Source organism: Suncus etruscus, chromosome 4 (assembly GCF_024139225.1).
Source record: "Suncus etruscus isolate mSunEtr1 chromosome 4, mSunEtr1.pri.cur, whole genome shotgun sequence".
NCBI classification, from domain to species: domain Eukaryota; kingdom Metazoa; phylum Chordata; class Mammalia; order Eulipotyphla; family Soricidae; genus Suncus; species Suncus etruscus.
In genome coordinates this window covers 15,453,091-15,514,038 of record NC_064851.1, presented here as the reverse complement: position 1 = coordinate 15,514,038, position 60,948 = coordinate 15,453,091, and the positions used below count along the sequence as shown (strand labels likewise).

Genomic DNA, 60,948 nt, shown 5'->3' with positions numbered 1-60,948 from the left:
CCTAATTTTCTATGCTACACTTTGAGTTTTTATCACCCTGGAAAACTTGCTACAATTTATATTTTTATACTACAACTCATGCTTTATATGGAGGCTAAACTGTAGTTTCTTAGTTTTCATAAATTATTTTAAATTTGGGTCATATTATATTGTATGTTCTAACTGAATTCTATTTTTCTCCTCTAGTTTCCCCTCCACTTCTCTGTATCACTAATAAGCTTTTCCTGAATAATTTGCTTCCATAATTATCCTCTTAATTTTTTTCAAATTTTGTGGTGGCTAGTACAAGCAATAGTACAGCAGGGAGGGGCATTTGCTTTGCATGTGATCATTATGAATTTGATTCCTGGCATCCCAGTATAGGTTCCCAATCCAGCAGGAGTGGATTACCTGAGCACAGAGATAATAAAGTAACCCCTTGAGCACTACTAGGTGTGGCCCAAAATAACAAAAAAAAGATTTTTGAGATAACACAATTATAATTGCTACCTCTATTGGTGGTCCACTTATATCATTTACAGATCTTGGCTACTTGGTGAATAATGTTGATCAAACATAGGTGAACAGAGACCCTCGAAAATGAATGTTTTTTTCATTCATTTGTAAGGATGTCTGCACACCACTATTCATCACAACACTCAGTCCAGTAGGCTGAGATTTGGAATCAACCTAGATGTCCAACAACAGATAAATGGATCATAAAGATGTGATATATAGACACAATGGAATACTACATCACTCTAAAGAATTATGGAATAATGCAATTTTCAGTTCCAGGGATGAAACTGGAAGATATCTTAAATGAAGTGAATCAGAAGAAGGAGGACAAGTATAGGATGATATTATTACCTAGATGCTGTATTTAGAATAATGGCATGAAGGAATACAATGATTTAAATGGGAGTTGTCTAGAACACTCCTTACCACAGAGGATAGTGAGTAGAAGGGAAGAACTGGAGTGGAGAGGAAATGTAAACTAAAAGGGAGCAGGGGCCAAGAGGATTCAGGTACCTTGGTGGTATTAAGGAAGGACAGAACTAAATATGCAGCACACGGACTCAACAACAATAAAATTGTGAGATCCAAACTTTAACAACCAAACTTAAAAAGATGTCTGTTATGTTAGCATGCTGTGTCAGGGGTAGTGGTATGGGTTGGACTCTGAGAACACTGGTGAAAGAATGCACACATTGGTGGAGAGATTGGTGCTGAAACATTGTATGTCTAAAACTCAACTATGAATAACTATGAATTATTTTGTAAATCACAATACTTTAAATAAACTTTTAAATGAATGTTTTTGTGTTCTTGGGGATAATATTATCCAGGAGGGAAATCTCTGGTGATATGAAAGTTCTGTCCTTAATTAATTTTGAACTCTTCACATCCTTTTTTGAATGGGGGGCAAGGGGTGTCACAGCCCATGGGTGCTCAGGATTTACTCTTTCTCTGCACTCAAGCATTACTCCTGGTGTGACTTTAGAGATTGACCCTGGATCAGTCAGAAGTATGCCAGGCAGCAGCACCTTCTCCATTGTACTGTCTCTCTAGCTTTAGGATTCACACGTATTATTGGAAGAAAAAAAAACCTCTTTTAATTAATTTTAATTGAATTAGTGAATCATTGTTTAATATAATACTGGTGGGTGATTCATGAGTGATTTAGTGTATGAAAGATGGGGAAGGAGAAAGGCAGCAGCCCCAAGAAGGGAATACTCCTAGCTTCCTTTGGTATCCCACGCTTGCCACCCAGGGTAGATCTGAGGACTGAGGGCTTTTGCCTCTGGCAAGAAAACAAAGTCAATCCTCGACCCAGTCCTTGGCTTTGGATGGATTCAGTTACCTTTCCCTCACAGAAAACAAATTCAGGAGAAAATGAAACAGTGAAGTAAAACAGATATTTATTCAGAGGCACTGAGAAGGGAGGGAAGGGGATAGAGAAAAGAGAAGAGTAAGAATAACCATGCTCAAGCAGAAAGTGCAGGCTTTCCCAAAGGCAAGAGAGGACTGATGAACATGGCCGAGCATGAAATGTGGGGAAAGTTCCACATGTACTCTGGGAACAAGGTACCGCAGCAACACATGTGAAGTGACTCCTTCCAACACATGATGAAGTGACTCCTTCAAACTCTGTCTCTTGGTTTTATTACACCTCAAGTATCCATTGCATTAGGGGTTCCTACCTGCCTGCCTACTGGCCTGCTTTAAATCCAAATAGTGAAACCTGGAGTAATAATACATTTTAGCTTTTTTTCTATTTCCCTTCCTTTCTTTATTGTAATGATCCAGGTCATCCACACTCCTGAAGAAGGCACAGAATCTGATTGCAATGCTCATACACTCCACCTGCTCTGATCACTGGGAATGTGGGGGAGGTCTCCACACACATTTGCAGTCATCCTGCTTGTGCTTGTAGTCTTTGGGGATCACTGTCCTTTTCTCAGTTCTCTTGTTCTTGCACACACACTCAGATGCTCAGTGAAGATTACCATAATGTTCGCACACATGCTTGTCACATACTGACTGTGGTGCTCTCGGATCACCTGGGAACTTGAGAGACACACCTCTGTTGTGGCACTGTGGGATCCCCTACAACAGAGACAACAGGACTGTACTCAGTGGATATGACAGGCCTGAGCATCAAACTACAAGCCTGCTACCAGTCTCTTAAGAATATCACTTGGGTTCTTGTTTTGAGTTTTTCTTATAATAATAATTTTTTTTTGTTATTCGAGGGCCATAGCTAGTAGTTCTGGGGGACACCTTTTAATTCAGTGCTTTAGACTTGTTTCTGTTATCTTAATCCTTTTCATAGACATTGCTTCCTTGCTCAGGATCCCATATTGTTTGTAGTTTTCTGTGTTGAGATCTAGGAGGATAACTGCTTAAGAACTGTTTGCTACAGTCCTGGGTGGGACCGGGGATGTGTTCTAGGAATGCAAACCTTACTGGTTGCAAGAGTTCAAAGTTCAAGCAATGCATTCTGGGGGTGACAGCTACCAGACAAGAGCACCATCTCCTTTCAGGAGATACTGCTGTCCTGGTTCAGGAGAGATCACTGAGATGGTTCCCAGTCAGAGAACCACCGTCCTTCTGCATATCAAGGCAAACACCCTACCTCATGCTATCTCTCTGGCCCTCCAGCTCTTTTTATGATAAACAATTAGACCTTCTTTCTGGAGAGAATGGAAAATGATGGTTTCCTAAGGGAAATCCAGGAGTTCCTGAGAGCCCCTGAGAGCTGCTTTTGGCTAGGTTGTTTCCTCTAGTTTCCTATATCTTTAGGCTGCTAGGTGATTTGGGGGACCTGCCCATCAGGTGAAAGCATTCCTTAGCTGCAACTCAAGATGTTTCTCTAAGCTCATGACACCTCAACATTGTGACTTTGTTCCAGTAATATGAGCTTTTATCTCTGAAATGCTAGTCCCCACTTAGCAAAGAGGTTTTGTTTCTCTCTATTTAGGGCAATGGCTTTATGTAAATATAATTTTAATAGGGAAATGCTTGCCAGATAACCATACCGTTTGATTTATAGGGAAAGTGGGGAAAGGAGAGTTATGAATCAATGGAAAACGAACTGTGAGACTGGCAAACAGGTAGACATAGAAACTCAGATAATTCTTTGTAGTTGTCCAGCCAAAGAGAAGACATCTATCTCTCCAGTGAGAGTCCCTCTAATATTTGGCTAAGAGAAGTTTCTAGAACCTCAGTTGTAAAGTCCAGAAAATGACTGACTGGCTGCTTTGATCCCCAAATTTCTCCCATCTATCAGGGGAATGTTACCAGAACTGTTTGTGAGTTTTAATTTAGGCGGGATCCTCCAGATAAAGAGTTTTGAATGTGTTCTTATCTTTCTGTGTCTGCTTATTATATTTTCATAAATAAATTGTTATTTATTAACATAAACCCCACCATCTCTATTGCCTTTACCTTTCCATCAATTGGAGTGGAATCTGGTCTACTCAAGAGTTCCCACCTTTCTCTTGGCTGAGGTCATTACCGTGTCAATATGCAAACTATACAGCTCAGAATCATGCCAATATCAATATACATATGTATGTATATAAAACAGCTCACAATTGTAAACTCTATGTTGCTATGCCAGGGTGGGTTTTATCGCAAGAATTATTTTTCTTCCTTCCCCATTTCTGTGTGGGTATTTTCTTCCTTCACCTGATGTTCTTGTTCCTCAACTAGTTTATGGATTTCCTTTAGAGAGATTTGTTCCATGTATAGCTGTAGATTTTGTGTTTCCCTGGGAGTAGGTGAATTTAGAAATATCTACTATCGGGGCCTGCGAGGTGGCGCTAGAGGTAAGGTGTCTGCCTTGCAAGCGCTAGCCAAGGAAAGGACCACGGTTCGATCCCCGGCGTCCCATATGGTCCCCCCAAGCCAGGGACAATTTCTGAGCTCATAGCCAGGAGTAACCCCTGAGCATCTAACGGGTGTGGCCCGAAAAACCAAAAAAAAAAAAAAAAGAAATATCTACTATCATTATCTTGGTTGGGAATCTGAGAGGCACTTATTTTTTAGACTTCATTTGTGCCAGCAGATTTAGTCTGGTGTGTGTGTGTGTGTGTGTGTGTGTGTGTGTGTGTGTGTGTGTGTGTGTGTGTGTATGTTTGCTTGCAATTAGGTATCTTTCCCAGAAATACTGCAATTCTATTCTATGGCTTGTCTTGTTATTAAATAGTCCATTGACTTCATCTGCTATCCTGGTTCCTTGTTCCAAATTTTCCTTTTTTGGTCAAAACTGGTAAGTCTATGGGAAGGTTTTCTTTATGAGGATGTAATTGATTCTGTATTGTTAATGCTTGTGTTTAGTATATTAATCATAGTTTTACTGCCTATTACTGACCTTTCTATCTTCTGCTATTTTTTTCTGAGCTCTTGACTTTCACCTAAGTACTAAATATAACAACTGATGCATATTAATACAGAATTAAATTCTCCCTTAGGATTAGTTCTCATATAATTTTCAGTATCTCTACATGGTTTTCAAAATAAACTTGTGAATATCATTGTCTGGAAATACTTGTAGTCTAACTGAAAGAAATGGTCACCAATATTAGGTGTACATCATAAAAATTCAGAATTATTAAAATAAATATGACATAATATTTGTTAATACTTTGTATTAGAAGAAGTATGAATCACTTCTTATTTTGCTCGTTGTAAATTCATACATTTTTATGCATGCAAATAATTTGCTTGTTTGTTTTTAAACTATACTCAGTGGTACTTAGAGCTTACTCCTTACTCTGCACTCCAGAATCACTCCTAGCAGACTCCAGGACCATATAGGGTTCTGGAGATCAAACCCATGTCTGATACAACCCAGTTTGACTGTGTACAAGGCAAGTGTCCTACCCACTGCTCAGGCCCCAGGAATTAAATTTTAAAAAAGGATCATCATTACATAGATAAATTGTATTTGCACTCAAATTACTTAAACAAAGATATACACACATCTGTTTTGCATTAGTTTGTCTTCATGTTCTTGGAATAACTACCAAGGAGATATCTATCTATCATTTATCATTCTATCTACATAGTTAGTATACACTTAAAAATAATATTGAATTTGAAGGAAGAGTTCAGGTAAAGACCATATTCTGAAGTAAAAACAGGTTTTACTTAAAGATACTGAGGAGGGAAAGGGAGAGGATACAAAAGGGAAAAGAATAACATAGTCAAGAGAGAGTGTGAGCTTTTTCTAAAAATAGAGAGAGCCTCCAGTACACAGCCCAATATGGAAGTAGGAAAGTCCACACCTCAAGAGGGGAGATGCTGTCCACATGTGTATGGGTCCAAGGAGCACAAATGCCGAAGACCATATTCTGGAAGTCAGCATTTAAGAAGGATCTCTAAGCTTCTGTGTCCTTGTATATTTTGCATTGATAGGTCAAAAATACCACAAACTGGATGGTATAGACATAAGATTTTTAATAATAATTTTTATTTAGACCAAAGTGGGTTACAAATCTTTCACAGTGATTTTTTAGGTACATAGCGACATTGAATCAGGGACATTCCCACCACCAATGTTGTCTTCCCTCCACCCCTGTTCACAGCATGCATCCCATATCCCCCACCTTTAGCCCCTGGGCTGCTAGTATAAGTGGTCCCCTCTGTGTCTAGCTAAGCATAAGATATTTATTTTGCACAGTTCTGGATACTAAGAAGTTTAATATAAGATATCATCATGTGTGTGTGTGTGTGTGTGTGTGTGTGTGTGTGTGTGTGGTGGGTGGGGCACACACTTCAGTTCATGATGGTTATTATAAATGGAGTCAGGTATCTTGGTTACAAAATATTACACTTTCTTTTGCCTTGCTTTTACAAATTTGTTTTCTCAGAACCAGGAATATTTTGGAATAAAACAGTAACTCTACCACCTTTTGATTAAGAAGTTCCACATGATATATCTGGTTTGGTAATCTCAGAATTTTGTACTTTATTTTGAGTGTTGCTTTCTCAATTTCCTCTTTTCTTTGCTCTTTCTCCCAGTGTAAACCAAAGGAAACTCTAGTCTTTGAAAAGACTTCTTCTTTTGAGTTTAGTCCCTTATGTTAGAAACCTGATGATTGCTTCAAAATAGGTAAGATTTATGTTTAATCTCAAGTGTTTCTGATTATATTTCTTAATATACAAAAACTCACCTGTGGAGAAAAATAAACCAAGAAGATTGTGTCCTTTCAACTGGACAGCAAGAAAGAATACAATGGGTCAAGAAGAAACTTCAAAGAGACGTGAGTATTTTCTTCTCGATTGAAAAAGGTAGATGCAACTATGACCTAGATTTAGAAATAGGAGTTGATAGTTGTATTTGTGAAGATTAAAAGTGATGTTTAAGGAGGGGAGGAGTTAAAAGCAAATGAGGGTGTTTGATGAAAAATTCTTTTTTGTTGTTTTTGTTTGTTTGTTTTTTGGGTCACACCCAGCAGTGCTCAGGGGTTACTCCTGGCTCTATGCTCAGAAATCGCCCTGGCAGGCACAGGGAACTATATGAGATGCCGGGATTCGAATCACTGACCTTCTGCATGAAAGGCAAACGCCTTACCTTCATGCTATCTCTCCGGCCCCTTGATGAAAAATTCTTAAATAGCAACATTTTTATACCAGGCAAAGTGGATCAACCAAAAAGAAAATAGGATGTAAAGAGTAGTTAGGGAAGATACTTTCAAGATGAAGAGAACTATACTGATAGATTAAGAGCATACATAAGGTTTTGACTTTACCTGGTTTTTTGACTACATTGAAAAATATTAAAGAATATTTTTGAGAAGTATAGAGATCGCATAGAGAAACATGTCATTTTCAAATTAAAGTTTGATTTTATCGCATCATCATACCAGGGCAAAGTTTAGTCAAGGTCTCATAGTAGCAAAGTCCTAAAAAATACCCTTTTGATTGGTTTTGTTTTTGGGCCATACCCAGTATTATTCAGGGGTTACTACTGGCACGTAGAACTTACTCCTGAGGTACTTGGGGAGCTTCTGAAATGCCAGGCATCAAGCCCAGATCAGCTGCAAGCAAGGCAAGTGCCTTATCCACTGTATATCACTCTGGCCCCTGAAAAATACCTTATGATATAATAATGTCTTAGGTGTTTTTATTTTTTAAATAATTTTAAGGCATTTTAATGCCTATATGCTTATATACAAATATTTAGTTGCAATGTTACATTTCATTATATGAAATCACCATGATTTAGAAATATTTTAATAATACAGATGCAATAATTAGTTTCCAAGTTTATTGGGCAAAGTATTTCCCACGCAGTGCTTAGGAGCCCTGGGAGAACCACTAGTGATTTTCTTTCAATCAGTCTGGCCATTTAATTCAAGGGCCTGAAGACATGATGTTGCCTTTTCTCTGGGTCCTGGGATACCAGGATTACCTGTGTCAGCCTAGTACCCTGGGAGCCTCAGGAACCATACCAACCAATGACTAGGGACCATGTGGTGCCGGGAATCCAATCCAGGTTGGGTGTATGTTAGGCATGTACCATAACCTCTTATAGATTTGAGGCAAAAAGTTTAAAGTACAACAATGACTATATTTTGATATAAATCAATTCACTTATTTGTTTTATTAGGGGAAACACCCAGAGATGTTTGTGGCTCCTGAGCACACCAGACATTAGCGCCTTGTTCCCATATTCAGTTATTTCTATAGCATATATTTCTAAAATTGAAATTGTCATAATAAATTTAACACATTTTTAAAAATATATAGATAATTGTTACCCTGATCTGATCTGAAATGTTCATTTATAGTGTGGCTGCAGAGTTGATTTTTTTTAGAGTACTATTCTCAACTTTACCAATACTATGTGCTTGCAATTTAAGCAAATTTGATATGTGAAAATCTATTTCAGAGTGTCTTAGTTTACATTTCTCTGGTTGAGCATATATTTATTTATTTAAATGGAAAGTTATAATAGCAACAAATTAGACTTTCTGTGTTTTAATATTATTTGTATTTCATAAAGGTTTTAATGTTTGGGTATAAAAATGATAAGTTTTATGACCTTTGTGGTTTGCCTATAAAAAGCCACTCATGTTCTTAAAAGTATGTTTATTTTGTTCTTATGTATTGATAATTTTTAATCATCTATTTGTTATCTATTAAAATAGAATTAATTATATTAATTGATCTATGAAGTGATCTTGAGGCTCTTAATTCAGACTAAAATATTTTAGATGATTCCATAGTTTGTTGGTAGCACTAGAGTGCCTAATTCTGTAGTCTAGAAAGAAAACCAATTTCTCTTTCCTTTTGTCCTCAGAAGGATTCCGCCATTCCCAGCTTTTCCTTTGGATTGTTGCTGTTGTTTTTATCTCACTTCTTGGTGCCTGCTTTATTGCAAGCTCTTTGAGTAAGTTACCAGGACAAATGAAACACTCCCAGAATTTTTTTTCTTAAACAAGTTTCATAAGGTTCCTCATTCTATACTGTAAAAACAAATTACTTAATAATGAAGAGCAGCCAACATAAATCCACCAATTTGAATACTTATTTGTGTTTGAAAAGAAAAACTGGAAGACTTGGTCTCTCTGATTTAAAAATCTTTTATAAAGTTATAACAAATTTAGCATAGGTACTAGTATAGACAAATAGATTAGAGGAAACAAATCAAAGGACTTAGTTACACTTGTTTCATTCTTTGCAAACAGCAAATTTTCTGTAATTTCAGTTTTAGGGAAAAGATAATTGTATTCATGTGCTAGAAACTACTGATGATACTAGATACTAAATACTACTGATGATTTACATTTGAAAAACAAAGCTCTTTCTTCACATGTATCATGTATAAAAATCTGCTGAAGGCCAAAGTGTGAAAAGCCAGTCAATAATTTTACTTTTAGTATATAAATGAAATAGTGGGGAATATATTTATGACCTTGAGACAGCCATTATGTGTTAGATAGCCAATAAAGAAGACATGGACAAACATTATAGTAAAGTAATTGCATGCAACAAAAATGCAACTAAGACTAAAAACACAAAGTCACAGGAGATTTTTGTAATGCATGTGATAAATAATCAGTGTCTATTAAATATGTAAACAACTATTTCAAACTAGTAGTTGAAAATTTTAAAATAAATATTGGCAATGCCAGAGAAAATATGAATTTTCAGGGAAAATAAAAATTCAACTTATATCACACAGTACTTTGAATAAACTAGGATGACAGCAATTAAAAAAGTATTTGGTACTCACAGTATTGATGATGGTGTGGAATACATGGACTTCCAATACAATGTTGCTGATGGATTATAAGCATAGCAATTAGCCATGTTGAAAAAGCTGCCCCCCATAAATTGCTGGAAATAAGTTGAAAATATATATTATATCCTCTTACCACCAGTTCCACTCCCAAATATGCCATATGTGATGCTAAGGATCAGAGCCAGGTTGGATATGTTTAAAGCAAGCTGTAATATTTCCTGCTCCCAAGAAAATATTCCTTATTCGTGTTTGGACTATACTTGATGGTCTCTCATGTCTTACTCCTGACTCAGTGGTCAGGGGTCACTACCACTGATACTGAGGGATCTTATGAGGTTTGAGGTTTGAGGGATCAAACCTGAGTTGGTTGAGTGCAAGGCAAGTGCCTTATTTAGAAGCACCTTTACATGAAGAATTTCAAAACATCCCTGCAAAACACTGGTTTATATGACGATAAAAAATCATTGGTTTTCCTGAGTTGCTTTCAACTGGATCCAAAACAAATGGAATAAAGAGGGAGAAAAGAAACTGAGAACCTAGGACCTCAATTCCTGAAAGAAAACTCAATTTTTTTGTTCCTTTACAGTCACACACTACAACTTTCTACGCTGTAAGAACGGCACAGGAGAGATCATTTTACCAGATGACCACGTGAAGCTTACATGCAGCAGAGAGTATTCAGAACTGAAAGGTACACATGGCAGCAAGTCTAAGAGAGTTTACTATTCCCATTTCCACTCAGAATTTAATTAGGAGAGATTAAAATAACATAAAATGATAATCTGACACAAGAACGAACACAGAGGGGAAGAGCAATAGCACCGAGTGCAAGGCATTTACCTTGCACATAGCTGAGTCGAGTTTGGTCCAGGCTCTCTGGGTGTGGCTCCCCCCAAAACCAAAAGAACACAAAAAGAAAACATCAGAGGGCCAGGAGAATAGTATAAAGGTCTGGATCTCATAGTTTGCATGTGGGACGTTGGAGGCTTTGAGTTGGATCCCTGGCACAGTCTGGCTCCCTCCCTGAATGACTAGGTATGGTCATCGTGTCTTCCACACTGCTGGGCCCAAGCACTCTGCATTACCTGATCCCATTACTGAGTTCTAGTTCTTATTGCCAGGCTTTGAAGTCCAAGGACCCTCAAGCACCACTGGAGAGCATTCTTTCCTCACCCGCAGCCATCAAGAAGGAATGAACAGTAATCTACTGAGATAAAATTCTTATGACTATAATTCGTTGAATACCTAGAGAGTATAAAAACACATGTATGAGACATTCTTGGCATCAGAAACATTATAAATTTCATGCCATTCTGATTTGTTTATTTTGAAGACAGAACTGGTTTTTCTCAGGGCTTACTTCTGGCCCTGCACTGAGGGATGACTTCTGGTGGGGAGTGGGGGATCATATGGAGTGCTGAGAATAGAAACGTGGTCAGCAGCAAGCAAGATAAATACTCTATCCTCTGTACTATCTCTCCAGCTCCGAATTCCATTTTCTTTTGATTCAGATATATCATAAAGAATGCTTGCTCATAGAATCTATAACATTGTTGATCTTTATTACTCTGGAATATTTTTGGTCTTTTGGTTTTTGGGTCACACCCGGTGATGCTCAAGGGTTACTCCTGGCTATGAACTCAGAAATCGCTCCTGGCTTGGGGAACCGTAAGGGACGCTGAGGACATCAAACAGCGGTCCATCCTAGGTCAGCCGCATGCAAGATAAATGCCTTATAGCTGCGCCATCGCTCTGGCCCCTATTCTGGAATTTTTATTGTTATTTCTTTGTTTAGTTTTGGGGCTCAATCATTCCTGGCTCTGTGCTCAGAAATTACTCCTGGCAGGTTCAGGGGACCATATGGGATATGGGGAATAGGAGACCAAATCAGTTTAGCTGTGTGCAGGGCAAGCTCCCTACTTGCTCTGCTATTGCTCCAAGCCTCTGTTCTGAAATTTGTAGTCTCATTTGAGAAAATGTGAAAATATCTGAGAATTTTTAGCAGGTTCTTTGTCACCTTAAGATAGGAAATCCTGTAGAAGATTTTATTAGGGAAGTGTTTCAAGTGCACTAGAGCTGGTAGAAAAAAAGATCAAGTTTTATAATTGGGAAAAGATCCTATTTTCCTACAGAGAATAAATGCTTTGTACCTCCCACCACCAATGTCCCCCCCCCCCTCATTTTTCTCTCCTTACCCCAACCACTTGCATCTCTCAGGCAGGTATTCTGCCTTTCTCCCTTGGCTATCATTGTCATGGTAGTTGTGGTTAGTGCACTAGCTGCATTCACAGAGCTTTGTGGCAAGCTTCATGTGATGAGCTAGAAGACCATTATTTTTGCAGAGCTGGTTTAGTTTCTCATAAAAATGATCTGAATCACATACTGTGTGTGTGTGTGTGTGTGTGTGTGTGTGTGTGTGTGTGTGTGTGTGTGTGTGTGACAGCATAGTTTTGGTAATGCTGGCATTACCCGGGAATGTTGTTTGGACATTAGGTAATAGAAAAATTAGGCAATATTGTGGCAGATTGAATAAGGCAGGTTTAATGCACCTTGTTGATACATTTTTATTTCAATTTTCATAAAAGGGACCACCTGGAATTGTTGTCCTGTCGGCTGGATGGCCTTCCAGTCTCACTGCTATTTGATTTCTAATAGCAAGAAGACCTGGGTTGAAAGTGAGATCCTCTGTGAGGGAATGTGGGCTTATCTTGCCTCCATCCACAGTTTAGCTGAGCAGGTATGTGCTTCTAGTCTCCATCTCTGTGCAGAGAAAGGACCTTCTCTGTTCTCTGCTTTTGTGCCTTTGCTTCACTGTCCAACTGTCTAGCAAACATCTCTAACCTCTCATTTTTCTTCATCCAACCGATGTTTTCTAGTTTTGTTAGATTTGATTCATGTATTATTTCCTCCAGTGAGCTCTCCTGATTACTATGTTATTCTTTCTATTCTAAATTGGAATCTTTTTTTTTTAATGGCCTTTTCTCATTCTGAGATTGTGGTCTGTCCTCTACCTCCTTTGTGGGCTTTGGCCCTAAATTATTTATTTTGTTTTTACCACATCATGTTCAGTGCTAAACACATTTGGATAAATGTTGGCTGAGTGATTAAGGAATGATAGACTCATCACAACTAAAATTTCCTCTCAGGACAAAGCTTAAGAGAATAATCCTGATAGTTTGTGATTCTAAATTACAAAAAAAAAAAAACATTTTTATTCCTAAAAATTACTTTCTAAATTAATTAAAAACTGAAAGTAAAATTGATTTCCTCAGATAACTTATTTCCATACATAGAGCATGACTCAAATTCTGTTTTTAATTTGGTCATAAGGGTTTCTATGGAATGTTTTACTTTTAGAGACTTGCTGTCTAGTGCTTCACTAAATCTTAGGGGAGAAAGTTGAATGTAATGAAATACACTATTAAAGATGACAATTTTGAAGATGTATTTCTAAAAACTCTGATGCTAGTTGATTTTCAAATACAATTTCATTTTATTCACTCTATATGTATAAAGTGGTGGAGTTTTCTCTTTGGAGATGAGAAAAATGAAGTTTGATGAGGTTAACTCACTTTTTACTGTTCTAGAGGTACTGGAAAAGGGAGAACTTGAGAACTGTTTTGTTTGTGGCCAATTAAATCTGTTATTAACTACTTATCTAGTTGTCTTTCTTTCCTAAAGTAAAAGGTATCATATGGTAATTGCAAATGTATTGATTAAAGTCTACATATTTTCCAGAACTTTATTACTCAGTTTTTGGATCAACGATTTTCATATTTCCTGGGACTTACAGATGAGAACTCTGAAGGCCAGTGGCACTGGACGGATGATACATCATTTAACCCAAGCATGGCGTGAGTATTTTAACTGATATGAAAGCCTTACAGGTGGGCCCGGAGAGATAGCACAGCGGTGTTTGCCTTGTAAGCAGCTGATCCAGGACCTAAGGTGGTTGGTTCGAATCCCAGTGTCCCATATGATCCCCCGTGCCTGCCAGGAGCTATTTCTGAGCAAACAGCCAGGAGTAACCCCTGAGCACTGCCGGGTGTGGCCCAAAAACCAAAAAAGAAAAAAGAAAAGAAAGTCTTACAGGTAAAGGTGATAGTATTATAACAAGCAAAATTTCTCTAGGGTAAAGTATACTAATATGAAAGTGAATGCTGATTTAGAAACTGTGTGTTAAGTAGTCTCTGTACTAGTATCTTACACTGGAATTGCAGCATTAAACCACACTTCTACTTGTGTTTTGGGGTCATAATCAACCAGAGGTACCTAGAGGCTCCTAGGAGTACGTAGGTACTCCTGATGGTGGTCAGGGAACCATGTGGTGTGGGGATCAGTTATAGGTCTGCTGCATGCAAAGCATGCACTCAGCACTCACTCACCTCTGCAACTTCATATTTTTTCATGAGGGGCATTTTCTTTGTCTTGTCTCCTGAAATCCCCCAAACACCACCCTCAACATGCATATAAATGCATGCACACCTATTTATCATCTATCTTTTTTTTTTTTTAATTTCAGATTCTGGCATGAGGGTGAGCCCAACAACAACCAAGAGAAAAATTGTGTTGCATTGGTTTATGACCAAGGCAAATGGGCCTGGAAGGATTTTTCTTGTAACTTTGCAACAAGTAGTATATGTAAGATGCCTGGAACAACACACAACTAGAAGCAACCAGTAATGGTTCTGGGGTCAGAAAGGAAAGATGAACCAATCGGCCAGGAAAGAATATACAGTAGTTACTGGAATGGAGAAAGCCTGCTGGATCATCAAACATTTGTGGTCGTGATAATCTTATTTATTTTGTTTAATTAATTCAAGATAATGTGTTTTTGCTGTGGTATTTCAATAAAAGACTATTTCAGTAAGAATCAAGTCTTATTTTTAACAGTATCTCAGAGACAAGAGAGATGAGGGCTGGTAGGTGCAGCTCATGACATGAAGCTCATCACATAGAGTGATGAGTGCGGTTGGAGAGATGACTGCACTGAAAACTATCATAACAATGTGAATGAATGAGGGAAGTAGAAAGCCTGTCTCGAGTACAGGTGTAGGGGGGTGGGGAGGAGGGAGATCTGGGAAATTGGTGGTGGAATGTTGCACTGGTGAAGAGGGGTGTTCTTTACATGACTGTAATCATACAACTATAATCATGCTTGTAATCACAGTGTTTAAATAAAGATAATAAAAAAATGCAGATGTAAAAAAAAAGAATCAAGTCTTGTGAACTTTTTTTCCTTGATGATGCTTTAAGATATTTACTTTTCAGTTAACATCATGGATCATAAATCTATGAGAAGAGTTTAAAAGGATGCCATTTTTTTTCTTTCTAAAAAATATGAAATGCTTCATGAATTTGAGTGTCATCCTTGCACAGGGGCCATGCTAATCTCTGTATCGTTCCAATTTTAGTATATGTGCTGCCAAAGCAAGCACTCCATTTTTCTTTTGGCCAGGTTCTTAGCTCTTAAAATGCAAGGGGAGATATTTCAATTAAAGCCTGGCACCATTATGAAACCCAAATTCCACAAGTTTCTTAAACCCCGTTTTGTTTGATTACTCATTTTCAGATATTTTAATAGTTTCTGTGATTAGGCTAATAGTCTATAAACAAGCTTTTATTTAGATAACAATATCAAGTGGTTCTAAATTATGGTAGTTACTGCTATAGAAAAACAAAAATCGACTTAAAAATTTTTACTTCCGGGGCTGGAGAGATAGCATGGAGGTAAGACGTTTGCCTTTCATGCAAAAGGTCGGTGGTTCGAATCCTGGCACCCCATATCGTCCCCCGAGCCTGCCAGGAGCGATTTCTGAGCATATAGCCAGGAGTAACCCCTGAGCGCTGCCAGGTGGGACCCAAAACAAACAAACAAACAAACAAAATTTTTTTACTTCCTGCTACATCCTCAATATCTTCCCAAAGTAGAGAATCTCAAACTGATTTAAATTCATTTGTTTGATTTGTTTGACTTAAATTTGTTTCATTTTTGATTTTTTGTGGGTTCAACCTGTTGTGCTCAAGGCTTACTCCAGGCTCTATACTCAGGGATAACTAGTTGATTGTGGGAAGTAGTCAGGAAGGCAAGCACTTTATCCACTGTACTATATTATTTTTCCCACTCCAAAATTCATTTTGAGTGGAAAAACTCCTGTACAGTTCACCTTTACAAAACGTCTCCAGTTCTATAGCAGAGTAAACAGAATCCTTAGAAAACCAAAGAGCTTGCTAGTTCCTGACAGAAATCAGACTTAAGGATCAGATTTAGCTTTCACAATAGGTGTAATAGATTTCTTTTGTTATTATGGGGAAGTTTTGGTGTTTGTTTGCTTTTTGGCCACCTGGTTTGGCCTCAGGTCAGTTGTGTGCCAGGCAAAAGTCCTACTTCTGTGCTATCACTCTGGCCCTATGGGGAAGTTTTAGGGAATGTTCAGATCTCTTAGTTAGCAGATAGATAAAAGTGCTTAATTCTTAGAAGGAATATTTTATTGCTTTTATATACATTTTTTCATATTAATAACTTTCTAGTATAACATTTTACTCACATAACATCAAAAGAAATATAAATTTTTTTGAAATATATATAAATAATTAAGGAAAGTCTTTAAACCTTTGTTTCTTGGAAAGTTATAAAACACACCATTCAATTAGATAATGAATTCTTTCTTGACCTGATTTAGATATTTTATATTGTCATCCTAAAAAACTATAATCTCATTATTATCTTTGTACATTTTTCCATATTGTTCAAATTAGCAAAAATTTATCATTTTCATTTTCTAAAAATATAACTTGTGATATAGGTAGTATTAATTGTGAAGTAGCTATACCAGTGTCAAAAATATAATGGTCTTCCTTAAAATTCTCAATTTACTGGTATTTCCTGGGCTTAAGCAAAATATTTCATGGAATCACTTTTTAGTCTAATTTTATAACAACTGCTTAGAGAACACCCAGAGTTTATATTCTAAATTAGTTAGTGGTTGTCTAAATTGGTATAATAGTGTTTGGTTGGCTGACAATGTGTGTTTGTATATATATACATGTGTTTGTATGTGTTTTTTAAATCTCTGTTGAAAAAAATTGCCATATTTACTGAATTGAAGAGTCCTCACTCTATAGAACTTGTGGTTAATTTATGTAAATGCTAGTAGACTAGATACTTAATGTGAACCATTTTAACTTTGCTTAAAACTGGATATAGGTAAAGATTCAGTTGTCAATAAAATGGAATTTTCTTGTGCCGTGGTATATCTTTGTGTACTTCCGTTTCTCTTATTGATTTGTTTCAATGTTGACCATTTCTTAGTATTCCCAGGATTAGCACTCTGAAAAAAAGCAGTCCCCATTCCTACTTGGTTTATTGTAGTGATATTTTTCATTTGGTCTCTTGTTTCTACTATAGTCCCTTTCATTCTTTTTCCTTTTAGTTAGTGTTCATAATTTCTTTACCATAGAAGACAGTGATTTCTTTTTCTTTTTCTTTCTTTCTTTCTTTCTTTCTTTCTTTCTTTCTTTCTTTCTTTCTTTCTTTCTTTCTTTCTTTCTTTCTTTCTTTCTTTCTTTCTTTCTTTCTTTCTTTCTTTCCTTTCTTTCTTTCTTCCTTTTTTATCTTTCTTTCTGCCTTCCTTTTTTCTCTTTCTTTCTTCCTTTCTTCTTTCTTTCTTTCTTTCTTTTTTCTTTCTTTCTTTCCTTTCTTTCTTTCTTTCTTTTGTTTGGTTTTTGAGTCACACCCAGTGGTGTTCAGGGGTTATTCCTGTCTCTGTACTCAGAAATCTCTTTTGGCAGGCTCAAGGAACTAAATGGGATGCCAGGATTTGAACCACCGTCCATCCTGGATCAGCTGTGTGCAAGGCAAACACCCTACTGCTATGCTATTTCTCTGGCCCAGAGGATAGTAATTTCATAAAACAAATTTCATTTTAAAATAGTCATAGGTGAAGAGTGTGAAATACCTAACAAATTTAAATACTGTTTTTATTCGTTCCAGTTTTTAATCCTTTAAGATATTAGTTTCTTACAGTGCAATTGAGATATAGTGTGATTTTATCCTAATAATTTTTAAAATTGAGATAATATTAAGTTACACGTCTGTACATTTTAGGGCTCTATTTCATCAAAGAATATGTCACCATACACAACCACCTCTGAACCTACCACAGTCCACTGAATCCCTACCTTAATGATCCATCTTTTCCCTGCCCTTATAAGCACAGTCTGAGTCCATAGGCTTTTGCTTTTGTCTATAACAGCTCCCCCTCCCCGCTTTTTTTAATCACAACCAATGATGCTCAGGGCTTACTCCTTGCTCTGTACTCAGGAACCATGCCAGGCAAAACCAAGGCAACCGGCTGGGGTGTCAGAGATCAAATCCAGGACTGCTATGTGCAAAACAAGTGCCTTACCAGCTGTAAAACAACAATTTTATGATCTGTGGAAGCTCATATAAAGTGGGCTAAAGAGTTTATAGGAAAAAAAGCTATATACACAGTTACAAGATCTTATTACAGTGCTAGAGATGAAGGTCTTTTATGTCTGTTATCCTTTGGACTTCCCTTATTCCTGGTGCTAGTGAAGCCTATTGTCAAGAACATAGCCTCTGGCTTGCTCTTCAAGCCTGTATTCTACCTTGAACACTTGCCTGCTTGTCTTGATGTCTCTTTGCTTCCGTGTAACTTTCACTCTGGAGAAGTCAGTGTTCTCTCTTGAACATTGAATTTCTCTTTCTTGGCACACACATCCTTGTTTTTCTTTTTATAACTAGATTCTTTAATTGGATCATAGTGAGGTAGTTACAAAATTGTTCTTGATTGACTTTCAGTCATACTATGTACCACACCCTTCACCAGTGCATGTTTTCTGTCACCAATGTCCTTATTTTCCTCTCATCCTCCTCCCTGCTCTCTCCCTAGTTACCTACCTCTTGAGCAGACATTTTTCTTCTCTCTCTCTTTCTCTCTCTCTATCTCTCTCTCCTCTCTCTCCTCTTTCTCTCCTCTCTCTCTCCCCTCTCTCTCTTTCCCTCCTTTCTCTCCTCCCACCCCTCTCTCTGAGCCACATCTGTTGACGCTCAGGGGTTACTCCTAGCTATGCACTCAGAAATCGCTCCTGGCTTGGGGGGACCATATGGGACTCCGGAGGATTGAGCGATGATCCGTCCTAGGCTAGTGCTTGCAAGGCGGAGGCCTTACAGTTTGCACCACCACTCCAGCCCCTGTCTCTCTTATTTACAAGTTAGACACTGTGGTTTGAAATATTGTTGCTGAAGGAGTATTATGCATATGGCTTTATCTTTCAGCACCCAGTTTTTGTCCAGAGTAATCATTTTCAAGTAGCATTGTCATAGTGGTATTTTTTATGCCCTCACTGCACATCCCTCACTTTTTGTGGCAAGCTTCCAATCATGCCCTCTTGGCCCTATTGCCTTTGGATATTAATACCATATAATCTTCTTTTACATTTATGACTATGATTATTTTAATGAATGTGATTATTCTATGTCTATCCTCCCTTTGATTCATTTTGCTCAGCATAATACTCTCCACATCCATTCATGATTTCATTTTTTTCTAACAGTTGAATAGTATTCCATTGAGTAGATGTACACAGTTTCGTTTTACACTCATCTTTTTTCAGGTACTTGATTTGTTTCTATATCTTGGATATTGTGAATAGTGCTGAAATGAACATAGGAGTACAAAGAGCTTTACTTCATTGTGTTTTGGGGCCCTTAGGTTATACTCCTAGGAGTGGCATTATTGGGTCATATGGAAGGTAAATTTTTAGGTTTTTGAGGAATATCCAAAATGTTTTCAGAAAAGAAGAACTAGAAATTTAAAAATAAAATCTATCAATTCTTGTAGAACAGAACTGTCAAATGAAAATATAATACAAACCAAAATTATGAGGTTCATAAGCTTATTTTCCTATAACCATATCAAAATATCAAATTTAATTGTAATATTTATGTAATCCAACATAATTCAAAATATTAACTTTAAATTGTACTATAAATTATTAATAACATATTTTCTTCTTTGATTAAATCCTCAAAGCTCAGTTGCGTATATTATAATTCTTATCAGACTTCAACTAGAGTTATGTTCAAAGTGCAGTGGCTAAGTTCGTAATAGCTTTTTACGTGGTTATAAATGTTGCCAGGTACTTGACATTGTTCTTGAATAACCTTATGAATATTGACAATGTATTTATTATCCAATAAATAAAGTTGAGAAGTCCCAAAACTAGTAGGAAGAAAAGAACACATTATGGAGACTCATGCATTATAACAGTCAAAGTGACTGAGTTTTATTTACTTATATCAAAGCAACACAATTTTGAAGTCCTCATAAAGTGCCATGTGCACTTTTTTTCACATGGGGATTGCCGCTGTGTCCAAGCTCTTGAACCTTCTTCTCATATGATTATTCAAGTTTTGTCTCCTGCTCCTAGTCACTTTCATGTTCAAAAATTTTGTTTCTGGCATTTCACAAATCCGAAACATATTGAAGAAACAGGACACATCATTCCAATTTTTTCTTGAATTTAAAGAGTCTCTTATGGTGACACAGTCCTCAACTGTGGCCAGGTTGTTAGGCTCTCCTTCATCCCAGAAGCTGAAAAATAATCACATGGGAGACTTCAAATCCCAGTCTCAAGAGGCAAAGTGAATGAACATCCAGGCCTAGAGCATGTGTGCTATTTAACTTCACGAATTTGTGAGGCAAAAATAATAATCTTCATATTACTGATGAAGAAAAGAATCTCAGAGAAGCAAAACCATTCACTGAGGTCATAAGATTTGGTACCAATAAAATGAACTGGATTTATTAGAGTTTCTATTAGGTCACGCTCCCTCATGACTTTAGATCCAGTAAGTACAAGTTGTGCAGGGATTGGTAATCTGATGGGTTTGTTCTTTTATATTTACTTCTTTTTCACATTTGGTTACTTTTTTACCCTACTTAGCTCCTTATAAGACTGGAGGGAAGCAATGTTCTGAAGTATTGGAGCATCTGAATTTAGCTTACTTAGATTAGATTTAGACCCATCAACTTTTGATTTCTCCAATAATAAATGAGGATTACTAATATTGTTATATCACAAAAAGGTGTGATTTTTAAATAGTGATAAAATAATGAGATCTCCATGTAAAACACTGTACTGTGCTCAAATTAAGTATTGTGTAAAAGTAGAGAGACCTTAGTAAGGGAGTTCCCATTTTGATTTGTAATTTTATCTGTCGCCTTTCCCAAATCATCATGTTTGCCTCCTATACTAGTTTTGGGGAACATAAGACTCTGAATTTCACCTCTATATTTTTAATAAGTTAGCAAATTTTCCATTTTATTCTTTGTTATTTTCTCCTCTTTGGAGGGAAGGGTCTGAATCACATCCAGTTATGCTCTAAAACGTGGGCTCTATGCAGAGGGGTCACTCATGGTAGTGTTTGAGGCTGATCATATGCAAGACAAAATATCTTAATCACTGACGTGTCTCTCTGGTCTTTAACTCATATTTATTTGTTATTTTTCCCTTTATTCTTGAGATAGTGCTAGAAAGTGTGAACAGAGATATTCATGCTTCTTTTCTTTCTGATTTACATCAGCCCTTTGCTTTTTGTCTCTAATATCACCAAGGATGGCCCTGAATATATCTCAGGGTAGAGAAGGTGGCTTCTGATAAATTTCCTCAACCATAGTATAACTTTAGCATTTGGGGTAACCTTCAAGAAAGAAATTACCTCAGAGATTTGTTGAAAGGAGTGCCATCTACCCACTTCCACTGACCCTCAACAACCTGGTCTGTCAATCCAACATAAAACTCTCTCGCTCGTGGTTTTGCATTGAAAAGAAACTCCTATGGAAGAATAAAACACAGATAGAGTTAAAAAAAATCAGTGATTTTAATTCAAATAAAGTAGAATATGGATTAGAGAAAATACATCAATGGGCCTAAAATTATCAAATCACAGAAGATAATTGGATACTTTTTTTTGGTTCTGTAGTCTGGTAGAGTTCTAATTTATTTGGTCCTTTTAGTTAACATTCAGCTATATCTTTTATGTGTTTTTTTTGTTTGTTTTTGTTTTGGTTTTTTGGTTTTTGGGCCACACCCGGCGGTGCTCAGGTGTTACTCCTGGCTGTCTGCTCAGAAATAGCTCCTAGCAGGCACGGGGGACCATATGGGACACCGGGATTCGAACCAACCACCTTTGGTCCTGGATCGGCTGCTTGTAAGGCAAACGCCGCTGTGCTATCTCTCCGGGCCCAATCTTTTATGTTATAGTCAAAATAAATATCAAAGTAAGGAATGTTCAATTATTCTGACCTTAACTCACTTAATGTTTAATTATGTACCTTGGTACAATTTATAAAGCCTTTTTTTTATCATCTTTATTTCTTGATTTTAAATTGATTTATTATTGTGATACATTTATGTGAATATATAAAACATTAAACCAATAAAAATAACTCTCAGGGGAAGGGAAGGAAAAAATAACACTCTCAAAATTATCAGCTGCAATTTTGATGTAATTATTGATATATATAAAATATATATAATAAAATATATATAAAATATTGATATATATAAAAACATTACTAATTATAGCTAAAAGGTAATAGGAAAGACTTGCCTCTTTCATCTAATAAGTTTATAAACACACTAATTCTAAAATGAACTCTGATCTATTTGCTCCCTGCGTTGATTAGAAGAAATAAGCATAGATATTTATTTTTTCTTATGTTATTCTAATAATAAAAGAAGCTAAAATAGGTCTAGACATACAGAAATAAAATATAAAGCTTACATTTTAGGAAGATCATTTAATGTATAGTAGCTCTGGAGAAACCCACTACACATATGTATGGCAAATGGTCTGGATCTTATGAAGAATATTACAATGGCACTAGAGGAAGCTGTACTCCACTTACTTGCTCTTCCACAGTGTTTATAACCACCAGATGAGCTCCCATGTCTGAACAGTTTTTCACACTTAATGGCCAGGTCAAGGTATTAGTGGAAAAGAAATAGCAGTTGGATTGAAAATGTCTCCATCTTAATGGACAGCAATTCTGGACTGAACCTGGTAGAAAAGTAGGTCCTTTAGAAAATAAAAAATATAAATTAAGTAAGAAAATGGTAACATACAGTTGGGTTTATAAACTCATCACTTAAAATCAGAAGGCTATAACCCATTATTTATGCTCCACATTTTAGTATCTAAGACGAGGCACTTTTTCTGCTAATAAGGAAGCAGTAGCTTTCTGGTTTGTCAGATATGATCTTTTGCCTTCTAAAGGTCAGAGACAGTAACACATACATCTACATATTAGTGATACTGTTGAAAGGAAACCTTATTTTTTCCCCCTCAGGGGAGAGTGCGAATGCAGTCCCCCACTACCACAAATTATGCAATTGAGTTTCCCACATTTGGGGAAATTGCAGGGGTCAGCACATCCGGAGTGCAATGGATAAGCTTCACCCTGGGAAAACCACCTTCGTGATCATGGTATCTCCCCTGCCAGGTAAGTATAGGAAATCCTATTATATGTTCTTGGAACCCTAAAAGTTAGAGAATTTATGTTTTATCTGAACTACAACTAAGCAAGTATCTCTCATGTTGTTCAAATAATGCATACTCAACATAACTTCCTACAGATGAACCTAATTTTTTAGAATTAAAGCATTCAAAATTTATCAATACTATTCCATAGAATTACAAGAAAAACATAGGTCAGTGAAGTCTATTATTTTTCTAGTATTATAGAGAGTTTTGCTAAAATTTGCATCAAGAGAGCACAGAGATATTTCTGAGAGATTTATCAATTCTGAGCTATTTCCAAATTCTCTTCTCTACCCATCTTTTCCCCCACCTTATTTGAAAGCAGATGATAAATGGAAAAAATTGCAATACTGGATTAATATTCTACTTCCAGAAATACTATTTGGATGTGAACCTCAATGTTTATTTCAAAAGTATGATATACTCTTACCTCAATTATTTTTGGATCAGTGCTAATTGCATTTCCAAACTTAGGGTATTATTCTTATTCTTATAATGGATTTACACACAAACTCCTCATATTTTTTTTTCTTACAACACAGGCAAGAATTTTCATTTTGTTGGAAAAAGCAAGACCTAACCTAATCACTTTACTTATTCCCAAATCAATCTACAAGGTACAAAAATGTTGGATGAAAAATATGTTAACGTGTGAAAACTATTATACCTGATCCATTTTTGTGGCAGGAAAACTCCATCAACTCTTCATATGGCTGATCTTTTTGTTCATCACATGATTGAAAGATGTGATATGTCACTGTTGGAGAGGGGCATAGTTAATGTCACTCTTCTGATAAAAATAAATTTTATGGAATTACCCAGAAATTTCATGTCTAAATATTTATCCTAGGAACACACATTTGAAAATATGCATATACACCTATGTTCATGATAGGGATGTTTACAATAGCCAAGATGAAAAGCAACCCAAGTGCTCAATGACAGATGAGGAGATAAGGAAGACGTATCTCAAATATAGGTAGACAATATGTTTATATACGTTGTGTATGCAACACATAACAACGGAATATAATTCAGTCATTAGCTAAAATAAAAATTTTCTTTTTGCTACAACATAGATAGAATAGAAAATAGTTCTATTAAACAAATGAATCAAGAGAAAGATAAATACTAAACTCACAGGGAAAACATCAAGAAACAAAGCATGAGAATAACAACGTCCCTTGAAAATAAACTCTTGGGCCTTAGGAACTATGGCTTCCAAATGAGGTAGGGGGTAAGTGTTCTGTAAGAATGCATTGGACACTGATGCAGGTATATGGGCACTATAGTGGTAGGCGTGGTATTGCAATATTATACCTGTAAAGCAAATAAACATTCACACCTTGTAAACAGGTGTTACCACCATAAGAATAAATGAAAAGACACCTTTAAAAAAATCATCCTGTAAAATTGAAATTTTTATTGTGATAGTTTCTTACTATTTTCTTTTCCTTCTGCATGGAGACACATTGAGCTTCACTTGTTTAAAAGAAAAGGGAACTCAATTCTCAGTGTTTCCAGGTTCAAACAATAAATATATTTGATATCAGAATATGTTTATATTTTGTGCCTTCCCTGCCATAAGAAAAGGCATTTTTCCTGTTTCAGATTAGGAAGTCATAGTGTTTTATTAGTGGTTGGAATGCAGAGGGTTGCCAGTGGCAGTGTTACACTCAAGACCACCACCAAGAAGGAAAATATCCCCCATGAAAAAATGTATCAGAAGTCCTTGAAGTGTGCTAACAGTTTTGTACAAATTGAGATTTGAGTATTGAGGACTAACCTTAGACTATATAAAGGGAACCATAAAATAGAAATATCGTTAATGAGAGAAGAGAACTAGCCACAAAGAATAATTTACTCTATTATTCATAGGAAAGATGAAATTTGGCCTTCAGAACTCACCAATGCATTTAGTGATAAAACAGGCACTAAGCAGTAGGATGGAGGCACCAGCAATGGCCCAGAAGAACTCTTGGGAGGAGAAGCATTGTCTTTCTGTAAAAAAAAAAAAATAAGAACAGTTAATTTCCTAAAGTAGAGACTGCTTGGGTGCTCCCAAGCAGTGCTCAGGAACCTAAGGGCACTCCTGAGATTACTCAGTCCGTTTTGCTTGAGGGTTACATCTAGAATAAAAGATGTGGTGTTGTTTTTGTCCTGGGGTGAGCAGAACCACAAAGCTATCTTAGCAGTTCTGGGGAGGTTGTTGGAGAGCATCAGGCATGTGGGATTGAACTAAGGTCTTAGGGACTCAAAGTATGAGACCCAATCTATATACTATATACCACACCTTGTATAGGGTTCCTTTGAGGGGGGTAATATACATTGTTGCTCAGGGGTATCTCCTGATTCTGCGCTCAGGAATGATTCCTGGCACTGCTTGGGTAACCATATGGGATACTGAGAATCAAAGCTAGTTGGCCATATGCAAGACAAGAACTCAAGCTCTGACCCCAACCTGGTAAGAGATTCTTTCTTTCATTTTTAAAAATATTATCTTTAGGAGCCATAGTGAGAACACAGTTGTAGAGCATTTGCCTTGCATGCGGTTGACCCAGGATGGACCTACGTTTGAACCCTGCGGTCCCATATGGTCCCCTGAGCCAGGAGTGATTTCTGAGCCAGAGCCAGGAGTAACCCCCGGGAGTCATTGGTTGAGCATCACCGGGTGTGGCCCAAAAACAAATAAACAATCTTTATTTAGGCACTATGATTACAAACATGTTTGTAGTTGAGTTTCAGATAGAAAAAATAATAACACCCCCGTTCACCAGTGCAACCTTCTCACCACCAATGCTCCCCATCTCCTTCCTCCTCCACCCGCTGCCTCTTTTCAAGACAGGCATTCTATTTCTTCACAAGAGATTCTAATTCATACTTGCTTCCTTCCTTTCACCACCATTATCTGTGTTAAGTAATTCTCAAACATCAGGGGGCGTTGGCTTTATCTGAAGGACTTAAAAAAAAAACCACGGAATATCACTCCAAGTTAACAATGATTAGGTGCTGGTGGAGAACTAACATATAATCTTGTGATCTGGGCCTTCTGTTTTAGAACCAAGGCAACATTCCATTACTAATTCGAAGATACTGACCTATAGAAGCACACTTTTTTTTTTCAATTCTAGATTTTCTTTCTTCCTAATTTCCTGTTTCTTTTTCCCGTCCTCTCTATTTTTCTTGTATCTCTACTGCCCTCCTCTGTACAATGTGTTCGTTTCTAAGTCCTTTGTCAATCAGCTGAATTTCTTGACAGACATGTAACAGTTCTTCTCCTTCATTTCAATACATGTTTCTTATTGTCAAATTATTTTTGTTGTGATGTAGAGAACATGGTCACAGTAATAATATAAGGAAAATGGGTTTCAGAGAAGTCAATAGACTTAACCAGTAAAAATTTAAAGGAAGGTAGAAACAGTAGCCTGATGGCTACACAGCAATTCTTACTATGATATTTAGTTGTCTAAAATCTTTTATTTTCCTCTACTTCATTTAATGACTGTTTCTGTCTATGCCTCTCTGACTCATTGTTTATTTTATGGGGTACTCTTACTTGTTCTGTATTGCTTAAAATTTCTTTCCTCCCTCTACCCAATCTACTAAAGGACTTGGAAGATAACTCAAAGAGCTAAAGCAAGCAAATGCTTCAAACCCAGTTTTGTTCCTGGTAACATCTAGTTCCCTGAGGACCCTAGTGTGTCCCCCAAACAGAAACAAAACCCAAAAATATTTTAAATATTTAAATATTATTAAATATTATCAATATGTAACAATTAAAATATAATTAAATATTATTAATTATTATTAAATAATTTTTAAATATTTAAATTATAGTTGAACATTTTACCTGTATATTGTGATGGAGATGATTTGAAGAATTTCATTCTTAAATTTTCTCTTCTTAATCTCTCATTCTATCTTCTGTGTTTGAGTCCAAGAATGTTTAGTTGGTGGCAGTCAAATAAATCTTGAACACTTTATTTAGGAACTTCAACAATAAGAAATAAAAAAAAATGATAGCTTTGCTGCAGTTCTTGGCTCAAGCCAGGATTTCCTCTCTTGCACAAGGTGGGAAAGTGAAGTTACAGACTTACAAAGTCTCTGGCAACAAACAGAGGAAGTGATGAAACAGAAATACCAGTGGGCTGATACCCTGGAAATACAAGGAATTAAAAGTATTGTTTAATTCATCCGTACACTGTTGGTGTACTTTAAGTCTAATTCATCTCTCAATTTAACCTTGACATTTGTGGAGCCTACCTCTGCACTCAGTTTAACTCTTGATCTGTACTATGAAGCATCTATTAACTGAAAAACCAAGCAATTTCAAAATCCTCATGACACAGACTCAAGAGCTGGGCACTGAATCAGAGCTGGGGACTTATACTGTCAATATGTGTTGTGTATGTAAATATTTTGGGGGATTACTACGTTGCTCACCCTAATCTGTGCCCTACCCTAGGGTGTGACCTGGCATTATGCCCCCACCCTAGGGTAGGACCTGATTCTGCTTCCACCATTGGTTGGTATCTGATCCCACCATTGGGTGGGACCTGACTCTGGAGTATAAGAGCAAGGGTCTGTGGAAGGCGAGGAGCTTTTTGCTGGCTGGAACTGAAGCTGAGTCGTTGGACTTCAGTTTTGTCCATCAGAATAAAGCAAATATTTCCACGAGCCTGACTGTCTGCGAGCTGTTTACCCGCCGTTTCACCTCAGAACCGTGGGCTTGACAGGGTGGCAGACGCGTGCTCCGAGCTGGAAGAAAAGGGCCTCATTCTCCATCCCTCCATCAGTCAACCTCTTCAGGGGCTGTCCTGCTACAAATATGTAGAATGTCAGGGCAAAGAATCCCCATCTTTTGGATTTTTTCCTGAGTAAATTGAACAATTCACTCACATCACACAGATCAGAAAGAGAAAAGAGAAAATATGTTTGGATTCATTTAGAGTATGAACATGGGTAAAAATATTAGGAGGAAGTAGAGAGACATATATCTAGAGATAAACAAAGGGTTGTTTTCTAGGGTTTTAACCAAGAGAGGAGAGGAGGAACTCACATGATGAGGTGACTCAAACGATGAATATGAGATGCTCTGTAATTAGATGTCTTTCTTGCCATATAGAGAAGTTTATGTAATAGGAAAGTTATTTCTCACTTGCAAGAAATTTCCCAATTCTGAATTCTACCCATTGTTTTGATTCTTTTAAATAACAAAATGGGATGATAACAGTTCTATCATTAACCTGAAGGGCTTTGTTGGCATCATTTTGGAAATAATCTACAGAACAAATTCATATGTCTTGGGACAGTCTTGTCACATCATCTTGGGGAAGAACCTCAGTGATGTAAAATTCTTTGCATCATTTTTGTTGTGGTTGAGGAAAGAAACCTACAATGAAGTTCTCTGGAGGCATAGGACTACTTTTGGCAATGTTTGAACAATCAAAATAGCTATATTTTTAATGCTAATTTCCAAGGATGTGGTCCTACTTAGGTTCTTGGTAGTAGGGACCATCAGGGTCACTCCATTGAAGGTAGAGAGTGTTCAGAGCTATGCCTGCTGATGCTTGGTGTTCCCAAGGCTTTACCTGGTGATCTTCAAAGCTCATGGGGTGCCTGGATTGAACATGATTAAATTGCATGCTAGGTGTGCCCCTAATCTTTTTTTTTACTGTTCCTCCCTTAAACTATTTTATTATTTTCCTTCCTACTTCTTTGAGGCTCTTGAACATTTTTCGTACTGTGATTTTACACTCCTTTCAGCAACATGCTGACCACAGGGCCATTTACCAAATAAGGACTTCCCAAATATGGCCACCACAGATATGAGTTGAATAGCCTAATGCCATCTTCAAAGGTCAGCTCAGGGGAAAATCTACGAAACTACGCCTGCCCAGTGGGGCCTGACTGTGAAAAATTGTGAGTGGTGCCTGTGTGTGTCTGTCTACTGTCCTGTCGCATGAACCTCTTGGGAGTGGGCCAAAAAGAGGCTCCAGAAAACTCGCTCTCCCAGAGGCCCATTCTAGGGCAGGAACGCTCATGGATTGGCAGGATTAACATCATCAAAATGGCAATACTCCCCAAGGCATTATACAGATTTAAGGCCATCCCTCTAAAGATACCCATGACATTCTTCAAAGAAGTGGATCAGGCACTTTTGAAATTTGTTTGGAACAATAAACACCCAAGAATAGCTAAAGCAATCATTGGGAAAAAGAATATGGGAGGAATTACTTTCCCCAACTTTAAACTTTATTACAAAGCAATAGTTATCAAAACAGCATGGTATTGGAATAAGGACAGGCCCTCAGATCAGTGGAATAGGCTTGAATACTCAGAAAATGCTACCCAGACTTACAATCACCTAATTTTTGATAAAGAAGCAAGAAATCCTAAATGGAGCAAAGAAAGCCTCTTCAACAAGTGGTGTTGGCACAACTGGATAGCCACTTGCAAAAAATTGAACTTAGACTCCCAGGTAACATTCTGCACGTAGGTAAAATCCAAATGGATTAAAGACCTCGATATCAGACCCAAAACCATAAGATATAGTGAACAACACATAGGCAAAAAAACTCCATGACATTGAGACTACAGGCATATTCAAGGAGGAAACTGCACTCTCCAAGCAAGTGAAAGCGGAGATTAACAGATGGGAATAGATTAAGCTGAGAAGCTCTGCACCTCAAAGGAAATAGCGCCCAGGATACAAGAGCCACCCACTGAATGTGAGAAACTATTCACCCAATACCCATCAGACAAAGGGCTAATAACCAAAATATACAAGGCACTGACAGAAATTTACAAGAAAGAAACATCTAATCCCATCAAAAACTGGGGAGAAGAAATGGACAGACACTTTGACAAAGAAGAAATACAAATGGCCAAAAGACACATGAAAAAATGCTCCACATCACTAATCATCAGGGAGATGCAAATCAAAACAACGATGAGGTACCACCTCACACCACAGAGAATGGCACACATCACAAAGAATGAGAATAAACAGTGTTGGCAGGGATGTGGAGAGAAAGAAACTCTTATCCACTGCTGGTGGGAATGCCGTCTAGTTCAACCTTTATGGAAAGCGATATTCCTTTCTGGAGATTCCTCCAGAAACTGGAAATCGAGCTCCCATACGATCCAGCTATACCACTCCTAGGAATATACCCTAGGAACACAAAAATACAATACAAAAACCCCTTCCTTACACCTATATTCATTGCAGCACTATTTGCCATAGCAAGACTCTGGAAACAACCAAGATGCCCTTCAACAGACAAATGGCTAAAGAAACTGTGGTACATATACACAATGGAATATTATGCAGCTGTCAGGAGAGATGAAGTCATGAAATTTTCCTATACATGGATGTACACGGATCTATTATGCTGAGTGAAATAAGTCAGAGAGAGAGAGAGAGATGCAGAATGGTCTCACTCATCTATGGGTTTTAAGAAAAATGAAAGGCATTCTTGCAATAATAATTTCAGACACAAAAGTGAAAAGAGCTGGAAGTTACAGCTCACCTCAGGAAGCTCACCACAAAGAGTGATGAGTTTAGTTAGAGAAATAACTACATTTTGAACTGTCCTAATAATGAGAATGTATGAGGGAAATGAAAAGCCTGTCTGGAGTACAGGCGGGGGTCGGGTGGGGAGGACGGAGATTTGGGACATTGGTGATTTGGAATGTTGCACTGGTGATGGATGGTGTTCTTTACATGACTGAAACCCAAACACAATCATGTATGTAATCAAGGTGTTTAAAAAAATATAAAAAATAATAAAAAAAGAAAAGAAACTTTAGCTTTATGTCATAGCTTACATTAGACAATGCTTTTTTCACTCTTTTTTGTTTATTAATATATTTATTTAAGCACCATAGTTACAAACATGTTTCATTCATAAAAATGTACACCCCCCTTCACCAGTGCAACATTCCCACAATCAGTGTCCCCCATCTATCTCCTTTCTCACCCCTGCCTGTCTTCAGACATAATTCTTTTTCAATCACTCACTACCATTGTGGTCATGATAGTTGTATAGTTATTTGTCTAGCAGAACTCACCACTTTGTGGTAAGCTTCATATTATATATCTATTGTCTCTGCATATTATCACCATAATATCTTTTATTTTTTTTAAAATAATATATTGATTTAAACACCATGATTACAAACAAAACTGCAGTTGGGTTTCATTTACAAAAAGAACACCACCCTTCACCAGTGCAATATTTCCACCACCAATGGCTCTCCCATATCCCTCCTAATACACACCCTGCCTGCATTCGAGAAAGCCATTCTTCTTCTCTAACTCATTAACATTGTCATTGTAATTGTTAGTATATAATTTCTCTAACTGCATTCACCCTTCTTTAGGCGAACTTAATATCATGAGCTGGTCCTTCCAGTACTCATATCTGGATATTATTACAATAATATCTTTTATTTTTCTTAAAAGCTATAGATAAGTGAGACTATTCTGTGTTTATCCCTCTCTCTGACTTATTTCATTCAGCATAATGGATTCCATGTACATCCATGTATAGGAAAATTTCATGACTTCATCTCTCCTGATGGCTGTATAATATTCCATTATTTATGTACCACAGTTTCTTTCACCATTCATCTGTTGAAGGACATCTTGGTGTTTCCAGAGTCTAGCTATTATAAATAGTGCTGCGATGAATACAGGCGTGAGAAAGGGATTTTTGTATTGCATTTTTGTGTTCCTAGGGCATATCCCTAGGAGTGGTTTAGCTGGATCATTGGGAGCTCAATTTCCAGTCTTTTGAGGAATCTCCATATTGTTTTTCATAAGGGCTGGACTAGATGGCATTCCCACCAGAAGTGAATGAGAGTTTTTTTCTTCCCACATCCCCACCAGTACTGATTGTTCTTGTTCTTTGGGATGTGTGCCAGTCTCTGTGATGTAAGATGATACCTAATTGTGGTTTTGATTTTCATCTCCCTGATAATTAGTGATGTGGAGTGCTGTGTCCCATTTACCCCTTGAATGGTTATTGGTGTATCCTCAAAGAGCTCCCAGAATGAGAAATTGATTCCCATTCCCCTCTCCCCTTGTGGAGGAGATCTTGGTAATATTTATCCGCAGCAAATAATCCACACAGACAGGAGAGTAAAGGCACATGAAGGTTGGGTGCAGAGTCCTTTGTAAGCCTACTACCAGCTCCCCCAAAACACCTGGAGCTAGCCAGTAAACTCTACCAAAAGATCCCGAGCACCTCGCTCTCAAACTATTTATTAGCCTCTCAACAGCGCCCCCACCTGGAAAGTAAAGTTGGGACAACAGGCAGGGATAATAATCCTATGGAAATGCTTTCATATGTAACAGTGGAGCATTTTTTTCTTGTGTCTTTTGACCATTTGTATTACTTTGTTAAGAAAGTGTCTATTCATTTCTTCCCAATTTTGATGGGGTTAGATGTTTTAAGTTAAGTTCTGTCAGTAACTTGTATATTTTAGATATTATCCCCTTGTCTGATGGGTATTGGAAGAATAGTTTCTCTCATTCTGTGGGTGGCTTTTGTATCCTAGGCACTACTTCCTTTGAGGTGCAGAAACTTCTCAGTTAATATAGTCCCATCTGTTTGTCTCTGTTTCCACTTGTATGGAGAGTACTGTTTCTGCCTTGAAGATGTGTTTAGTCTCAATGTCATGGAGTATTTTACCTATGTGTTGTTCAATATACCTCATGGTTTACTTTAGAGTCTAATATCCAACTCTTTAATCCATTTGGATTTGACCTTTGTGCCATGGTGTTAGATGAAGGTCTGAGTTTGCTTTTTTGCAAGTGACTAACCAGTTGCCCCAACATCTCTTGTTGAAGAGGTTTTCCTTGCTCCATTTTGCATTTCTTGCCCCCTTTTCAAAGATTAATTGATTGTATGTCTGGGGAACATTTTCTAAATACTCAAGTCTGTTTCACTGATCTGAGGGTCTGTCTTTATTCCAATACCATGCTGTTTTAATGACTATTGCTTTGTAATACAATTTAAATTTGGGAAAAGTTATGCCTTCCATAGCCTTTTCCCAAGGTTTGCTCTAGCTATTCGTGGGTATTTATTGTTCCAAATTAATTTTAGAATGTTTGAGCCAGTTCTTTAAAAAAAATGTCATGGGTATTCTTTGAGATTACATTACATTTTTAAGTTGTTAATTTGTTAATAATAATTTATTAATAATTAATAATAGTTTATTACATTAAATTTGTACAATGCTTTGGGGAGTATGCCATTTTAATGATGTTAATCCTGGCATTTTAATAATGCCAATCCATGAGCAGGGTATGTGTCTCCATTTCCTTGTGTTGTCTTTTATTTCGTGAAGAAGGCTTTTTAGTTTTCTTTGTATAGGTCCTTCACATCTTTAGTTTAGTGGACTCCAAGATATTTGAGTTTGTGTGACACTAATGTGAATGGGGTTATTTTTTTAATGTCCACTTCTCTATCATTACTGGTGTATAATAAGGCCATTGATTTCTGCATGCTAATTTTGTAGCCTGCCACTTTGCTATATGAATCTATTGTTTCTAGAAGCTTTTTTGTTAGTCTTTAGGGTTTTCTAAATATAGTATCATGTCATATGCAAACAGTGAGAGATTGACCTCTTCCATTCTTATCTGGGTGCCCTTGATATCTTTTTTCTTGCCTAAAGTCTATGGCAAGAACTTCCAGCACTTTATTGAATTGGAGTGGTGAGAGAGGTCAGTCTTGTCTTGTACCAGATTTTAGAGAAAGTCTTTTAGTTTATCACCATTAAGAATAATATTTGCCATTGTCTTTTGGTAGATTGCCTTGACTATATTGAGAAAAGTTTCTTAATGAGAGTTTTTTTTTATCAAGAATGGGTGTGGTCTCCATGACATTAAAACTAAAGGCCTCTTCAAGAAAAAAACAGCACTCTCCAAACAAGTTGAAGCAGAATATACAATGGGACTATATTAAGCTGAGAAACTTCTGCACCTCAAGGAAATAATGCCTAGGATACAAAAAGCCACCCACAGAATGGGAAAGCTATTCACCCAATACCCATCAGATAAGGGGCTAATATCTAAGATATACAAGATATTGACAGAATTGAACAAGAAAAAAATCTAACCCCATCAAAAATGAGGAGAAGAAATGAAGACAATTTCTCAATGATGAAATACAAATGGCCAGAAAGCACATGAAAGAAAATTGCTCCACATCGTTAAACATCAGGGAGATGCAAATCAAAACAACAATGAGGTACCCTCTCACACCACAGAGACTGGCACACATCACAAAGAACATCAACAATCAGTGCTGGTGGAGAGAAAGGAACTCACATTTATTGCTGTTGGGAATGTTGTCTAGTTCAGCTCTTATGAAAAACGATATGGAGATCCCTCAAAAAACTGGAAATTGAGCTTCCATTTGATCCAGCTATACCACTTCTATATATATACCACACTAGGAACTCAAAAACACAATACAAAAATTCCTCCTTGCACCTATATTCATTGCAGCACTATTTACAATAGCCAGACTCTGGAAAAAACCAAGATGTCCTTCAACAGTTGAATGGTTAAAGAAACTGTGGTACATATAAACAATGAAATATTATGCAGCCATCAGGAGAGATGAAGTCATGAAATTCTCCTATATATGAATGCATATGGAATCTATTATGCTGAGTGAAATAAGTCAGAGGGAGAGAGCTAGATACAGAATTGTCTCACTCATCTAAGGATTTTAAGAAAAATTAAAAACACTGAAATAATCCCCAGAGATTAGGGCCAGAGGGATAGGCTCAAGATATGAAGTTCACCACAAAGAGTAGTGAGTGCAGTTCGAGAAATAACTACACTGAGAACTATCATATCAATGTTATTGAGTGAGTGATATAGAAAGCCTGTCTTGAATACAGGTGGGGGTAGTGGATGGAGGAGATGAGGGCATTGGTGGTGGGAAGGTTGCACTGGTGAACGGGGGTGTTCTTTATATGACTGAAACCCAAGTACAATTATGTCTGTGATCACATGTTTAAATAAAGATAATATTTTTAAAAAGTATGGGTATTGGACTTTATTGAATGCTTTCTCTGCATCTGCTGATATGATCGTATGGTTTTTATTTTTGTTGACATGGTGTATTATACTGATTGATTTACATCTGTTAAACCATCCTTGCATTCCTGGAATGAATCCTACTTGGTTATCGTGTATGACATTCTTGATGAGGCATTGGATTCTATTTGCCAGAATTTTGTTGAGTATCTTTAATGTAGGGTTCTGGTGCCAGGCCCCTTGACAAGGCTGATGCAAGGGTGGATAGGATCTCTTACAGCCTGAGGCCTCGAGGCCAGACTCGGGAAAAAGGAGGAAGACTGTGAGCCACAGTCAGCAATGGACTTTGTTTATTGAAGGTAGAGACAAGGCTTTTAAGGGTAAATGTTAGGTGGGAAACAGAATGTGGGTAATAGACATTACAGCAACAAGATGGTATGCAGAGACAACAGTCACAAGGTACATGGCATCATTGATTTGAATGGTATGCAAAGATAGTGGTTACAATGCCCATGGCATCATTAAATCAGAAAGTAAGTAAAGATGGTGGTTGCAATGCTTATGGCACTATTAGCCTAGACAGGTTATTTGAACTGGATGACTTTCTCCTGAACGCATAACAACAGGGACACACCTAAACAGAGACTTTCTTTTATATTCAAGGCCAGCTTGCAGAAATCTTCTTATTTCCAGGCCTCTCTCCCCACAATTTGCAACGGTGCTTATCAGGGATATTGGTATGTATTTTTTTTCTTGCAATATCTCTGTCCAGTTTATCAGTGTAGGTATCTATCTAGTCTAGGTATCAGGGTGATTTTAGCATCATAAAAACTATTTTGGAATGTTCCTGGTTTTTCAATTTCATGAAAGACCCTGAAAAGAATTGGTAGTAGTTGCTTTAAAAAAGTTTGAAAGAATTCATTAGTGAATCCATCTGGGCCTGGGATTTTATTTTTGGGAAGACTTTTGATTATTCTTTTAATTTCCTCAGTAGTGATGGGTTTATTTATATATAGTAGATCATCCTGGTTTAACTGTGGAAGATTGTAGGAGTCCAAGAATTTATCCATTTCTTCCAGCTTCTCATGTTTCACTGCATAGAGTTTCTCAAAGTAGTCTCTGATTACCTTTTGAATATCTGCTGTATCTGTAGTGATCTCATCCTTTTTGTTTATAATCTGGTTTATCAAGTTTCTCTTTTCATTTTCTTGTGAGTTTTTCTAGTCGTTTATCAATCTTGTTTATTTTTTTTTAAAAACCAACTTTTGTTTTCATTGATCTTTCAAATTGTCTTTTATTTTTTCATTTCATTGATTTATGCTCAAAGCTTTAGTATTTCCTTCAGCATACCTATTTTTGGCTCCTTTTAAAAAATTTCTAATTTTATTTATTTATGTAGGTCCCTTCTTCCTTTCTGATGTGTGCTTGCAAAGCTATAAATTTTCCTCTTACTGCTTTTGATGTGTCTCATAAATTCTGATAGTTGTGTATTCATTATCATTTATTTTCAGAAATGTTTTGATTTCCTCTTTGATTTCATCTTTGACCCACTGGTTGTTCGGTAGCTTGCTGTTTAATTTCTAGGTGTTAAAGTTTTTCTTCTGTGACTCTTTGTAGTTCACTTCTAATTTTAGTGCCCTGTGATTTGAGAAGGTAGTCTGTACAATTTCTATCTTCTTGACTTTATAGAAATATGTCTTATGGGAGGCCTGGGTCTGGAGGCCGACCCGGGCACTGCTGCGGCCTAGCGCCTCGGGTCCATTGCACGCTTACCCACACAAGATCAGAGGGCCGCGCCCGAACACACAGTGGGGCCCGGAATCGGAGCCTCCGGGCGCTGGGGAATTGGATTTTGAAATCAATATTTGTGAATAATTTCAGCACCAATCTCTGATAGAATCTTATATTTGAATGCAATTAGAAGAGTCCAGTCCCAACTACTGCTCTTTCCTATTCTCAGCCTGGATTAGCTCCTGTCGAAGAAATCAGTCTTTACATGTACCTGTGCTTCAGTCTCAGTGGATAGAGTTTAACTCATTTACAGGATTCCTTGCTTTCAGAATCTCAGCGACAGTAACTCTTAGGGAGGAGCCAGAGGAGTGTGTTGCCTGCATCATATAGACAATGAATACCACCACAACATGTAGAAAAACCCACAATACAAGTGTGACAATGGGGAAACAATGCAGGCCAGCATCAGACATAGAGAATGAAGATGACAATTCTGAGGACCAGATAATGACCAACCAACTAATCAACCTCTCAGATAAGGACTTTAGACTAGCAATATGGAAGATGCTCAACGGACTCCAAGAAACCATGGGTCGAGTTGAACAGAACACTAATAAGAACCAAGAAAATATGAAGACAGAAATCACAAAACTCCAAACTGAAATAACATGTCAACTAACAGAACTGAAAAAGTCAGTAAACGAAGTGAATGACAAAATGGATAAGCTCTGGGACAGGGTATCAGAAGCTGAGAATAGACTTGGTGCTGTGGAAGATGAGATACATAACAATTCCATACAGCAGGAGAGATTGGACAAAAAACTTAAAGCAAATGAGCAGACAATGGAAAAATTAGTCAAAGAATGGGAACAGATGAAAATAGAAATCTATGATAAGATCAACAGAAACAACTTAAGAATCATTGGAGTCCCAGAGACCCAGGAAGAAAATTTCCAGGAAGAACCAACGGTCAAGAACATCATTAAAGAGAAAGAAATATGTCTTATGGGCCAGCATGTGGTCTATCCTGTAGAATGACCCATGTGCATTGGAATAGAATGTATATCAAGTTTTCTAGGAATGGAGTGCCCTATATATCTACTATTCCACTTTCTTACATTTCTCTTTTCAGAGTTGGTATATTTTTGTTGGGTTTCAGCCAGGTTTATCTATCAAAAGATGACAGGGCAGTGTTGAGGTCTTCCACTATTATTGTGTTGCTATTGATGTCTTCTTCCAGATTTGTCTACAATAGTATTAAATATTTTGCTGGTCCCTCATTGGGTGCATATATGTTTAGGAGAGTGATTTTTTTCCTGCTGTACATATACTTTGATTAGTACTAAATAACCGTCTTGTTCCTTATAACTTTTCTGAGTCTAAAGTTTGTGTCATCTGATGTTAATATGGCCATTCCAGCTTTTTTAATGGGATTGTTTATTTGATTATTTTCCTCCAGCCTTTGATTTTGAGTCTATGTTGGTTCTGACTATTTAAGTGTTTCTTGTTGGCAGCAGATTGTTGGCTTCAGCTTTTTGACTCATTTTGCCACTCTGTTTCTCTTAACTGCTGTATTTAGTCCATTGACATTGAGAGAGATAATTGTCATTGGATTTAATGCCATCTTTGTGTAGAAGTTTGGTGTGTCTGTTGGTCTATACTGTCTTAAAGTGGATCTTTAATTTTTCTTTTAAGGATGGTTTTGAGCCTGCAAAGTTTCTGAGCGGTTGTTTATCCATGAATCTATTTATACTTCCTTCAAACCTGAAAGTGAGTCAGGCTGGGTGAAGTATTCTAGGCAAAACATTCATTTCAGTGAGTTTTGTCACTATGTCCCATTACTGCACTGAGCATTTCTTTTGACAAGTCTGCTGTAAATCTTAAGGATGCTCCTTTGAATATAATTTCCCTTTTTGATCTTGCTGCTTTCAGTATTTTATCCCTATCTGTGGGATTCGTCATTGTGACTAGAATGTTGTTGCATGCAGTCTTTATATCTGGAAGTTTCTCTGCAATGATATGCATGACTGCTGATTTTTCCTGGGAATTTTTTTTCTGGGTCTCAGGGACTCCAATGATTCTTACGATGTTTCTGTTGAACTTGTCAAGGACTTACTTTCATCTATTTCATATTCTTTAAGTATTTTTTTTCCATTGTCTGATCATTTGCTTTAAGGCTCTTTTTCAATCTCTTCTGCTGTGTGGAGTTCTTATGCATCTCATTTCCAGCACACTAATTCTATCCTCAGCTGCTATTACCCTGTTGGAGAGGCTTTCCATTAAGGTTTTCAGTTCCCCTACTGAGTTTTTCAGTCCTGTTTTTCCGTTTGGAGTTTTCTAATTTCTATCTTCATATCCTCTTCATTCTCATTTGTGTTTTGTTTAACTTGGTCTATGATTTATTTGAGTTCTATGCACATCCTCCATACTTCATCTCTAAACTCCATATCTGAGAGACTAATTAGGTGGTTGGCAGTTTTCGGGTCATCAGAGTTGCCATTTTCATTCTCTATGCCTGGTGTTGGCCTGCCTTGTTCCCCCTTTGTCATGCTTGTAGTGTGGGTTTTTCTACGTGTTGTGGTGGTACTCATTTGCTTTACTTCTCTGGCTCTACCCTTTGTGCGTGGGACTGCTTACCTTTGAAGAAGAGCTCTCAGGGAACAATGGTGGAGAGAATTAAATTCCAGGTTTTCCAGATCCTTAAAATGTCCCTTTAAGCTGTTGATTTTGTCATTTCCCTCTTTCCTTACATAGGCCTGTATTGCTATAAGTTTCCCCCTAATTACTGCTTTTTCTGTGTCCCATAGATTTTGGCAATTTTTTGTTCATTGTCATTCATCTCAAAAAATCTTTTCATTTTTTTCCTTGATATCCTCCTGATCCAACTGCTCTTCAGCAGTATGTTGTTTAATCTTCAGGGTGTTAGATTTTTCCCACATCTTCATTTTACAGTCAATTTTGATCTTTGTTGTGTTGTGGTCTGATAGGGTGCTTTATATTTGTGACTTTATGCAAGTTAGATTAATATCCTAAGACATGGTCTATTCCAGAGAATGTTCCATGTGCACTTGTGAAGAATGTGTATTCAGCTTTCTGGGAATAGAGGGTTCTAATTAGGTCCATTAGCCCTATTTCTTATAGTTTCTCATTTAGGATTCTTACTTTTTTGCTAGTTTTCTACTTAGTTGATCAGTCTAGTAGTGATAATGATGTGTTGAATTCTACTACTATCACATTTACATCCATATGTTTTTCTAGGACTGTGAGAAAATGCCTTACATATTTTGCTGGCTCTATCTTTGGTGCATAAATGTTGATCAGAGTTAGTACTTCTTGGTCTAATGTCCCCCTGATTCACAAGTAATGACCCTCTTTGTCTCTGAGCAATTTTTTGAGGCCGAACAAAATTTGGTCTGATATAAGTATGACTGTCACAGCTTTTTTTAATTTATAGTGGTTTGAATAATTGATTTCCATCCTTTTATTCTAAGCCTTGTCTATTCTGATCTTTTAGGTGTGTTTTATACAGGCAGCAGATACCTACCTTCTGTTTTTTAACCTAATCCTCTACTCTGTGTCTTTTAATAGGGGAGTTTAGTCTGTTGACGTTCAAAGAGATTATTGACAGAGAGAGTTATTGTGCCATTATATTGTGTAGGGTTGTTGTTATAATTGAACATTTGGTTTGTGTAATTGATCTCTGAGGAGTTCATTTTGAGTAGGCTTGGTTAGCACAAATAGTGTGAGTTCATTTTTGTCCGAAATGTTTTTAGTTTTCTCTTCCATGTGAATGAAAGTTTTACCAGGTAGTGGACTCTAGGTTGGAATTTTCTTTCATTCAGTAGTTAAAATATGTTGTTCCATGGTCTTCTTGCCTGAATTCTTTTCAATGGGAGATCTGGTTTGATTATCATATTTCTTTTTTTTTTTAATATAATTTTTATTTTGATCATAGTGGCTTACATATTGTTGACAATAATATTTTAGGTACATATTTACACAAAATCAGGGGGGATTCCCATCCCCAAATTGTCCTCCCTACACCCCCGTTTCTGTCTTACCTCCCATTTCCTCTTCCCTCACCCCCAGGGCGGCTAGAATATGTGGTCCCCTCTGTCTCTAACCAACTACTTAGTAGTCTTGCATCAGTTTGGTCTTGATGCCTCCCTTATTTCCCCCTCTAAGTAGGGGCAGGGGTAGCTAGTTCAAGTTGCGTGGTTTTGCCTGAAAAAGAGAAAATAAATAAACCGGGGTAAGAGTTTAATACCCCGAAAATGGGCAGAATCCTTCTAGAGGTTCTCATCATCGATTTGGGAAATGAAGGAGAAAAAGAAGTTGAAACACTCCACCAGTACCAAAAGAAGTGTCAAATATCCAGTGAGGACTCCAGCTATAACGATAAGCACCACAAAAAAACAGATAAAAAACAAACCAAAACAAACTAAAAACAAACACAAACAAACAAAAAACACGCCGTGGTCTTGAAATAAGAAACATGGCGTAGCACATAACGAAAGAAAAGAAAGGAAGAGAAAGAAAAGAAAAAAAAAAAAAAAAAGAAGAATTGGGGCCAACAATTTCAATAATCACATCCAAACTGAGGAATCGACCAAAATAGCTAGGTAAATAAAAATAATAATAACAATAATAAATGAAGGTAAGATATATATATATATACATAACCAAGGTTTTGTGTTTTTTGTATTTTTTTTTCCCTCCTGCCCTGGCACAGTAAATATTGGGGTCATTCGAAAAGGAATTCACTTGCCCTATAAGATATGGGGTTTCTCCGTCCTTGGAGTATACTGTCATGGAATCAGCTCTAGTCTTTGCTCAGGATCATTACTCTCCAGGTTGTGGTTTTTTTTTTTTTTTTTTTTTTTTTTTTTGGTGTGTGGAAGGCTTCTGCTCTGTCCAGTGTGATACCGTCAGAGCTCTGTGTTTAGCAGTCCCAGTATCTGTACATATCCTGAGGTGGGACTTATGGTGAAGTCAGTCTTTGTGAATCTAGAGGTTCTGTTACCTCAGTGCCATTTTAATCCATCTTCTGTGGTTGGTGATCTTGGTCTTTGCGCTGAACCTAGGAAGGCATTCAGGATAGCGTCTTTCTTTGTTCTTCCAGAAGCCCCTTTCCGTTACAATTGTCTCTGCCGGACCTTTGGGACTGGGGATCATGCTTATTGTGCAGGTCTTAGTTCAAACCCTAGACTAGGGCTTTTTTATTGGTCCCAAGATGTATACAGTCTGGTCGTGGTTCTAGTATCCAGTCATCTTTAAATCACGATCTTGGCTTTTGGACCTACCAAAGGGTGCCGCGTCTTCTGGTTTTGTCTTGTCGTTAGCTGGTGAGGTAGGCTAAACTGCTCTAAGGTCAAGTTGTTCACATTTTCCTCATTGTCGAGATATCATGTTAGAGCTGGCCCTTGTTGTTGACCCTGCAGTAATAAGGCTGTCCCAGGTGGAGATTGTTTCTTACAGCTGTTGTGAGGAGCTGTGCCGTTTCTATGTCTGGGATCCAGGGTTCAAGGCTGGTTGAATGGTATCTAATCACCTGAGGTCTAAGTTGATTCCACTTGACATATTTTCAAGGTAGGAGATAACCCTGTATTGTAAACAACTATGAGTTCCTATCTCTAGTAGATAAGAGCTCTTTTTTTTTTTTAAATATGTAAGATTTCCCCTTTATTTAGTGTGCCTTTGCAGGGGGAAGTGGTGCTCCATTATATGTCGGAGTATTTGGGGTGGACAGAGTGGGTAACAGAGATAGGTCACATACCCAAAGACGATTAAAAAAAAAAAAAAAAGGAAATAAAAGTGTATGTGCCCACAAATGTATATGTAAGGCAAACATTTAAATAAACAAGTTAATTAAAAAAAATAAAAAAAATAAAATGAGTTAGCGAAGTTTTTAAAGGACCAACGTGGTGCAAAAGACTACTTTGCATTTGGGAGAGAACGGGTAAAGAGTTGGTGTATTACATGTCTTATGCCTATGTTGGAAGTACAGTTTTCCCATTGTCTTTTGGATTTTTCTTGTGGTGTGTGGGTTCCCAGGCATCTTCCAATCACACCCCCTGCCCCCCTTTAGATTGGTAAAAATTTGCAGCTGGGAGGTCTTGGAAGAGTTCTTGCATTGGGGATACTATTGGACCTAAGTCCGGTTTCAAGAAACAGTCCATGTTAGGGGGAGTTGGTAGGGAGGGTCTCGCAGCATGTGTCCACAGGGGAGTTGGCTGTCTTTTCTTGCAGGAGACGATGTGTGGGTTCGGTTGGGTGTCCCCTCGCCTGGGTGCTGGGTACTGGTTCATTGGGTAGGAGGTCGATCTTGATGCCTAAAAGATTAAGGACTGAGGGTGGAGAGTTTTAATATGGTGGGAGATCTGGATGGGATTGAGGGGTGAAGGGATAGTTGGATTTCCGGGGGGGAGAAAGGGGAAGGTATATGGGAGGGGTATGAAGGAAAAGAGAAAATACCGTAGAAAGGGAGAAGAGAAAGGGAAAAAAGTAAAGAGAAGAGTAGAAGAGAAAAAGAAAAGAGAAGAGAAAAAAAATAGAGAGAAGAAAGGAGAGAATAGCAAGGGAATGCTGGTTTGGTTGAATGTGTTCGATGACTAGAGCCTGTAGTTTAGGTCTGTACATCGCAGGTACTGCTTTGGTGGTCTGACTGGTCACGTGCTTCGATTCCTAAAAGAAGGTTTAACCTAGAGATAAAGTGTATGTTAAAGAGTTTTCTCGTGGCCGTCTCATAGTGCAAGCAAGGTATGGTATCTCGTGTGGTATCCCGAATTGCCATCTTAGTTTGTCTGCCCTTTGTATCTAAGGGCGCCTGTGGAAAGAAAAGCTGAGAGGTTATTTTTAAAATATAGTAAGGTAAAGGGATTAAAACGTAGTGTTATGGTATGTTGCCATTGCATTACGTGATTTCCCGCGGTGTTCTATACTTGTGTTCCTGTTTACGATCTCTAAGGGATTATTGTGGGCCTTTGTTGTAGGAGTCTGGTTACATACCTGTTCTCTCCATGTTGCTGTTTCTGTTGTTGCTGTTTTCCTTGTGGTATAATGTGCAGTCAAGAGTTTGCATTGTTCCTTTTTCATGTATTTTGGACACTGCTCCCACGTATATGTTGACTATTACAGTGATCGGAGTTTCTACCCTGTTAAACCCTGTTATATGATTGTTAGGTATTAGTTGTGTATAAAATATATGTTCTAGGTGTTTCAGAATAGTGCTACCATTCTGTGTTTATCTTTTGTCTTCTGGCTTACTTCGTTTAACATAACATGATCTAGGTCCATCCACGTTGCTGCAAAGTCTGTGATTGTATCATTTCTAACTGCCATGTAATATTCCATTGTGTATATGTACCACATCTTAATGATCCATTCATCCGTTGTTGGACACCTAGGTTGGTTCCAAGATTTGGCTATTATACTGAGTGCTGCGATAAATAGTGGGGTGCATACGTATTTTGGAATGAATGTCCTTCCATCTTGTGGGTATATGCCTAGGAGGGCAATTGCTGGGTCAAATGGCAGCTCAATTCTGAGTTCTTTGAGCACTCTCCAGACTTTCCTCCATAGGTGTTGGACTAGGGGACATTCCCACCAGCAGTGGATGAGAGTTCCTTTCATACCGCATCCCCGCCAACAAAGGTTGTTTCCATTATTTTTGATGTGGGCCATCCTCACTGGTGTAAGGTGGTATCTCATTGTTGTCTTGATTTGGATCTCCCTGATGATGAGTGAAGGTGAGCATGTTTTCATGTGTTTGTTGGCCATCCTTCTGTCTTCCTCAGAGAAGTGTCTATTCATTTCGTCTCCCCATTTTTTATAGCTTTGTTTGGTTTTGGGGGGCTCAGCTTTCTGAGTGCTTTGTATGTTCTAGATATCAGCCCTTTATCTGATATGTCGAGTGAAAAGATTTTTTCCCATTCTGTTAGCTGTCTTCTTGCGTTAAGCAGGGTTTCTTTTGCCATGCAGAAGCTTTTTAGTTTGATGTAGTCCCATTTGTTTATATTTGATGCTAACGTTCTTGCAATTGGTGCTCCATTCTCAAAGACCTTTTTGATATATAGGTCTTTGAGTGTTCTGCCTATTTTATTCTCAATAAACTTTATGGATTCGGGTCTGATTTCAAGGTCTTTGATCCACTTTGAGTTGATTTTTGTATAAGGAGTAAGGTATGGGTTGATTTTCACTTTCGTACATGTGGTTTTCCAGTTGTACCAACACCATTTGTTGAATAGGCTTTCTTTGTTCCATTTCAGATTCTTGCCTCTTTTATCAAATATTAGTTGGCTATATACCTGGGGGTTTATGTCTGGGAATTCTGTTCTGACCCACTGGTCTGATGTCCTGTCTCTGTTCCAGTACCATGCTGTTTTGATTACTATGGCTTTATAGTATAGTTTCAAGTTAGGTAAGGAGATGCCTCCCAGCTTCTTGTTTTTCAGTATTTGTTTGGCTATCCTGGGTCTTTTGTGGTTCCAGATGAATTTTGTGAATGCTTGTTCTAATTCTTTAAAGAATTGTGTCTGGATTTGGATAGGGATTGCATTAAATCTATATAGGAGTTTGGGTAGGATAGTCATTTTGATTATGTTAATTCTACCTATCCATGAGCATGGGATGTTCTTCCATTTCTTTAGATCATCTTCAATTTCTTTCTGGAGTGTTTTGAAGTTTCCCTGGTATAGGTCTTTCACTTCTCTTGTAAGGTTGATTCCTAGATACTTGATATTTTTTGATACTATCTTAAATGGAATTGTATTTTTAATCTCTCTCTCCTCAACTTCATTGTTTGTATATAGAAACGCTACTGTCTTTTGTGTATTGACTTTGTAACCAGCCACTTTGCTGTATTGGTTAATTGTTTCTAGGAGTTTTACTGTGGACTCTTTAGGGTTTTTGATGTATATCATCATATCGTCGGCAAAGAGAGATAGCTTGTGTTCCTCTTTCCCAATTTGAATTCCTTTGATTTCCATCTCTTGTCGGATTGCTATTGCTAGGATTTCTAAGGTTATATTGAATAAGAGTGGAGAGAGTGGACAGCCTTGCCTAGTTCCTGATCTTAGTGGGAATGCTTCTAGTTTCTCACCATTGAGTATAATGTTGGCTGTAGGCTTTTCATAGATAGCTGTAACTATCTTGAGGAAGGTTCCTTCTAACCCTATTTTGCTGAGTGTCTTTAACATGAAAGGATGTTGGATTTTGTCAAATGCCTTCTCTGCATCGATTGATATGATCATGTGGTTTTTGTCTTTCATGTTGTTGATGTGGTGTATAATGTTGATTGATTTGCGTATGTTGAACCAACCTTGCATTCCTGGGATGAATCCCACTTGATCGTGATGTATGATCTTTTTGACGAAGTGCTGGATTCGGTTTGCTAATATTTTATTGAGTATCTTTGCATCTATGTTCATTAGTGAGATTGGTCTGTAGTTTTCTTTTTTGGTAGTGTCTTTGCCTTCTTTGGGAATGAGTGTGATATTAGCCTCATAAAAGGAGTTGGGGAGGATTCCTGTTTTTTCTATGGTTTGGAAGAGCCTATGGAAAAGTGGTAGTAAGTCTTCTTGAAATGTTTGATAGAATTCACCTGTAAATCCATCTGGGCCTGGGCTTTTGTTCTTAGGGAGTTTTTTAATTACATCTTCAATTTCCTCTGAGGTGATTGGTCTGTTTAGGATTTCTAGATCTTCCTTTTCCAGTCTTGGAAGAGGGTGTTTTTTCCAAGAATCTATCGATTTCTACTGGGTTCTCTAGCCTAGTTGAGTATAGTTGTTCATAATATGATCTCATGATGTGTTGTATTTCTTGGGGTTCTGTTGTAATCTCTCCCCTTTCATTTGTGATCCTACTGATTTGGGTGTTTTCTCTCTTTTTTTTGGTGAGTTTTGCCAGTGGTTTGTCTATCTTGTTTATTTTTTTCGAAAAACCAACTCCTGGTCTCATTGATTTTTTGTATTGTTTTCTTGGTTTCTATGTTGTTTATTTCTGCTCTGGTTTTTATTATTTCTTGCCTTCTGGATGTGGTTGGACTTCTCTGTTGCTGATGTTCCAATTCTTTGAGGTGATCTTTTAAACTGTTGGTTTTGTTATTTTCCTGATTCTTGACATAGGCCTGTATTGCTATGAGTTTCCCCCTAATTACTGCTTTTGCTGTGTCCCATAAATTTTGACATGTTGTCTCTTCATTGTCATTTGTCTCAAGGAATCTTTTTATTTCTTCCTTGAGTTGTTCTTTGATCCAGCTGTTGTTGAGCAGCATGTTGTTTAATCTCCAGGTATTAGTTTTTCTCCATTGCTTCTTCTTGACCTCAATTTTGAGCTCTGTGGCATAGTGATCTGAGAGGGTACTTCTAATGATCCTTACCTTTGTGGTCTTATATAGGTTGGCTTTGTATCCTAATATATGGTCTATTCTGGAGAAGGTTCCATGTGGGCTTGAGAAGAATGTGTATTCTGCTTTCTGGGGGTGGAGGGCTCTATATAAGTCTATTAGCCCTAAATCTTCTAATTTTTCATTCAGAGCTCTTATTTCTTTGCTATTTTTCTGTTTGGTGGATCTGTCCAGTGGTGATAGTGGAGTATTGAGGTCCCCTGCTATTATCACATTTCCCTTCATGTGTTTCTCCAGGTTTGCCAGTAGTTGCCTCACATATTTTGCTGGCTCTACATTAGGTGCATAGATATTGACCAGGGTTAGTGTTTCTTGATCTAATGTTCCCCTGATCAGTAAGTAGTGACCCTCTTTGTCTCTGATCACTTTCTTGAGGTTGAATGCAATTTGGTCTGATATAAGAATTGCTGTCCCTGCTCTTTTTTGTTTTCCATTAGCCTGAATAATTACTTTCCATCCTTTTATTCTAAGCCTGTGCTTATCCTGCATCTGTAGGTGTGTTTCTTGCAGACAGCAGAAGTCCGGTTTATTTTTCCTAATCCAGTTCTCTACTATGTGTCTTTTAATTGGAGAGTTTAGTCCGTTAACATTTAGGGAGATTATTGAGAGAGAGGATTGTTGTGTAGTTGTGTTGTGTAGGGTGGTTTTTGTTACAATCGGGGGTTTGGATTGTGTAATTCGTCTTTGAGTAAGTCGTTTAGGATCGGTTTTGTTTGCACAAATAGTTCAAATTCGTTCTTGTTTGAGAATGTTTTTAGTCTATCCTCCCATATGAATGTAAGTTTTGCTGGGTATTGGACCCTAGGTTGGAAATTTCTTTCATTCAGTCGTTTAAATATGTCATTCCATTGTCTTCTTGCTTGAATTATTTCAAATGGGAGATCTGGTTTGATTCTTATGTCCCTACCTTGGTACTTGAGGTTTCTTTTCTTCCTTATTGCTTTAAGGAGTTCTTCTTTCTCTTTGTTTTTTGCCAATTGGATTACCATGTGTCTTGGTGTTTGTTTATTGGGGTCTATCTTATTGGGAACTCTTTTTATTTCCTGTATTGGCATTGCAGTATCCTTCCAGAGGGTGGGGAAGTTCTCCGCTATTATCTCTCTGACTACTTGTTCTTCCCCTTTCCCTACTTCCTCCCCTTCTGGTATACCCACAATTCTTAGGTTGTTTCTTTTGTCCTTGTTCATTAGATACTGGACCTTTCCTTCCAGTGCTTTGCCTTTTATTTCTTTGTTGGTTTCTTGATCATTTTTTGTTTGCAGTTTTCCTTCGAGTTCTTCAATGTGTTTCTCCAATTCTGTGTTTCTGCTTGTAAGGCTTGTTACTTTGTCTGTTAATTCCTTCACTTCTTTTTGTATGGAATCTCTCATGTTCTTTAACATTTCTTCTTTAATTTGGCTGATTTGTTCATCCATAGATTTCTTATACTCGATAGCTAGGGTTTCTCTCATTCCTTTTATTAATTCTTGCATTTCCTTCCTCATGGCTGCTTTTAGGTCTTCATCGCGTGTATCTGTGCGTTTTGGTGGACTTGGAAGCTTGCAAGAGTTTGTCACCATATCTCCAGATATTAGTGATCTCCTTGATTTACGCATACTTCTTTGTATTTAATGGTGTGTTTTAGAGTGCTGTGCTTCTAATTTTCACCTGTTTTGATCCCCTGTGGTGTGGGAGTTGGTTCCCTCCCTGAGGGTGGTTCTAGAGGGACTTTTGGGTGAACTCGCTGAGGTTTTGATCCTCCTGTACTCTTTATGTGGCCTGGTTAGTTGTTTTCCCCTTTTGTTGGCAGCTAGTACTGGCCCTTTCCTGACCACAGTGGTGGGGGGCACTGTTTCTCCTCTCCTTTTTCTCCTCTCCTCTACTACTTGGAAGTCAGTCTTCCTCTTAATTTCTGTCAGCAGGTGTAGTTCCGCTTCTGGCCACACTGGTTGCGGGCGCTGTTGAGCCTGACTCTCTGTTCCCTCCCTTATCTGGGGGTCAATGAAGCTCTGCTCCTCCGAGTTACCGCGGAAGAAATTCCCCCAGTCAAGCCCTCCCGGTAGCTGCTCTCAGCCCTAGGGGGGGTCTCCGGTCCACTCTGGGGCTCGGGGCTAGGTTGCTCTAGGTTACCTAAAGGTCCAGGGGGCAGGCCCAAGCTCACCTAGTCTATTCGTCCCACCTGTCCCGGCTGGGCAGGTGACTCCGGCCCACTAGGTACTAGGGAATGTCCTCCCCAGTCTACGCTCGGGTCAGGTGGGATGAACTCTGGGGCCTGGAAGTTGAGGCAACGGGTGGTGTGGTCTCTGTGCCAACCAGCTGGCCTCTGCAGTCTATGGGGGGGGGTCACGCGCAGGGTGGCTGGCGGCTGCGGGTCGTCCACCTGTGAGCGCACTAGGAGAGTGCACTCACCCTGGACGCCTGGGGTCCCTACTCCCCGTTGGCGCGGCTGGCCTCTGCAGTCTATGGGGGGGGGGACGCGCGCAGGGGGGCTGGCGGCTGCGGGTCGTCCACGTGTGAGCGCCCTAAAAGAGTGCACTCACCATGGACGCCGGGGGTCCCTACTCCCCGTTGGCGCGGCTGGCCTCTGCAGTCTATGGGGGGGGGGGTCGCACGCAGGGTGGCTGGCGGCTGCGGGTCGTCCACGTGTGAGCGCCCTAAAAGAGTGCACTCACCATGGACGCCGGGGGTCCCTACTCCCCGTTGGCGCGGCTGGCCTCTGCAGTCTATGGTGGGGGGGTCGCACGCAGGGTGGCTGGCGGCTGCGGGTCGTCCACGTGTGAGCGCACTAAAAGAGTGCACTCACCATGGACGCCGGGGGTCCCTACTCCCCGTTGGCGCGGCTGGCCTCTGCAGTCTATGGGGGGGGTCGCACGCAGGGTGGCTGGCGGCTGCGGGTCGTCCACGTGTGAGCGCCCTAAAAGAGTGCACTCACCATGGACGCCGAGGGTCCCTACTCCCCGTTGGCGCGGCTGGCCTCTGCAGTCTATGGGGGGGGGGGTCGCGCGCAGGGTGGCTGGCGGCTGCGGGTCGTCCACGTGTGAGCGCCCTAAAAGAGTGCACTCACCATGGATGCCGGGGGTCCCTCCTCCCCGTTGGCGCGGCTGGCCTCTGCAGTCTATGGGGGGGGGTCGCGCGCAGGGTGGCTGGCGGCTGCGGGTCGTCCACGTGTGAGCGCCCTAAAAGAGTGCACTCACCATGGACGCCGGGGGTCCATACTCCCCGTTGGCGCGGCTGGCCTCTGCAGTCTATGGGGGGGGGTCGCACGCAGGGTGGCTGGCGGCTGCGGGTCGTCCACGTGTGAGCGCCCTAAAAGAGTGCACTCACCATGGACGCCGGGGGTCCCTACTCCCCGTTGGCGCGGCTGGCCTCTGCAGTCTATGGGGGGGGGTCGCGCGCAGGGTGGCTGGCGGCTGCGGGTCGTCCACGTGTGAGCGCCCTAAAAGAGTGCTCTCACCATGGACGCCGGGGGTCCCTACTCCCCGTTGGCGCGGCTGGCCTCTGCAGTCTATGGGGGGGGGTCGCGCGCAGGGTGGCTGGCGGCTGCGGGTCGTCCACGTGTGAGCGCCCTAAAAGAGTGCACTCACCATGGACGCCGGGGGTCCCTACTCCCCGTTGGCGCGGCTGGCCTCTGCAGTCTATGGGGGGGGGTCGCGCGCAGGGTGGCTGGCGGCTGCGGGTCGTCCACGTGTGAGCGCCCTAAAAGAGTGCACTCACCATGGACGCCGGGGTCCCTACTCCTTGTTGGCGCGGCTGGCCTCTGCAGTCTATGATGATTATCATATTTCTTCCTTTCTACTTGAGGTTTTGTTTTTGTTCTCATTGCTTTAAAGAATTCATTCCTATCTTTTTTGCCATTTGGATTACTATATGTCTTTGTGTTGATCTATTGGGTCTATTTTATTTTGAATTCTTTTCACTTCTTAGATTTGTACAGGTGCCTCTTTCCAGAGGGTGGGGAATTTCCTGCTATTATTTCCCTCACTAATTGTTTTCCCCTTTCCTTTTTTCCTCCCCTTCTGGTATTTCTATAAGCCATAGATTATTTCTTTTATCTTTGTTAATTAGATATCTTACATTTTCTTTAAATTTTTTTGTTTCTCATTTCTTTATTGATTTCTTTGTTGTTGCTGGCTTGCATTTTGTCTTCAAGTTTATCCATGCAATTCTCTATGTGCATATTCTGCTACTGTGGCTTGCTAGCATGTTTTTTAGTTTCCTTAGTTTCGTTTGTATGGACTTTCATCTTCTGATAGAATTCTTCTTTGAGTTGAAAGAATTGTTTGTCTATAGATTTTTTTAGTTTCTTCGGTTAGTGATTCTTGGAATTCTATTGCTAAGACATTACATGCTGATTAAGTTTGTGCATTTTGGATGACTTGAAAATATGTTAGAATTTCTTTCCATATTTCCATCTGCTGATGTCTTCCTTAGTTTCCCTGTTGTTCTTTTCATAGGGTGAGTGGGTGGGCTGCTGGAATTTTAGGGTGGGTTTTTTTTCGGTGCTTTTTTTTTTTATTAAAGTGGTCTGTTTGTGTAGGAGGTGATTGGAGGTAGATCTATTTTAGGGTTTATTCCATCTGTGCAAGTTTACCCAAATATTGCAGAGATGTTACAGTGTATTTTATTAGGTTTTCCTTTTGATTGAGAGCTATATATTTTCAAAGGGAGAAAGAAGTTGGGCTTGATCTATCTCAGACTGTTTTGTATATGCTAAAGTGGCATCAGGGTTTGTAGAGCAGCTGGATTATGACCAGAGTGTGTATGTACCTATCCCATTGATCTCTTCTGATCAAGGGAAGGATGAACTTTTGAGAGAGAGGTGGCTGAGTTCGCAAAGGTGGGGTGATCGTAGTTTATGGGGGATCACACCCATCTCATTTTTCCAGCAACAGTGGAACTGAGTTTTCGCCCAGCGGAGGCTAAGCATAGTGATGGTGAAGAAAAGGGGTCACATATATGCTGTCAGAGGTTGATCCCTGCTTTGGTACCCTGCTTCCCAGCCCTTACCACTGGCATCAGAAGTGCTCCCTCACCCTGCAGCAACTAAGGCACAATGATGGCGGTGAAAGTTTTGCCTGCCTGTGGAGTTTGAACCCTGCCCTTGGGTTCCCTGCTTTCCACCCTGACTAGTGGTGGTAGACGCTTATATTGTTTCTGTTGAGTTTATCAAATACTTCTATTTTTTTCTGTTCCCATTATTTGATAATTTTTCCATTGTCTGATTGTTTGCTTTAAGAGTCTTCTACATTCTCTTCTGTTTTATGGAGTTTTTATGCATCTCATCTTCCAGTTTACTAATTCTGTCTTCAGCTCTTGTTACTCTGCTGGAGAGGCTTTCCAGTGAGATTTTCATTTCATCTACTGAGCATTTCAGTCCTGTTATTTTAGTTTGGAGTGTTCTTCTTTCTATCTTCATATCCCCTTGATTCTTATTTGTGGCTGGTCAGCTTAATCCATGCTTTCTATAATTTCTATGAACATTCTTCCTATTTATTCTCTATATTCTTTTATCTGAGAGGCAAAATAGGTGGTTGGCACTTTTTGAGTTATCAAAGCTACCATCTTCATTCTCTATGCATATTGTTGGCCTATGTTGTTTCCCCATTGTTCATTTTGTAGTTTGGTGTTTTCTATGTGTTGGGTTGGGTTCATTGGCTAGAAGATGTGTGCAGCCACAAAGTGGAGCTGTTGAGCTCTCTTGCTCTGCCCTTCCTGGGTGGAGACAGCCTATCTCTGATAACGTGCCCTTAGGGGATGTTTTCTGCTGGTATGCCTTCCCAAGCTATTTTGGGTGGGGTGCTTGATGGCAATTTCACCCAGTAGAGCAGAGGCAATAGTTCAAAATCACAGATCATTCTTAATTTAATGTAGTTCCATTTGTTTATTTCTACTTTCATTTGCTTGATCAGTGACATTTTATCTTAAAGATGCCTCTAGTTTCAATGTCATTGAGAAATCTACCTATATTTTATTTTCTATGGAATCAGTTCCATATTATATATATATCATATATATATCGATCAGTTCCAAATATTGTCACATTTGTCCCTTCTCTACCCTAACAGCACTCCACACACATACTATTTGTGGCAAGCTTTCTATCATGGACTGGTCCTCATGGTCCTCTTCTTTATTGTCTCTGGATATTATTACCATACTATCTTTTTAATATCCCACTAATATGTGCTATTATTATGTTTATTTCTCTTACACATTTCACTCAGCATAATATTCTCAATATCCATCAATGTATAAGCAAATACTTTGACTTCATTTTTTCTAACAGCTGTATTCCATTGCATAGGTGTACTATATTTCTTTATCTACACAGCTGTTCTTCGGCACTTGGGTTGTTTCCAAATTCTAACTATTGTGTATAGTGCTGAAAAATAAAGACAAATAAAGAAAATATTGGGAAATAAAGATAAAAATAAAATATTGGGAAAAAATGAGAAATAAAGATGAAAATAAAATATTGGGAAAAAATTGCATCATGTTTTGGAGTTCCATTGGTGGAGGAATTTTGATCCTGATGATGGGAATGGTGATAAAATATTGTATGCCTAGTCAACTCATCTATGACTAACATTGTAAATCACAATGCTTTTAAATAAAAAAAATTTAAAAGGAAATAGTACAGAAGTAGGGTGCTTGCCTTGTACAAGTCTTCCCTGGTTTGATACTTGGCATTTCATATGGTCTCCTAAGCATCACAGGAAACAATTCCTGAATAAAGAGTCAAGTGTAACTCCTGAGGATTATGGGGTATATCCTCAAAACAAATACAAACAAAAATAAATAAAAGACTTAAAAATACAGTCATCTGGTAGCTAGAGATCATACAGGGGTTAAAATGCTTGCTTCATATGTGAATAAGACTGCTTAGATCCTCAAGACTCTCTATAGTCCCCCAAGAACTGCAAAGAGTAACTCCTGAACAGAGTTAGAAATAATCCCTGAAAAATAAAGAAGCTTGGACCTGAGGGGTAGCACAATAGTAGGGCATTTGCTTTGCATGTGCCAACCTGGGACAGACCAGAATTCCATCCCCAGCATCCCATATGTTCCCCCGAGCCTGCCAAGAGCAATTTCTGAGCACAGAACCAGGAATGAACCCTGAGTGCCACTGGATGTGGCCCCAACCCACCCAACAGAGGCTTTCCTTGCTCCACTTCATATTGTTTTGATCTTTTATCAAAGATTAACAGTCCATATGCCTGAAGGTCTGCCTGAATTTTCAGTTATATCCCACTGATCAAAGGGTTTGTATCTTCTAGTACCATGTTGTTTTACTTAATACTCTTTTGTAGTACAATTTGAAATTTGGAAAAATGATCCTTCCCGTCTTCTTTCTCTCAAGGATTTTTTTGACTATATGATGTGTGCTTTTTTGGGGGGGGTTATTATTCCATATGAATTTCAAAAGTGTTTGGTCTATTTCTTGGGAAAATATCATGGGTATCCTTATAATGACTGCATTGAACCTATACAATGCTTTGGAGATATTGTTATTTTAATTATGTTTTTTTGTTTTTGTTTTTGTTTTTGGGCGACATCCGGCGATGCTCAGGGGTTACTCCTGGCTGTCTGCTCAGAAATAGCTCCTGGCAGGCACAGGGGACGATGTGGGACACTGGGATTTGAACCAACCTTTGGTCCTGGATCAGCTGCTTGCAAGGCAAATGCCGCTGTGCTATCTCTCTGGGCCCTATTTTAATTATGTTAATCCTCTCAATGAGCAAGTGGTATGTTTCCATCTCTTCGTGTCCTGTTTTATTTTATTTATTTATTCATGAAATCAATCAAGTATCATTCTCACCTCTCTTCAGGTTCTGGGAAAACTTTTTATTTGTTTTATTTATGGTTAAAGAACTCAGAAAAGACCCCGTAGAAAACATGGAAGACATCACCTATTATGTGAATGACACTGTCTGCTAGAGTTTCTAGGGCCCTCTGTGTGGTGACATATGGCACCTCGGAAGTCTTGTTTGGAGGGTGGACAGTAACGTGTTCAAATGACCATCTTCATGCATTCCTACTACAACGTGTGGTTTTGGATCCAACTGGGGTGGAAAAGCTTCCTCCTCCACTTGACATGCTGTAAATAAAAATTAAATCATTACCCACTGCCATGAAAGAGCAGCTTAAGAAGCACAATGATATCTATCCTATTACGAGGACATGAAGTCTGCTGTGATTACCTCGTGCAGTCATTTCTTCCATGAGGGCTGTCTGTAAAGAAATGGCTGTATGTCCAGGAGACAAGCCTTCTGTGCCATTGCCACGGCAAACATTCCTCACAGCCACCAGGTGGTGTCACTGAGCCAGCCAGCTTCTACCACCACCCACACCTCACACCTGCTAGCCCAGGACAGCCTCAGGGCTGGAGACTTCCTGAAGGTTCTCTAGACAGCATGGAGGGCTGGAGGCAGTTAGAGAGCCTCCTCCAGGAGTGTCCTTTGCATGTGAAGTATGAAGCACGACCAAAGGATGCAGCCCAGCCAGTGGCAGCTGACCTGGAGGAGAGAAGCCACAGGAGTGATGCAATCCTCATGAGGCAATGCCCATTGCTGGATACTGCTCAAACCTGGGCAGGAAATATGATGTTCTGCAGATCTCACCCAGGTGGTGCTGAGTGGAAATCCTTCCTGCACCCCCAGCCTCTGGGAGGAACTTTACCATGTATGCTCATCTGACTGTACCCCTACCATGTTTTGTAGAAGTTGACCAGGAGATTACAGTGTCAGCTGCTCTAGGAACTGGCCCTGATAGAAGGAATTAGGAGGCTGGGCAGGGACTGCTGGCCAGGGTTCCAGGCAGGAGACCGAGGCTGAACTGATGCCTTCTGGCAGCAGAGTGAGCCAAAGAAATCAAAGATCAAAAAGTACAGATTGTACCCCAGAAGGCAGCACACTCAGACATTCTGTGTCCTTCAGGGGAGAGGGTTGTGGGCGGTGGTTTCTGGACCTTTATGATGGATTCTTCAATACCTGGATGTGAAACTTTTTTTAAATTGATATTTTTAGTTAAACACCTTAATTACAAACATGATTGTGGTTGGGTTTCAGTCATGTAAAGAACATCCCCCTTTACCAGTGCAACATTCCCATCACCAATGTCCCAGATCTCCCTCCTCCCCACCCCACCCCTGTCTGTACTTGAGACAGGCTTCCTACTTCCCTCATTCATTCATATTGTTATGATAGTTCTCAATGTAGTTATTTCTCTAACTGCACTCATCACTCTTCGTGGTGAGCTTCAGGTAGTGAGCAGGAACTTCCAGCCCTCCTCTCTTTTGTCCCTGAAAATTATTGCAAGGATGTCTTTTCTTTTTCTTAAAACCCATAGATGAGTGAGACTATTCTGTGTCTATCTCTTGCCCTCTGACTTATTTCACTCAGCATAATAGATTCCATGTGGATGTGAAACTTTTTATTAATCGGTTGTATACTATGTTGGCTGTGTGAAGTAAACTCTGATGAACACTCTGGAATTCACAGTTGTGCACGGAACAAAGTGGAAAGAGTTTTAGACCACTGATAGAGCCCCCATGTGTATTTTGCTATTCTATGTAATGTTTAATTTTTGCAACGGGATCAAAATAGTGTTAAATTCTGGAAATATTTGCACTTTTGGAATGACTACATAATTGTATGTTCACATTCTGTAAATGCCACATTTAAAGCTTTGTACCTCTTCTTTCACAAGGTTGTGTCATATTTAAATTTTTACAGTCATCAAGGCTACAGAGAGGACTTTGGAATGAGGAATGTAATTTGGGGGGGTTGGGCCACACCCGACAGTGCTCAGGGGTCACTCCTGGCTCTACACTCAGAAATCACTCCTGGCAGGGGACCATATGGGATGCTGGGATTCGAACCACCGACCTTCTGCAGGCAAGGCAAATGCCTTACCTAATGCTATCTCTCCAGCCCCAAAAGATGAATTTTCCCTAAGTGGAGGAGAGTAAACCTCTTATTTTTTAAGTGAAAGTAAACTTGGAAAAACGTGATTTTTTCCGAGAAAGGAGAAATGTAATTTTATAGGAATTTTGATGTAAAAAGAAACTAGTCATTTATTTATATATTTTGGCTCAAAAATGTGTAAGTTTTTGTTTTTGTTTTTGACTTGGTATTTCTAATGTGTAATGTGACTTTATTTTATTTTTAGTAGCAAAGTTAGATGTAGACGGACAGACATAGCTGAATTTCTTAATTTAAATTTGAAGATTTTAAAAAAAGCCGGCCGCACAGCTGGAAAGGAGGTGGATAGCAGAAGTCAGTCCCATGCTGCACTCCAGCCTGCCAACCCTTGAGCACGGGCATCACCGTTTATGCGCAACATCCCGGGCACCTACTTTGTCACCTACCATGTCCTCATTCGGGGAGGCGATGATACCAGTATGTGGGCGGATCTCTACGAGAACGGCCAGGTGCGAGCCAGCGCCATCACCCAGGATAAGGAGCAAAACTGCGACTATGCCAGCAACAGCACCTGGAGGCAATGGACGAGGTCTTCATCAGATGGCTGGATGGGGGCAAAGCGCACGGAGGCATCAGCGAGTGTAGCAGCTTCTCCGGCTTCCTCTTCTACTCGGGCTGAGGCCCTCCCCATCTCCATCTCTAGCCAGTCTCCCCACCCCACGTCCACTGCTCCCAGTGCACTGGCTGAGGAGGACGGGGGAACTGGTGCGGAGTGAACGTGTAGCCTCGGACAAATACGGATCCATCCCTGTTGCATTACCAGCCCCTGCTGGGGATCAGACCTGTGCAGCCCTCTGTTCCCCACCCCGAGGAGAGGCTGGCTAGGATTGGGGCCCTTTGGAAGATACCCCAGGATCCCCTAAAATCCTAACCTCCCAACTGCCCCATCTGACCAAAGCTACAATTAAAAAACATTCACCCCACAGGTTTTCTGCACTGCCCATGATTCAGCCTTGGAATTTTATAGGAGTCCAAGAATTTAGCCACTTCTAATTTTCTCTCGTCTCATGGCATATCAATTTTCAATCTAATCTCTAATAGTCCTTTGAGTTTTTGTGATTTGTTGTGATGCCTCCCCTTTGATTTTTGATTTGATGTATTTGGATTAGCTCTCTTTTACTTTATGAATCTTGTAGTGGTTTATTGACCTTGTTTATTTTTTCAAAAATATGCTCCAGTTTTGGTATGACATCCTGACAATGAGGAAATGGCAATAACTTGGTCTAAGAGCAAGCTGTCTCATCTCAACGCCTAACAATAAAATGAAATCAGATGACACATCATCCTTTGATAAGTGCAAAAGTCAAGATCGCTAACTACAGAAGACTGACCGTAACCACCACGACTGGGCAGAACCTATCCCAGGACCAATGAAAAAGACCCTATTCCAGGCTTTGGCCTACGACCTGTACAACAACCAAGATCTCTAATTCCAGAGGTCTGACTGAGACAACTGCAACTAAGCAGAACTTCTAGAAACATAATGACTCTATCCTAGGCTTTGTCCTGGGATAGGTGCAAAAACCAAGACCACTAACTACAGAAGACCGATTAAAACAACAGTGATGGAACAACCTCTGGGTTATTTGACAAGAGGGTGAGAGAAAGAGTGGGCACTCAGAAATCAAACACACTCAAGAGTAGTCAGAACTGAGTCTGATTTATTGGGAGTTCTGTTTCATATTTAATACAAAATTACTAATAGTAGGAAGTAGATATAAGTGTAACATGTTTTTTTTGTTATAGCATAAGTATTATGTATCAGCATAATCATTAGACAATCATCTAAACATTATATGTGTATTATAAATTCTTGTCATCAGTTTCATTTACAATAAACAGACATAAAAATGTACTTATTATTTAATTTTGGATATGATTCTTGGTAGTCAACAGAAATCAGAAAAATACTTATCTTTCCTCTTGGATATGATTCTTGCTAGTCAACTATTAATTGACAAAATACAATCCCATTGTCCATTTAATATTATACCAAAGAGCTATTGTGAAGAAAGAGCAGATGCGATTAAAAGGCCAAACACCTATAAACTACACAATACTAAATAACTGACTAAAATATTATTACTTATTCTACCAGCTTGGAGAAAATATTATTGTAGACTATTCTATCAGCTCAGAGTAAGTAAGGTATGTTCCGGCAATTCTTGTTTTAATGCAAGGGGAAAAGGCACACAGTTTAGTTTTTATATTTTATGTACTCGATATTGTTAATTCTCTCATACATTAATGTTAATTAAGTTCATGGTTGCTATTCTGCCAAGTGAAAACCTAAGACAACTGGCTTTTTCTCATCAGTGTCTGCCAGGACTGAACCCCCTTTTTCAGAGGGGAGGCTGAGCCTTCCTTATAGCAATCCTGCTGGTATTTAGCCATCATGCCTGTAGGCCAGGGGCTATGGCAGATGTACAGAAAGGGAGGCAAGGTGATGGTGCTCATGAGATATGGTGCCATTCTGACTAGGCTTCTTTCTCTCTGGCTTTATATATGGCTGGACTATTCTGGGTCTTTGTATCTCCTTAGGTAAGTCTTCTTTAGTTTCCTGGTCCTCCAGGGCCACCTGATTGACCTTAACGCCTCTATTTTCTTTTGATTGCTTTTTTTTGTTCTGAGGATTTATCCTTTTCTGCATTCTTTTTGATCTTCACCTCAACTTTGGCAGGTATGGGTTTAACAAACTATTGGGCTGATCTCCTCTGGATTTCTTCTGATGAACTCATCTTATACTTGGGCATGCTGCTGGCATGGTGGGTTTGAGCCAGTTACTGTAGGCTGAAGCATACTGAGAATATGAGTAAAGCTATACTGCCACTGCAAGAATCACTGCAGCTTCTTCTGCTACCAAACTGGACCTGAGATGGGGCAGTGGGAGAACCAGATTTCTTAAGAACCAATTTCTTAAGCTGTGTAATCAAATTATTTATGTGGGCCCTTTCTTTTTTCCTGACGAGTGCTTGCAAAGCTATAGCCTTTCCTCTTAAACAGTTTTTGCACTTTTGCTGTGTCCCATAAGTCTTGGTAGCTTGTGTCCTCATTTGTTGGTGCTAGTCAGTTTTAGTTTGTTGTTGTGTTTTTTTTTTTCAATAAAGACTCCCTGGAAACTCTGGGAGGTAAGCCACCATCTTGGCTAGCCATTTCACATGATGGGGCTGCTGGCTGGCTGGCTGACTGGCTGGCTTGGGAGGTTCAGCTTGCAGTGTGGGTTCCTAGCCTGTTGTTCTTTTCCAATGGTGTCTAAATTATTTTCTGCATTGGAATTACTACTGGAGTCTCATATTTCATCCTACCAGGATTGCAGGCATGGAACTCTCACTACCTCACTGGTGTCTGTGGAATATTCAACCTTATATTTCATAGCTGGCATCCTGAACAGTGACCTCTTTATCTAAGAGTGAGATGTTTCTTGGGGACTTCTTCTGAAAATTATGTTACGGGTGATTGTCCTTCCACTGTAACTTTACCTTG

At 38.9% G+C, this 60,948-nt stretch overlaps 2 protein-coding genes and 2 non-coding genes across 4 annotated transcripts; 1 reads left to right on the top strand and 3 right to left on the bottom strand.

Annotated features, from left to right (window-relative positions):
- The first annotated feature begins 6,724 nt into the window (after positions 1-6,724).
- Positions 6,725-14,430, top strand: LOC126006965 (C-type lectin domain family 4 member D-like). The gene is made up of 6 exons (XM_049772500.1): positions 6,725-6,752; positions 8,795-8,884; positions 10,326-10,430; positions 12,325-12,476; positions 13,478-13,593; positions 14,262-14,430. The coding sequence occupies exons 1-6, from the start codon at positions 6,725-6,727 to the stop codon at positions 14,407-14,409; spliced, it is 639 nt and encodes a 212-aa protein (XP_049628457.1). The 3' UTR covers positions 14,410-14,430.
- A 643-nt stretch (positions 14,431-15,073) lies between these two features.
- On the bottom strand, positions 15,074-15,177 carry LOC126008518 (U6 spliceosomal RNA). Its single transcript, XR_007495845.1, has one exon. It is a non-coding gene; the product is annotated as a U6 spliceosomal RNA (small nuclear RNA).
- Positions 15,178-20,114: 4,937 nt separating this feature from the next.
- On the bottom strand, positions 20,115-27,509 carry CLEC4E (C-type lectin domain family 4 member E). The gene is made up of 6 exons (XM_049772499.1): positions 27,160-27,509; positions 25,218-25,310; positions 23,977-24,066; positions 22,678-22,847; positions 21,486-21,601; positions 20,115-20,358 (listed from the first exon to the last, which is right to left on the bottom strand). The coding sequence occupies exons 1-6, from the start codon at positions 27,194-27,196 to the stop codon at positions 20,115-20,117; spliced, it is 750 nt and encodes a 249-aa protein (XP_049628456.1). The 5' UTR covers positions 27,197-27,509.
- On the bottom strand, positions 23,116-23,279 carry LOC126007371 (U1 spliceosomal RNA). Its single transcript, XR_007494950.1, has one exon. It is a non-coding gene; the product is annotated as a U1 spliceosomal RNA (small nuclear RNA).
- Positions 27,510-60,948: the final 33,439 nt, after the last annotated feature.

What these genes read in the sequence shown, in the direction of transcription:
- LOC126006965 (XM_049772500.1), top strand. Translation starts at nt 6,725, where the DNA reads ATGGGTCAAGAAGAAACTTCAAAGAGAC. An exon ending in AGAAGAAACTTCAAAGAGAC is followed by an intron (nt 6,753 to 8,794) that starts GTGAGTATTTTC and finishes TTTTGTCCTCAG; the next exon opens with AAGGATTCCGCCATTCCCAG. An exon ending in TCCACAGTTTAGCTGAGCAG is followed by an intron (nt 12,477 to 13,477) that starts GTATGTGCTTCT and finishes CATATTTTCCAG; the next exon opens with AACTTTATTACTCAGTTTTT.
- CLEC4E (XM_049772499.1), bottom strand. Translation starts at nt 27,196, where the DNA reads ATGAAATTCTTCAAATCATCTCCATCACAATATACAG. An exon ending in ATCTCCATCACAATATACAG is followed by an intron (nt 25,311 to 27,159) that starts GTAAAATGTTCA and finishes TTTTTTTTACAG; the next exon opens with AAAGACAATGCTTCTCCTCC. An exon ending in TAAACACTGTGGAAGAGCAA is followed by an intron (nt 21,602 to 22,677) that starts GTAAGTGGAGTA and finishes ATTCTTCCATAG; the next exon opens with GAGTTTCTTTTCAATGCAAA.